The sequence below is a fragment of the Tachypleus tridentatus genome, chromosome 7, assembly GCF_004210375.1.
Source record: "Tachypleus tridentatus isolate NWPU-2018 chromosome 7, ASM421037v1, whole genome shotgun sequence".
NCBI classification, from domain to species: Eukaryota; Metazoa; Arthropoda; class Merostomata; order Xiphosura; family Limulidae; genus Tachypleus; species Tachypleus tridentatus.
Window position 1 is genome coordinate 118,651,813 of NC_134831.1, and position 72,089 is coordinate 118,723,901.

The 72,089-nt window shown below is 36.1% G+C and overlaps 1 protein-coding gene across 1 annotated transcript; it reads left to right on the forward strand.

Moving 5' to 3' along the window:
* The first annotated feature begins 22,517 nt into the window (after positions 1 to 22,517).
* Positions 22,518 to 39,306, forward strand: LOC143256477 (uncharacterized). The gene is made up of 2 exons (XM_076513765.1): positions 22,518 to 22,846; positions 37,604 to 39,306. The coding sequence occupies exons 1-2, from the start codon at positions 22,831 to 22,833 to the stop codon at positions 38,719 to 38,721; spliced, it is 1,134 nt and encodes a 377-aa protein (XP_076369880.1). The 5' UTR covers positions 22,518 to 22,830; the 3' UTR covers positions 38,722 to 39,306.
* The last annotated feature ends 32,783 nt before the right edge of the window (positions 39,307 to 72,089 follow it).

The following is a 72,089-nucleotide window of genomic DNA, read 5'->3' on the forward strand; positions in this document are numbered from 1 at the left end:
ACTAGAGGGAAGGCAGCTAGTCATCACCACCCACTGCCAATTCTTGGGCGACTCTTTTACCTACGAATAGTGGGATTCACCGCCACTTGATAACGTCCCCACAGCTCAAAAGGCAAGGATGTTTGGTTCAACGGGGATTCGAACCCGCGACCCTCAGATTACGAGGCCGGGCCTTAAGAAAAATGATTGACATTTTACGAGGATTACCATACAGTCCATATTTCTTTGGATGTACAAACAGAGATTGATCAAATGTTTTGTCATATGATTGCTTGGGTACTATAAATGTTGTCGTATTTGGACTGATTTGGTAAATGATTTCTAAGAGCAAGATTATTAACGACTTTCACAGACATGTGATAGCTGATGCTCGTCTAACAGAAGTTTTGTTATTAAAGATCGTTCTTTCGATTGGATTCAAAACTTTTTAATCAACTTCTATCAACAGTGACAATCAATAAAGAAAGTGTTTGTCAAAGAGAAAAAAACACCAAAAAACAAATAAACATGGTCATCCACCAAAGGAATTATAATTAAACAGGCTTGTAAACACAAATAACGTGTTAATATATCTCGGTTAAAAGATTACTTTGACATTATTCAGAATCTAACTCCTCTAAGCAACCCTAATGAAGCCGCAAACGCGAAATGTCACTTAAAATAAATATTTTCTAGAGTGTAGAGGTCGTTTCTTTCTTACTTTGTTTATCATAAAAACGTGTAAGTTCTTCCTGCAAATTCTGAAAGACAAAAAATATCCAGCATCGTATAAGTGACAGAAGTTGACCATTGTCATGTGGCAGTTGATAAGTAATTCAGAACCACTTATTTTGGATATAAATAAGATAGCATCACTCCACTCGTGCCTTGAAGTTAAACTGTGGACAATGGACGTATGGAAGCCTAAGATGTCATCTCATGAATAACCCTTTCACCCTTTACTGAACAGATGGCAGAATAAAACTATATGGAACTCTACACAGATAGCTTGATTTAGAACGTTCTGCTGCTGAAGCAGAATTAATAAACAAAGCAACATTATACACCAGAGATTTTGGTGCTTCTAGGAGAGTGAAGAGTGTGCTGAGAGTATTATAACAAGCCACTGGGATCGCATTCTTCTTTTTGGTTCAAAGACAGTTACCAATAATTGGATCTCAGTCTGATAGAAATCTTTGGACGAACTGGGACATCAGTTTACCACTAGTTGCATCCTATAATATTTGATATATTCGAAAAAGATACCTTCTTGCATTTTGTGGTTTCAAACTTATATCGCGGCGGCCCTCCAATGGCACATCTGTATGTTTGCGAGCTTAAAACGCTAAAAACCGAGTTTCGATAACCGTGGTGGGCAGAGCACAAACAGCACTTTGTGTAGCTTTGTGCTTAATTATAAACAACAAACAACAACATTATACCGTAGAGCTCCATTGTTCTCGACGTGTACAAAAATTCGGAAAACTGCTACGGAAGAATGAATCATATCAAGATGGCGATATACCGTTCCTCTGGTATCTGGAATTTTTACCTCATTGGTATCCTATGTTAGGATATTTTACGTTTCAGGATTATCTGTCTTTAACTGGGATCTGCTGACCAGAGTTGGAACGGTCAGTCTGCAACACACAGGCCACCTATGAGGCTATTCTTAACCGAATTATGATATTGAATATCACAGTCGTTATGCTTCATTAGCTAGAAGTGTGAAATATATTTAAAGATCGAACCTTGGACTTTCAGAGCCGCACCTCAGCACGCTAACGACTAGGTCACATAATGTTAATAAAGGAATTTTAACTTCGTCTCTTAACATCAAGACTATCTCAGGTCAACTACAGAGAAAAAAAAAGCAAGTTCAAAAGAGGGTTCTTTTAACTAAGTATAACACAAGCTTTAGAGGTCTTGCACACCCGGATGGTTACGGCTATAGACTCTAAAATCTGCGGATCGCGGTTTCGAATACTGTCACTGAACAGGTTGGTTCGCTTTTGCATCTATGGGGCGTTATAATGTTACGATCAATTGCACTTTCCTTCTAAAGTGTAGCCTCAGATTGGCAGTGGTTGATATTGACTACCATTCTTCTAACCTATCACGGCAGGTTTTAAGATGGCTGAAGGCAGATGGCTTTGCTGGAATACAGCAAAGAAATAAATAAAAGCACAAATCTTAAACATCACTCACTATTCATTAATAACTGGGTTTGTTTGTTTCTGAACAAAGCCACACTGGGCTATTTGTTATGTCCACTACAAGGAATCAAGCCCAGGATTTTAGCTTTGTAAGTCCGTAAACTTACCGACGTCTTACCAGAGAACTCTATCAGTGATTGTGTCGACAACTCAAATAAATTCCGCATTAAAGATAACCAATGTTAATGGTCTTTATGTACAAACTTATATTTTATATTTCTCAAAGAGTTTATCGTCCAATTAGGCCTAGCATGGCCACGTGGTTAAGGCACTCGATTCATAATCTGAGGGTCGAGAGTTCGAATCCCTGTCGTACCAAACATGCTTACTCTTTTAGCGCGGAGACGTTATAATGTGACGGTCAATCCCACTATTCGTTGGTGAAAGAGTACCCAAGGGTTGGCGGTGGTTGGTGATGACTAGCTGCCTTCCTTCTAGCTATACACTGCTAAATTAGGAACGACTATCGCAGATAGCCCTCGAATAGCTTTGCGCTAAATAAAGAAAACCCAACCCAATCGTCCAATTAACAATGCATAACTTATTTCAGAGTACTAAAAGGACACAGAACAGTGTTGGTTCTAATGAATATTTCGTTTTGAATTAAAATGCATATGAAGTAACATTTAAACCACAGCTGACGTTACCAGCAGTATTGTTTGAATTACCACAATCATATGTTAATAACAGATAGATTCGGTTACCTCATGTGCATGTGTGTGCGCGTGTGCTTTCTTATTGCAAAGCCACATCGGGGTATCTGCTGAGTCCATCGAGGGGTTCGAACCTCTGCGGTTATCTCATTTAATAACCTTGAAATCTGAAGGTGAAAAAATCATGTGGTATCGAATAAGAAAATCGTCGATTTGCTGTGTTACTGGACCAACAGAACGATTTTATGGAGTTTCAAGGTGAGAATCAAGGAGCAAGTTATGTTTAACATCAGTTGAAGTGAGTTATAAACACAAAAATATCATTGATAGATAACTTTAAAAATATACTGAGGTCCTGTTGGTTGGAATTTATGCTTTTAATTTCGCTCTAAGCTACAAGAGGGTCATCTTTTCTATTCGTCCCTGATTTAGTACAGAAAGACAAGAGGGAAGGCAGCTAGTCATCATCATTCACCGCCAACTCCTTGAACTACCCCTAAGCCAATGAATAGTGGGATTGACTGTCATAGTACAACGTTCCCACGAGTTAAAGGACGAACATGTTTGGCGGGACGGAGATTGAAACCCGCAACCCTCGCAATGCGAATCCAGAACGGTAAACCCTAAACACTTGGGCATGAAGAGGGGTTACAAAACAAAACACAATTTTTGCTATAAACCCTGGATTTTAAGAGTATTAAACTAGAAGTTCCCTGGTGGGACAGCGACAATTAGACAAATTTACATCGATGAAATCCAGGGTTCGATTTTCCATGGTGTACACAGCAAATAGTCATTATGACTTTCCTTTAAAACAAAGAAACAATTAAAACGGAGTTGTTGTTTTTCTTGTAAATAATCCATGTTGTTCTTATATGCTGAAATATCTCTGTTTGTTTCTTTTACTTACTCAAAGGTTATTTGCGCTAGCTGTCCCTAGTTTTAACGCGACAGACTAGAAGGTTTGTTAGTTTTTTTGGAATGTCGGGCCTATGGTGAGTGTAACTCAATGTTTGTCTTCCTTCTGGTCTAAGCCCGGCATGGCCAGGCGGTTAGAGCACTCGAATCGTAATCTGAGGGTCGTGGGTTCGAATCCCCGTCGAACCACACATGCTCGCCCTTTCAGCCATGAGGGCTTTATAATGTGACGATCGATCTCACTATTCGTTGGTAAAAGAGTAGCCCAAGAGTTGGCGGTTGGTGGTAATGACCAGCATACTTCCCTCTAGTCTTTCACTGCTAAATTAGAGAAGGCTAGCGCAGATAGCTCTCGTGTAGCTTTACGCGAAATTCCAAAAAACAAACAATCCACTCACTACTAGCTTCTTAACATTCCTATTGTTGAAAGGACGAGTATGTATAGCGATGGGTTTCGATCCCAAGACCATCATACTGCGAGTCGAACAACCTCACTTCCACAACATGCCAGGACCTATATTTAGATAAATAAAATATTATGTTGAAATACAATACAGTTTGTGCACAATCGTTCTCCGGTTTTAGATATGTTTTGTCGATATAAATTTATTTATGTGCACTTTACTAGTAAAGTCGTGAGGGGTTAACCTGAACGAACCCGTAACCCTCGGATAACGAGTCGAACGCCTTAACACACTTGGTCATGCCGGGCCCCTTCTCTTTAACACTCCTACGAAAAGTGGAGCCTAATAGGCCCCAGAGCAACTTGAAAGGTTATTAATATTAGGCTTATAATTTTGTATTTAAATGAAATTTAAATGATATTTACTGAAATGAAATCAAATGAAATGGCAATTTCATTTAAATACAAAATTATAAGCCTAATATTAATAACCTTTCAAGTTGCTCTGGGGCCTATTAGGCCCCACTTTTCGTAGGAGTTTAAAGGCGCACGTTCGGTGATGTGATTCGAGTACGCTACCTGTATTTTTCGAGTTTCTTTGCTTTAACCACAAGGTTATTTTGTAACTATCTACATTGAAGCAATTAAGTACAATTTGCAAAAAAACTACAAAGGTGATTGATGATTTGTTTTTTAGCATATCATTTTGGGTTGCTCAAAAATTGTATGAGGTTTCTTATAACATCAAAAACACTCAATGTTACTACAATAATTATTCTAATATTTTCTTAAAATTTCAAAGAATTCTTCGAATAAATATGTAAATATGTATGCTAGTTTCTAAGATAATTACCATTTTAAGCCTGATTACATTTTACTGTTTATAAATACTAATATTTTAAAAAACCCGTAAAACGTTAACTTGTGGCCATTCAGTGAGTTGAGAGAATGAAAATGACGTCATCAACTGTGCTTCACGAAAGATATAATTACTTTCTGCAACTGACGATAATATAATTATTTTCTATTAATGAGAATGCTGTATTTTACCCGCTAGTAAACTAAAAGAAACTTTATTCATAGGAGAGAATAATAAACACCTGTTTTACTACAATTTCTTTCATACTAACGAAATACGCTGGAACTTTTGGGAATAATTTTTTTACTAATTAAGTTATCTTTTCATTTTCCCAGCAGATGGCACTAAGATAGTTTGGAATTATCAGTAATTATTGATTTAGGAGATGCTTTTTAAGTGATTCGTCGTTAACTGGTAAGTTCTAAACGTTCACTCTCTTTGATAAAAGTGACAAATAAACTGTAATGAGTTATTTCGATACAGTTACAGAACATAACAGTACGAATACACTGTATGATTTCTATCTTTCTAACCATATAAATGTTCTAGTCGCGAAGGTTTTATTCTATATAAATCTAGTTACTTAACTCAATTCTGCAGAACTCCACTGCAAACACGTCTTCCACAAAACATGGCGTGCCGTCTTTTATTAAAGCAGTAATTACCAATAATAAATGAGTATAGTTTTCTAATGTGTTTATACAACATCGGTATATTTTGATGTTATTGCTTGGATTATCGTGCTGTCAATTACCTGATCTCTTTTCAACGAGATAATAAAGTTCGAGCAGAAGGACACACGAACAGAAATTACAACATATAGTTGGTCTTCTCGGTGTTTTTTTTTTTATATACAATGGAAAAAAAACTGTCTTTAGTTCTTTGTCCAAGAAACGTTTAAGGTAAATTACTATGGCCTACTTTATTACTAATTCGGGCAAATTATCATGGTATATTTTATTATAGATTAGGACAAATCATAATGATCTATGTTATTACTGATTACGGTAAATAATGATGGATTTATTATAACTGACTGGAATATATTATTATGGTCTTATTATTACTGATTAGGGCAAATTATTATATTATTATTAATATTTCTGATTAGGGCAAATGATTGTGATCTGTGTTATTGCTGATTATGGTAAATAATGATGGATTTATTATAACTGACTGCGATATATTATTATGGTCTTATTATTACTGATTAGGGCAAAATATGATTATCATCATCATTATTACTGATTAGGGCAAATTATTATCGTATTATTATTATTCCTGATTAGGGTAGATTATTATCGTATTATTATTACTGATTAGAACAAATTATTATCGTATTATTATTACTGATTAAGGCAAATTATTATCGTATTATTATTATTCTTGATTAGGGCAAATTATTGTGATCTGTGTTATAAGTATGTTATAAAGAACGGTTTAAATTACCATATTTTTATCTTCTTAATTTATCTTAAGTTTCCTGCCAGTAATCCTATTGTTAACGTTTCGATTCGGTGATATGGTACAAATGTGTAATGATTTTTCCTTCTTTTGTTAAAAAATAAGTTTATTATTGAAAACCATTATAACTTTTTGTATGTATAAGGTTAAGATTATCGTATACCAAGCTCACTTTTAAGTTTTTAATGTCACTAAAATACATAAATAACCGTTTTATTGGTGTCTGATGTAAAGCAAAACCTGTGCAAATTGCTTACTAATTAAAATACGCAAGGCTTAAGAACAAGGGAGTTCCAATGGTGAGAAAATTTCAGATTTCAATATACCGTTCAATACATTGCCAAAAATGTCTTTAACACCGACTGCTGTGTTAAAATAACCTTATGTTTCATAACTGCAGTTTTAGTAAGGATATTCACGCTGCAAGTAGTCTACAAGTATATACATTAAAACTAGATTTGTTGAAAAATCAAAATGGCTTTTTTAGTTATAGGACAAATTAGAATACTGAGACAATTTGTTTCTGATTTATTTATGCAACACTCTACAAATTCGTTCATGCTTTAAATAAATAAAATAACCAATGGTATTACTTATAGCGCTTATATAAGTTTATTTCTTGTCTTGGCTAGCAGATGGCGATAAAACATTTATAATTATTGCAGTCAATTTTGCAGTTATTACTGTTTATACACAAAACTACTAATGATATTGATCGTTTCTACACGTTATGATGACAATATTTAGTTTCTACATTTTACTTTATAAATAAAAGCTGTTCATTATACTTTATAATTTAACATCAAACGAGCATTCAGTTTATTATGTTACGTATTACAGTTTAAAGAAGCCTGAAACTGAGTTAGATCGTAATTTGGAATTAGAAGTTAATTAAATGTCAGTATGATATTTGTCAACAAGATTGATAGACATAGTTTTCTTTCTTAACACAAATATATTTTAATGTACGATAAATAATACAATTTGTAATAACAGTTATTACAAATAATAATAAACAATTTTGAACCCTCTATCTGATCTGGAACATTTTTGATATTCTATCGAGCATTCACGATGAGCGAATTAATTTCAAGATGATAGAGACAGTTTCACTTAACGGGGACCTAGCTAGCTCTTCGCTGATCACACATGAGTTTTTCACAGCTGAAGTTATATAATGTCTTTGTAAAAATACTAACGCCCGATGGTAATCCACCAAAGTTAAATAGTTTGTAATGTTCGAAACATATAAACATTCTTGGTCAATTGTCTGAAGTTCCCAATTAATAAATGTTAATAACAGTTTATACCTTTTGAGATTTATAGAATATTAACCATAGCAAACCAATAATATATACTGCCTTTTGGCATATCGTGTTGGTTTATGAGTATCAGACAGGATTCTAGACCTTTCAGCTCAAACAACAATGCGGGCGATCACTAATATTTACATACACACATAGTACATTGTTTGTTCCTACATTCAAGAATCTTCTACAACTTTAGTAAATAGGAGCAAATTTCACAATGCACATTTAACAATAAAAGTTACATTCATTTCTAAATATATATTTAGCTGAAACAAACATTGATATTAAAATAAGAACATAATACTAAATCCATCCCAAGGAGGAAAACACATCACCTATTATGGATCAAATTACATCACATACACTATATAAACTTACATTCATCCTTCATGTAGTAAACCTATTCAGTTCTTTATGGAATAAATAATACTGACAACAATCAGAAGATGATGTCATAATATGATATCACAAAATAAATAAGTCATGTGATAGATAAGTTTCTGGCCATAAGTGATAAGATAAAGCATTTTACAAATTACAAAAAAGAAGGAATACCCAAATTCATAACTAAATCAGGTCTTGATTGGTTAGAATTCGCTCGTTTACCCCAGAATTGTATACAAAAAAGAAAAAACCTTTGTAATGTACTCGATAAAGGTTGTTGATAGTTTCATTAAATCAGTAATTAAAGTGTATCTGTCTTAGACTAGAGCTCATCCAAAAGTAGGAATAACTGTCTGCAAAAGTTTTCGCACAAATACCAGCAATGACATTTTAATTATTAAAACAATGTCCAGAGAATGGTGCTAAATCCTTAATGTTCTGTTATGTCTCTGGATTTACACACATCGACATCTGATGGAAATGTGCTAAAGATAGCAGAATAACAGGAAATAACTACTTTATGTTCACTTATTGTGTTGAATTTTGTGCTAACTGTGCCAAATCGTCCCTACTTTTAAACTGACAAACCAGAGGAAGGCAGTTAGTCAACATCACTCACCGCCAACTCGTGAACTACTCTAATTAAATAGTGAGATTTATTCACCATTCTGAAAAAGCAAACATGGTCCAAGTTTGTTGAGTACTTTTTTCTTTTAGCTAATGATCGAGATGGTGAGAACAACACATAAAGAAACACTGTCTGGCATTAGTTGAAGACCAGGGTTCATCAGCGTCATCCGAAAAAGTTGGAAGAGTTGGAGGCCTTCTGTAAAGAAGAATGGAAGAAAATATCAGTCGAGTACTGTCAAACGATCATGGAGGATTATGAGGAGAGATTGCGCCAAGTACTTCACCTGAAAGGCTACAAACTGACCATTAAAGTAGACACACGAACACTTTCTGCTCCTCCTATTTTTGGTTATTTGTTTATAAACAGTTTATTTGTCGTTAAAGTTACATAAAATTTATGTAGATGTGTATTATTATAATATTTATAATATACTTTACTTTCATTTTCCTAATCATGATACTTTTTAAGTTATGAGGAAAAAATCACTCACGACGCAGGGGTACGAACACTTTCTGTTGTAACTGTATGTTAACTTTAAAAGTAAAGCAAAACAATATCAACATGTCAAATAAACTTGTAAAATATCTAATTTTATGGCAAGAAAGTTAGTAACATGTTAAAAATTCATATAATACTTATTTTTAATGTTACAGTACATAGTATCTGTGACTTAATATGTACAGCTGTTTACAGTTAATTTATAAATCACTTGTATTTATTACACTCTAATGGCTCCGCATGGCCAGGTGGTTTAAGGCGTTCGACTCGTAATCTGAGGGCGTGGGTTCGAATTCCGCTTGCACCAAACATGCCCGCCCTTTCAGCCGTGGGAGCGTTATAATGTGAGGTCAATCCCACTATTCGTTGGTAAAAGAGTAGCCCAAGAGTTGGCGGTGGGTGGTGACGACTAGCTGTCTTCCCTCTAGTCTTACACTGCTAAATTAGGGACGACTAGCGCAGATAGCCCTGGTGTAGCTTTGCGCAAAATTAAAAAAATAAACGAATATATTACCTACATACAAAGGGTAGGGTACGTTATATTAAAACTATTTTAAATATCGTTTTCACTTCACTGTAAAGCTACTATCTATAGTATGCTCACCGTGAAACTGATCCCAAAATGTTACAAATTTTCATGCTTCGCCATTAAGCCGTCAGGGAGGGACACCGACAATATCCTGGTTTCAAGAGTAAGAGCTCCTAGATAAATCGAAAACTCGTAATGAAAACATATAGATGGTTTAACCACATTTAGTCTGTAGGGGCACAGGTTTTGAAGGGCAAATTTCACTTTTGTACGGTTTTGTCGAAATGAAATACCAACTTAAATCGAGCTATTATTTCTATTTTTATTCTGTTTCTATGGCAAGATTATTTGGCAACATTACAAATATTAAATTACTAATCAAAGGAAAAGCAGACGGTCATAAGCAATTTTCTACTCACCATCCACGCATATGAATTAATTGTCACTCTTATAACACACCCATAGCTTCGAATGCGAGCAATATACTTTTATGGTATTGACTGAACCAGACTTGCCAGAGGGAAATTTGGTTTGTTTTTTGTTTGTTTTAACTTGTTCTTGAAACAGTTTAAATATAATTTTATTCTAGAAATGTTAGTCTCGTGTAAAATGGAAGTGCAAAGAAGAAAAGTTATTTTGTGGCAACTAAAAAAAAAACCTTACTGACAGAAAAAAAACCTATGACCCGGATGTTGCTTTGCTGTTGCGTGTTTACTATCACAATGTGGGAAACACTTGTATGTCATTACCAACACACCTTTCTACCTGATAAAAAGAGCGTTGTCCTAAAATAACATCAGCTACTCTCGTATAGCCATGCGTTCAACCTTTTTCACTGATGTTCAAAGGCTTAGAAACCGACACTACTGCTACTAGTATCTTATGCTATGATCTATATCTATCTATATGTATATGTATATATATACATTATATCCATAAATTTTCAAGCCATAAATTTGTAATAAATACAATTTTTTTATTAATAATGCTGATATACTGATACGAAAAGTAGTAGTTAATGAATTTAATAAAGATATTTTGGATAAAATTATTAAATTATTCTGTAATAAATACACAAATGTATTAAATAAATACAAAGAAATTAAAATCAGAGAAATTCTACTAAAATTACTACTAATTATTTTTAGTTAAAAATAAGGTCATCTAAGAATTTGGCACTACTTTATGCGGATGTACACCTAAAGCTGCATATAAAAGCACGACAGTTACAGAAAAATATCACTTTGCTGATGTGATGTTAATTAATGCCTCTGCAATATTAGAGCAGGAATGTTAACTTCAAGAGGTAAGTTTTATCTTACTTACCACCAGATGTCAGTACCTTATTTTCATTTTTTATTTATTTATTTATTTTTCATATTTTCATGTTTATCTTTTTCTTATTCTTATTTTAATTTGAGTGAGCGGTGACCTTCCCACAAATATCTGCAAGCAGTGAAGAGTGATATAGGTGTGGGATGTTGTGGACTTGAACACCCACATCTCGCTCTCCTAATTTCTAATTTTCTTATGTGAGACTAGAAAATTGGAGGTTAAGACTGATAGACAATGTATCCCCACTGCAATGTGAGTCTTTACCTTCGCATTCACCTCCAAAAACCAGGATACACTTTATAATCCCACGTTGTAGCTTTTACCCTAGGATCCTTTCTGAAAATATGCAGCGTATTTTATTTCGTGTTGTGTTTTGTTTATGACTTGAAAATGTATAGTTATAATATTATTCATCAGAGGTTAGGTTATAATATAACTAATCAGAGGTTAGGTTATAATATAATTAATCAGAGGCTGAGATTTTCTCTTTTTAACACAACCCTTCTTGATGATTTTGTTTATTCATTTAACTTCATTTGAATGTAATTATTTAATTTCACTAATACATAGATATATATGCACACACCACTAGGAACTAACATATATACACACTACAAAGAAACTAACACATATATACTACAAGAAACTAATATATATACACACTACAAAGAAACTAACATATACACACTACAAGAAACTAATGTATATACACACTAAAAGAAGCTAACATATACACACTACAAGAAACTAATGTATACATATATATATACACACTATAAGGAAGTTAACACAAATATACACCACAAGGAGCTACCAAATATACACACTACAAAGAAACTAACATATATATACTACAAGGAACTATTCCTCGTCACAACAAACATGCTTGCCCTTTCAGACGTGGAAGCGCATTGTAATGTGACGGTCAATCCCACTATTTGTTGATAAAAGAGTAGCCCAAGAGTTGGTGTTGAGTGGTGATGTCTAGCTGCCTTCCCTCTCGTTTTTCACTGCTAAATTAGGGATGGCTAATGGAGATATCACTCGTGTAGTTTTGCGCAAAATTCAAAGACAAACAAACAAACAAACAAAATTTGTAAATAATATCAGGTGTATTAAACGCGCCAGACACCAGTTTCTTTCTTAAGTGTGTGCTATCCAGGTTTATTACCATTATTATAATCTTATAAAAGCTTCTTAACCCAGATGGTTCAATTCTCCATTTTGTTTGGCTTTGCTTACAAAACAGCAGTACCGCATATATACATACTTACCTAAGCTAATATACAATAGACACAAAACCCGAGAGACAGTACTGTACGCCTTCAACAAAACAACAGATCACATAACGTTAATGTTTTCGTCACTTACGACTTCAATTTTAACTGTTTTAATAAATTCTGATTTAGATTCAGCTCCTAAAAATTAAGCATGGGAACAAAATCAGTGTATATAATACATATATTTATATTCCAATTACATGAATATGTTTGCAAACCTATTCAAAGTGTTGAAACAAATGAAATTCTAAGATATATGTATAAACAGTACTTTCAGTATCCCACACACAGGAATGGAAACTTTAACTCAATAATACGGGTGTTCAAAGAACATCGAACGTGGAAAACGGTTTTGTTTTCCTTCTAACATTACACAGTACACAGTAAATAAGACGTAACACCACGCGGCATGCTGACGAGGAAAGGTCATTGACCTGTCATTTAATTTAGCAACAGGATTCAGGCTAGGAACAAGTTTTGAGCTATTTACCTGTCTGTATACTGTACCCACTTTAATATGTTAGACCTAGTGAGAAACCAAGTTCCGGTTTAGATAATTCGTTACCAACCGAAGATGTTTAAAACTGCTTCTCTTTGCTCTAGATTCTTCTATTATATTAGAACAGTATACGCCTCTCTGACTTTCTAGCTTATAAAACAAACAAGCAAAAAACACACGCAAACTCTACTGTAGTTCCTTGACTTGCCTTGGCCTTGATATAGGCTCGTGCGTTTTGTTGGCCCAGGTCATTGGCCGTTTTAAAAAGAATCAATCCCGTTTATCTTGGAGCGAGGAAAAAGAACATTTGTGTTAATGTCAAATGTGTTGATTTGTTAACACAACTGAAAGTCAGCTTAAGCCTAAATAAGGTTTATACCCTCGAAACCTGATGAACAAGTGTTCATAAACACTATCTTCGTACAAGTGTTTATACACTATAAATAAAATAACTACTTCCCTACTTATGGGCAGTTTCCTAGAAAGAACTTTGAAGTAAGGAACTCAAGAACCGTAAAGTCAATCTTATAACTTGTACTCTCGATTTAAATAGCTGTTAGCCCCAAATGATTTATTATGTGACGAAATAAAAAACAACATAAGATTTGGATAAAGCAACTCTTACTTTGATCCCAGATGAAACGTGTGGTTAAAACTGCTGTCAGGGAAAACAAAATGTTTGGTTACCTTCTCAAGACAACGACCTTTATTGTTATCGGCCCAACGACCTTCATCGCTACAAGGTGAACGTTTCAGCAAAAGTCCATCAAACTTCCTCCATCGTTAAACGATCAGTTTCAGCCAAACAACCTTTATTGTTCGATTTACTTCTGATAGCATCAGGAAAAAAGAATATTCTTGATAAAAATATTAATAATAAAATAACTCTGTAACTCGGGCGCTTTCGAAAGGTGAATCTTTCGTGTTCAGTATGTAGGAACTGTTTTGAATTGTCACGCGAAAATAAAACCCACTTGTCATAACTTTGATACCTAAAATAAATTGTCACGTAAACAACTAAACATTAGAAGTCACGTTTTATTTTCAATTTTCGATGCAAATTGCTCATGTAACTCTTGTTTCACCTTAAATAATAAATTATTTTTATGGTAGTCGTGATAACCTTGAATAATATATTTTTTTTTACGGTAGTGATGGTACCTATTAAGGCAATTCCCCCCTTAATCTCCCTCCCCCAGTGGCTTGGTGGCAAATTTATGGGCTTAAAACACAAAATCTTGGGTTTCGAAACCCCCGGTGATTACAGCACAGATAACCCATTGTGTAGCTTTGTGTTTTACAACACATAAACAAACTCCATCTTATGTGAGGTCCATATAAAATTATATGGAGTAAGTTTTATAACGTATATTAGACTTACGTTATCACGTATATTACGCCTAATAAGGTACATTAAAATACGTCATGTTTTATAACACCACACCACCTGTACGACATTGCCAAAGTAACTATAAATGTAAAGTTTTCTTTGAGTCGAAGGTTAATTTCAAGGTTATCATTTATGACATCTAAGAGAGAGAAAATTAAGGTTTAAAAATCAAATCCAAAAGTAACTATTGATTTATAACTCAAGATATCAGAAAGGTTTACACACATTCCTCTTGTTCACTAAGTTTCATCTAATCATTTGTCCAATTCTTATAAAGTGTCTTGTCAATCACCATATCTTTCAAATTAATGGAGAAGATTAGCATGGTTCAGGACTTTTTATAAGAAACTTCTAGATTTCAAAATATTATTCATTAATAATATGGTCTTAGAGGATTTAAATTTCACCGGAGCACATTCGATATAATGTTGGTTATTTGAAAAAGGGTGCTTTACAAAACTACATTAGGCCCAACATGGCCTGGTGGTTAAGACACCCAACTCGTAATTCGAGGGTCTTGGGTTCGAATCCCTGTCACAACAAACATGCTCGCCCTTTCAGCCGTGGGCTCTTTATAAAGTGTCGGTCAATTCCACTATTCGTTGGTAAAAGTGTAGCCCAAGAGATGGCGATAGGTGGTGATGACTAGCTGCCTTCCCTCAACGTAGTCTTACGCTACAAAATTAGGTACGGCTAGCGCAAATAGCTCTCGTGTAGTTTTGCGCGAAATTCATAATAAACAAACAAATAAACCAAAGCTACATCACACTGGTGATTTGAATAAATATTGTTTTTATTTTTTGTTCTCTCTTTCAACATAGAAATATTAATGATTTGAATAATAGGTATGTCAGTTTCCAGGTCATAGTGTAAATCCATGACTACTGTCCAGAACAGATGATCACAGACACGTATATAAACTATTCAAGAAATGATCTGTTTCCACCGATTGCTGCTAAAAATAGCCCTAAAAACGTCCGCCACCGATGCGGGACAGATGCTACGTTTTGACCTCTTTGCGTGTTTGTTATCAATATTTCTCTAAAACGGCTGAATTGGATTTGGAGAAAAGCTAGTATATATTTAGACTGTGATCCAAGTTAGTGATTAGTTTTTGGAGAATCAAAATCAATGTTGCAGCAAGATCATGAAAAAAAAACTCCGTAGCTGTTAACAAATGGTCCGATAATATTCACTAAGTAATCTGATTTAGTGTATGTATGTAGAATATTATTTCCTCATAGGTCCGTACGTCTTTGTTAATAACAACGGACACGTGGACACATTGTTTCAGAATCGAGTACGATCAACGCTACTGAATGTCTTTCTAGTCACAACTGTAATATTAAAAATTACTGCTAAAAATTGTACTAAGTGTTGTTTAAAAATAGCACTAGTTGCTGTTAACGTGTTGCTAAAGTGGCTTTTTCACCTACTAACCTCTAATGTTGAAGACAGATTTAATCCATAAAGTTTAATGTAGGTCACAAAGTTAATCCATGAAATGTAATGTACGTGACATAATTAATCCATGAAGTGAAATTTAGGTGACACAGTTAATCCATGAAGTGTAATGTAGGTGACAGAACTAATCCATGAAGTGTAATGTAGGTGACAGAACTAATCCATGAAGTTTAATGTAGGTGACATAATTAATCCATGAAGTGTAATGTAGGTGACGGAACTAATCCATGAAGTGTAATGTAGGTGACGGAACTAATCCATGAAGTGAAATGTAGGTGACGGAACTAATCCATGAAGTTTAATGTAGGTGACATAATTAATCCCTGAAGTGTAATGTAGATGACGGAACTAATCCATGAAGTTTAATGTAGGTGACATAATTAATCCATGAAGTGTAATGTAGGTGACAGAACTAATCCATGAAGTGTAATGTAGGTGACACAATTAATCCCTGAAGTGTAATGTAGGTGACAGAACTAATCCCTGAAGTGTAATGTAGGTGACACAATTAATCCCTGAAGTGTAATGTAGGTGACACAATTAATCCCTGAAGTGTAATGTAGGTGACAGAACTAATCCATGAAGTGTAATGTAGGTGACACAATTAATCCCTGAAGTGTAATGTAGGTGACAGAACTAATCCCTGAAGTGTAATGTAGGTGACACAATTAATCCCTGAAGTGTAATGTAGGTGACAGAACTAATCCATGAAGTTTAATGTAGGTGACATAATTAATCCCTGAAGTGTAATGTAGATGACGGAACTAATCCATGAAGTTTAATGTAGGTGACATAATTAATCCATGAAGTGTAATGTAGGTGACAGAACTAATCCATGAAGTGTAATGTAGGTGACACAATTAATCCCTGAAGTGTAATGTAGGTGACAGAACTAATCCATGAAGTGTAATGTAGGTGACACAATTAATCCGTGAAGTGTAATGTAGATGACAGAACTAATCCATGAAGTGTAATGTAGGTGACAGAACTAATCCATGAAGTGTAATGTAGGTGACACAATTAATCCGTGAAGTGTAATGTAGATGACAGAACTAATCCCTGATGTGTAATGTAGGTGACAGAACTAATCCATGAAGTGTAATGTAGGTGACACAATTAATCCATGAAGTGTAATGTAGGTGACGGAACTAATCCATGAAGTGTAATGTAGGTGACAGAACTAATCCATGAAGTGTAATGTAGGTGACAGAACTAATCCGTGAAGTGTAATGTAGATGACAGAACTAATCCATGAAGTGTAATGTAGGTGACAGAACTAATCCATGAAGTGTAATGTAGGTGATAGAACTAATCCATGAAGTGTAATGTAGGTGACGGAACTAATCCATGAAGTTTAATGTAGGTGACATAATTAATCCATGAAGTGTAATGTAGGTGACAGAACTAATCCGTGAAGTGTAATGTAGGTGACGGAACTAATCCATGAAGTGTAATGTAGGTGACACAGTTAATCCATGAAGTGTAATGTAGGTGACAGAACTAATCCCTGAAGTGTAATGTAGGTGACGGAACTAATCCATGAAGTGTAATGTAGGTGACACAGCTAATCCATGAAGTGTAATGTAGGTGACACAGCTAATCCATGAAGTGTAATGTAGGTGATAGAACTAATCCATGAAGTGTAATGTAGGTTACACAGTTAATCCCTGAACTACAGATGACCTAGTCTTGTAGGTTAAGAATGTGATATATTTATTGCTACTTAACTAAACACAAAATAAGTTTATGTAATTTCTTCTTTTGTTTCTGAGTGCTTAAGAGACTCTTATATCAAACATGAATCTTTTATATCATTCACAGAAGAATGGGAGCACGTGCAGGTTACCAGTTTTGGGCACCACGAATGTAATCTTCTTACATCTGGATAAACCATATATCGAAATATTAAAAAAAAAACTTTTATTCTTATAGCTCTAAATCTAATCTTCTGAGAAATATGTTCGCCAACAAAACCACTTTAAACACATAGAACGCAAACAGATTTGAACGTATAATAATTACCAAATAGGAGAGGCTGTTTGATTTGCAAACCTTTTAATTAGAGCGTCACGTTCTGTTCAAATATTAATCAAAACCCCTAAAAGTTCTGAAACCTAATAATCTGGTAAATGTATTCAGTAAGAAAGTCTGTTCGAAAACATTGCACGCAAACAAATTTGATAAGAAACAAAACAAAATAATACCTGTAACCGCCACGGATCGATTCCGAGACTTTTCTCGGATGTGATGACCACCATACCACGAGCAAGTGGTCAGTGTCGTCCGGTTTTCAGGCTTTTAATTATAACAGGACTCAAACACAGTATTCTTTTTTAAATATCGGAGCTTAATACGAACAAACAAATGCAGTTGGTTATGATCGTAAACGAAATATATTTTTCTAAATATTTAAAAAAACAATAACCAGTGTCTAACACAATGTTGTAGAGCTCAAGAACTATCTGATTCATGGTTGTCTGGTGACTGATATGTTATAAGTGTAAAAGTCAACACTCACTATTTCGCTTAATTGTTTGAAATAAGCATAAAGTTGCACAATGGGCTATCTGTGTTCTGCCCATCACGGTTTCTAGCGGTGTAAATCCGCAGTGCCATTGAAGGGCTATTAGCTAAAAGAAACTCGATATTTATCAGCGGTTGCTACCCATTAGTTGACTTTGTTCTATCTATCAACTGAACATTAGTATCTCAGCTAGCTTCTGGCGAATGTCTTTAACAAAAACTCTAGCTAAAATTACTTGTTGTTATAAAGAAACTTCATGTTTATAAGGATGTCGTTACTGAATTTTCCAGAGTTCATGAAATATACTGAAAACAGTGGCCAGTCAACATTCTACTCAATGAAACGAAGGGTATGTGAGTGTGTTTTCTATAAACAAAAATATACTTATTGTTAGGGCACTCGTAATTTGAGGGTTGTGAGTTCGAATTCCCGTCCCACGAAACATGCTTGACCTTTCAGCGATGAGGGCGTTATAATGTTACAGTCAATTCCGTTATTCATTGGTAAAAAGAGGAGTTCAAAAGTTGGCGGTAGGTGTTGTTGACTATCTGACTTCTCTTTGGTCTTTTACTGCTAAACTGGGACGACTAACGGAGAGAGTCCTCGTGTAGCTTTGCGCGAAAATTCAAACGCAACCAAAGGTATGCAGCTGTGTTACATTTATGTATATATTTATCTTATGTTTATCATTAAATACATTAGCAGGATGTAGTCGGTAAGAATAATTATCTTTCATTTCCACACAGACACCCTGGTGAGAGAGTGAACCTTTCAACCACGAGATAGTCGCTCATAAAATGGCTCCAATTTTGTTTGTTTGTTTGTTTCTTAACCACAAACATTTTAAAGTTATAGCTCCTTCTCTTGACTGACTTAGGATCCAATTACAGCCGCGGCTATAGAGGATTCCCTTTTGTTTTGTTTTATCCGAAACAATAACATTTATTTTGTTGTTACTCAAATCATGTTCATTAAATCATATATTGCACACGAGCCCCGTTGGCACCAAACTTCTCGAGCATTCGTAATTTCTTATTGTCACGATCGTGTTGTTTTTTGTCGTTGAATGATATTCAAGGCCAACTTATTCTACGTGAAATCAGTTTCACCTTTAATCATGCAGCTGGCGCTCGTGATTAGAATGAGGAACTAATCAACGTCGGTCACTACACGCAATAGGTTCGTGATCTAATCTTCTCATCAAATAGGAGTATGAATCTTTCTTATACAAACACACAAAATTCATTTTAGCTCATTTTGTGGCGTAAAAATTTCAGAATAGGAAAACTTAAAATCGATTCCGCTACTTTCTCTACTGTTACTTCGCATATAACTCTTGAGTTAGCTGTTAAATGGCTTCCCCCAGTGGCTCAGCAGTATGTCTGCGGACTTCCAACGCTAAAAACCGGGTTTCGATACCAGTGATGGGCAGAGCACAGATAGCCCATTGAGTAGCTTAATTCAAAACAACAGCAAATTATGAAAATATAAGTATATATCTTTACTTTTAATTATCAAATTATATTTATGTATTTATTCTTAAGTATAAACTTATATATATATCTTTCATTATAAACTTGTATCTTTATATACTTATCAAGTGATATATGTCCCTAATTGTCAGTTACATACAGTACAGTGCAGAAGTTTAAGAACATGATAAAAGAATTATATTTTAAGCTGCTTCTAAAGACCAACAGAAGATAAATCACAGGTGAAATATCTACATTTTACTAATCTCCATGTATAGTACAACAGAAACTCAGTGGAAGTGGTTATGTTCATCAAACAGTTAATATTTTGTGTCCCCCTTATGTTTTAATAACTTCAGGCATTGTTGCAACATATTTAATCAAATTGTTCTTTGAAGTTTTACTCCGAATGTGTAATACATTCTCATAAAGTTCTTTTGCAAGTAACTTTTGATTTGTCAAGTTTTTGATTTATAAAATCCCAGATCTGCTCAGTTGAGTTGCGTTCGAGGCTTTGTGAGGGACCATTGCATCATTTAAGTGACTTCAGCAGCTTTTATCTCAGTTAAGTAATTTCTGGTTGGACGATAGGTTTGGATAGCAGAATCCTTTACCAATAATACTCAAACCACTGTGTGTACCGTGATTGATCAGCATATGATGTTACTTGTACTGGTCGTTGTTACATCTATTTTACAAATAACCCCTGTCGTTTCAGAAAACAACAATACTGGTCGTTGTTACATCTATTTTACAAATAACCCCTGTCGTTTCAGAAAACAACAACAACAAGCCACCACACTGCTGTCCCTCGTACATCATGGTAGTTGTTATGTATTGAGGTATTTTTTACCTTTCTTCCACCAGACGTACAACCTAAACTTTGAACCAAATATTTTGAACTTGGACTTTCTGTCCATAACATCCTTTTTAAATCTTCAGCAGTCCAGTTTCTCTACCTTTCTTAGCCAATTTCATTCTATTGACAATATTAGAAGATGGAACTAAAGGTTTTTATTAACTGCTACACAACCAAATATTCATTCTGGAGTCTTCATGATACTGTAGATCTGGATACTTTTCTGTCATATGGTTCATGGTTGTTTATCTCATGCTTGAGATCAGTAAGAGTCTTCCTTCTGTCCTGTAGGCTACATAAACAAAGATACTTAACATCAGTATCACTGAGTTTAGAGGTTCTACCTCTTACTTTCCTATCTTCAAGTTTACCTGTCTCTGTCTCACGATCCAGAGTGTACTTAATAGTGTTTGGGGAGCATTTCAAGTCTGCAGCAATTTGTCAGAGAGTCCAACCAACATCACATAAAGCTTTCATGTGAACTTTCTACTATACTGACAATTCTCTATGCCTTTTTTCACCGTTACATGACAACAAAACTTAATATATAGTGTTGAACACTGTTCTTATTAAGGTTTATTTGTGATGTACTATTAAATTAATTTCTTCTATCATATACCAGTACTATATGCAGGCTCATCGCTAGCTTCTTTCTATACAGCTAAGACACTACATGACAATTATGCCAGACCCTACATTTGATCAGTAACTCTTAGGACGTGCCCTTCATACAAGTATACATGATAATTCTAAAGAAGGATAAGTGTTCTAACCGTATCTCATTCAGTTGTTAGAAGGGATCGGTGAAACATTACCAAAGTGTTAAAATTTACATTCTGTAATGACATAGAAAAATTAACACCATAAAATGGAAATAATGACACAATATTCCCTTATCCTAACACATTTGCTCGGTATTCTCTCTCTATATACGTACATAAAACCTTCTTACTTTTACTTAGTTCTATTACGTTTCCAGTAAACTAAGTGCTGGCTAACCTTAAAATGCTCTTTAGAATGTCATGAAACACCAAAGCTTTCTGGAACATGAACTGACGTACATAAAACTTAAAGAAGTAATTTAACTCCAACTTGTAGTTTATTAGTTCGAAGTTTTGGGAAAATATCCTTTTGAGACTTTAATGTTCTGCCCGAAACGTCAAGGTCATGAACAATACATGAATAGTATTAATATAACGCCTTATCATATACTTGTAATTTTGTTCGTTGTGACCTGATTTATTCACATCTATTTGAACCGACTCTACATTCCTCACATACAAGGTCGGCCATGATATGATGTTAGGAATTTTGTGTTTCAAACACTTGAAACAGAAACACAACTCTGAATCTTGTCAGGGAGTTAGTGTTTCAAACATTTGTCATAGAAACACAGCTATGAATCTTGTCAGGGAGTTAGTGTTTCAAACATTTGTCATAGAAACACAGCTATGAATCTTTCTCTTTTCTTTTATTACACTAGGCTCTAGCGGTTAGGGTGCTCGACTTGTAATCTGCAGGTCGCGGGATCAAAACTCTTCACTGACCATGCTCACCCCTTCCTCTGTGGAGGTGTTATAAAGTTCCAATCAATCCCACGAATCGTTGGTAAAATCAGCACAATCCAAGAGCTGGCGGTTGGTGATGTGAGACTGGTTGTCTTCTTTTGTTTGTCATCTTAAGATGATGACGGCTAACGCGGATGGCCCCTGAGGTGGCTTCAACAAAAACAACAACAAACTTTAGGAAACTAGCTCGCTCGCTTCTGCCCGCGGGTTCTCCAGGGACGCCACAAGGTCGCGTACCTTCACATGGAACTGACGTAAGTGGGAATCTACCAGTACAAATATGAGGTAGGAAGACACGTCACCTTCGCACGTTTTTCTCTGAAACCGGTACCGAGAGAGAAGCAGTTTGTATCACGTGTTTCTCAGCTGGAGTGAGGTAGCAACATTCTTGACAGTCAGAATGCAACAGTTGTGCGGGGAGCAACGCTCGTACCCTGGTTAACTGGAACGATATTATTCTCTGTTAACCGCTTAAACAATTGCACGTGTGTTCCTTGGCTCCGAACGCATCTCTGTGGTAAACTTACATCTTCAGTATAACTTCAGAATTTACGTGCAAAGACCATTTTTCGTTACGTCATAAGGATCGAAGCAGATGAGGACTCCTTCAGGTACTGATAAACAAATAACCATATTTATCTAGCTTGTTGGTTAGAACTCTTCACGAACATGATCGTAAAAGTCCCTCAGAGATAGTTTCCCTCTTTGTAAGAGGTTATACTAAAACACGTGATCCTTTAACTGAAGTTGAAGACTGATGACTTTTGAGACATAAGTTAATATAGATATATTAATATACTAATGTTTATCTCAGATACCCAAATAACATGTTGTAATCTGTTTGGAACATTTTAATTATCAAAACCGTGTTATCATACTTTCCTTATTTTCTTCCAATCACTTTCTTAAGAAGCTCAAACAACGTTATGGGTTCCGTAAACCTTAACCCTACAAACAAAACCATATAGTGATCAACAAACACCTCCAGTCTGGAGAACTATTAGTTTTCACTCATCCTGTATTAAAGATTGTCATTCAGTAAATGTCTTTAATAGGTTTAGATGTGAAAATTAGCAAAGTGGGTTTCAGAGATCCATATACACTTATGTTCAGGTTTCCAGCTCTTCAGTTACCCTGTAGCACTTTCTTTAGAATATATTCAATTAATCTGTAGCACATTCTATAGTATTCAGACTTTCTTCAGAACGTGCTCAGTTACTCTATAGCATTCAGACGTTCTTCAGAACGTGCTCAGTTACTCTATAGCATTCAGACTTTCTTCAGAATGTGTTTAGTTACTTTGTACTCAGGTTTTCTAATGTGTTCACTTACCTTATAGCTCTCAGATTTTCTTCAGAATGTGTTCAGTTATCCTGCAGCATCCAAGCCCTCTACACAATGTGTTCAGCTATTATGTTACATTAAAATTTTCTTCAGAATGTGTTAAGGCACCCTGTAGCACCCAAACGTTCTCCACAGTGTGTCGGTTAGCCTGTAGCACTCAGGCTTTTTTTTGAGAATGTGTTAAAGTACCCTGTAGCGCCCAAACATTCCTTCACAGTGCGTTTAGTTACCCCGTTGCACTCAGGTTTTCTTCAGAATGTGTTAAGGTACTTGTACTCAGGACTTCTTTAAAATATCGTCGCTTAACGTAAGTATTAATGCTATCTTCAAATGCTTTCAACTCACCTTACCCGAGATAACTATAGAACATGACTGAATATCGATCTGAAATATTGTTGGCATGACATGACAAGTCAAACTTCACGTACTAAATCGTACCATATCTGATTGCTTCTCGTCTAAAAATCTACTAGAAAAATGGCTGACCAGTTTCATTTTGTTTTAATAGCGTCATAAATAACGATTTATCAGAGATCTACAAAATTTTCTGCGCTAGTGTTTTTTCTTACATTACCAGAAGGTACACGTACAGTTGTCGAATTCCTAAGAATAATTCATGTCGTTCTATTTTAGAATCACGAGAAGGGTATTACTTTGCTACAGTCCCCCCGGACTTGTAGTAAGAAGAGTCAACATCAAAACTTCAGTGTTATTCGAAGTGGCTCGAAACACGATAGTTTCATTCTTGTTTTCACATGAGCGTGGGAAGGAAATTTTATCAATATGTAGGTGTTTTGAGTGGGAGTTATATGTCCACAAGCTTTAAGGTTTGTTTGCACTAAAATACTGTTTTGAGTAACGGGATTCGAGAAAGCAACGACAGAGGTCGCAGACTTTTTGTTCTGTTCTGTGGCATTAACGCGTTGTTTCTTTGAATAAAGAATATGTGTTTCTTCTACATTATAAGCGAATTCTCACCGAAATTCACGTGGAATTCACTCCACTTTTGTCAGATTTGTAAAACAGAGCACGTTTTTAAACGTGGTGTACACACTTTCGTTTTAGTTCCAACTTTACAAAGTGACTGAGTTGCGAGTTCAAGATTGGTTTGGTTTCTTTTGAATTTCGCTCAAAGCTACACGAGGGCTATCTGCGCTAGCCGTCCCTAATTTAGCAGCGTTAGACTAAAGGAAAGGCAGCTTGTCATCACCACACACCGCCAATTCTTGGGCTACTCTTTTACCAACGAATACTAGGATTGACCGTCACTTTATAACACCTCTACGGCTGATAGGGCGAGCACGTTTGGAGCGACGGGGATTCGAGCCCGCGACCCTCAGATTACGAGTCACTCGGGCCGACGCGAGTTTAAGAGAGTTACATTTGTCTTCTGACCCATAAGTATATATATATTAAATCTAAGTTAATTTTATATTGACGTAGAGTGATTGATTTCCTGCCTGCATAACGTATATGTTGCTTTTTCGATTTACTTAGTTTGCACGTCGTTAACCGCAGAGCTATACCATGAATTATTGATATTCTGCACAATATGAGTATCAATAAAACTTTCCGATAAAGGGGGGGGGGTTAGGGGGTCGATTTGCATGTTTGGATAAGCTTCATCAGGATAATAAATGTCTGCGGGGAAAGTTTCTGTTCTCTCTTTATGTAATTGTTAAACTTAAGTTATACTAAGTTTCAACTAGTTATCCTTACGACCCTCCTTAGTGGCACAGTGGTATGTCTGCAGACCCACACCGCGAGAAATCGGATTTCGATACCCGTGGTAGGCAGAGGAGAGATAGCCCATTGTGCAGTTTTGTGCTTAATTTCAAAACAAACAAGTTCTCGTTAAAATATATTCTAGGCCAAATAGTGTGTTAGTTAAGCTACGATACAAGCGTATATGAATTACAGCAAAAAATAACAACCTATGGTAAACGTAGGGCCCGGCATGGCCGAGCGCGTAAGGCGTGCGACTCGTAATCCGAGGGTCATGGGTTCACGCCCGCGTCGCGCTAAACATGCTCGCCCTCCCAGCCGTGGGGGCGTTATAATGTGACGGTCAATCCCACTATTCGTTGGTACAAGAGTAGCCCAAGAGTTGGCGGTGGGTGGTGATGACTAACTGTCTTCCCTCTAGTCTTACACTGCAAAATTAGGGACGGCTAGCAGAGATAGCCCTCGAGTAGCTTTGTGCGAAATTCCAAAAACAAACAAACAAACATGGTAAACGTATTTTTCGAATTCTTAAGTGTCACGATGAAAGACATTCGCGCGTGTGTCAGGGGAAAGTGTTTAATCTTAAAATAATTGGTTGAACAAGGAATAAAACCAACAACAGCCTTGTTCTCTCCTAATAAACTAAAATATTTTTGATTACTTGAAGTAAATGTATTAAACCTTTAAGAACGTAACATCCAACACTTGGGAAATCGTCACTCGAAAAAAACGACCTTTAGAAGGCTGATGCAGGGTTTAAAACCACCCTGGCGGTGTAGATAGAACACCTAGCGTCAGTATTATCGCTTTTTCCCTCCTGGGTAACATAGTTTCTGCAGTTAACCGTAATTTTCTTGAGTTACGGAAGAATACTGGTAATCATTTCAGTTTCAATTCACGTAAATCCTCACTGAACCGGAAATTACACACTCTGCTGTCAATCTCTGTTTTATTCATTGTTTTATTTATTATTGCGTTAGATAAAGGCTTGTTTTTGTTGTTGCTTTAGGCAACTGACTCAACAGATTTTTGATACACTTTACTGTTTCAGATATTTGAGTTGTTGTTGTTTTTTTGCTAATGAAAACTTATGGAATGTAGATGCAACAAATAACAGCTACCACAGTATTACTTCTTGCGTAACTTGTCTTTTCCCATACGAATGAATCCGTTTCTTGGTTTGTTTTTGTTTCTTGTTTTTTAATTACACGCAAAGCTACACGAGAGTTATCTGCGCTAGCTGTCCCTAATTTAGCAGTGTAAGACTAGAGGGAAGGCATCTAGTCATCACCACCCACCGCCAACTCTTGGGCTACTCTTTTACCAACGAATAGTGGGATTGACCGTCACATTATAACGTCCCCACGGCTGGGCGGGCGAGCATGTTTGGTGCGACCGGAATTCAAATCCGCGACCCTCGGATTACGAGTCGAGTGCCTTAACCACCTGGCCATGCCGAGGCCCATTTATTGGTGTAAAGAAAGTGTCAAGAAAAATGATTACATAATTGTTTTGGCGGACTACAAACGAAGCCATCTAATACATGGAAGGATTTCTGGAACAATATGAGTACATGCAAAAAGAACACGTATCACATTAGGTTACATCTACTTTTATTGGTATTGGACTAAACAAAAGCGAAATTATTTTTCTGTGTTTCGTATAATGTGAAACTCAATTGCAATACGTTACTATTTTTGCCAATCTATGCTCAAGGTAAAGTATATATTTTACGGGCCTTACAAGGGCTGGTGGTTCGGATGTTCGACTAGCAACGTGCGGGTCGCGGATTCAAATATACGCCGTCGAAGATGCTCACCATTTAAGCTGTGCGGACGTTATAATGAAACAGTCAATCACACTGTTCGTTAGTAAAAATGTAACTAGGGAATTGTTAGTGGATGGTGTTGACCAACTATATTTTCCCTAGCTTTTAACTGGAAAGGAGATTGGCGTCACCTGGAACATCTTCCCGAGAATCACCAATGACACATCAGCGTCCAAAGTAACCCAACGGTCGAAAGCGGTCTCAGGATTAAAAGCAGATAAACTTTGTTTATCCATTAATCTGTCCGTGAGATATCTACAATAACGTATGCCGTATTTATTCACGCAGAAAAAACAAAACCTATAACAAATGAATTTTTAGAAAACCCTCTGTAATCCATGTTAATGAAAGGTGTAAGGTTTTTCCTTACAAAGCATGTGGTTAGGACACATATAGCTTTCCTCATCAAACTGAACTGGACAGCTTTAAAACCGTCTGACTAAAACAAAGGTAATTTTCTCCAATTTGTAAAACGTTTCAACTTCAAGATCCCCTTCATTAGGACGTGGGTATATTTCCCCAGAATGTACATCTTTTCAACTGATTTAAATCCACGTGGCTGGGACAGTGGGAACCTCCTCTACCATGCGAACCTTTTTAACAAATGTATATATATATATGTGTGTGTATGTGGCTCAAATGGTTTCCTACACTCTGTAAAAATTTTCAGACATTAAAGGCACACTCATCATTTTACGCTAAATATTGTTGTGGTTAAATAGCTCTACACATTTGCTAGAAATGAGTTGATTAAAACACAGGCTACACAAATAGGTTATTCAACTAGTAAGTTGTATTTAGTGTCAGGTAAGAATATCGCAAGAACTTTGCTCATATTATTCCTAAGACTAAATTTAACAGAGGACGTCATTGATTGGTTTTCCATGTACTCACGTCACTGACGTATTGCATTCTATTGTTACGTCCCAGAATTGAATGAGTCACTTCTATATCAGTAGTAAAGTTATCTACAAAAAACCTTACAAATACAAGGTTTGGATTGACGTCATAAAATAGCAGTTACAGATTGGTTCGTGTTTTTTTTTTTTTTTGTAATTAAACACAAAACCACACAATCTGCGCTCTGCCCACCACGGGTATTGAAACTCGGGCTATAGCGTTGTAAGTACGCAAACATACCGCTGTGATACTGGGGAGCGATTGGTTCTGAAATACCACTAAAATTAATTTAATGAATAATTTCTTATTAAATATTTTTGCGGATATTCTGTGTGTGTGTGTGTGTGTGTTTTTCTTATAACAAAGCCATATCGAGCTGTTTGCTGAGTCCACCGAGAGGAATCGAACCCCCTGATTTTGGCGTTGTAAATCCATAGACTTACCGCCGTACCAGCGAGGGACGTGCGGTTTCTATTCATTGTGTTACCATAAAATATTAACGCAATTTAAGGGGTGGGTACGTTATATGAGTAGCAGTCAATCCTTAAGTGTGGATGTATGTAAACAGTGGCCGGAGTCTGCTAACCGGCTATCTTCCCTTTGGTTCGTAGTTCAAAATTAGGGACGGTGGCAAATATACTAAGTAACTCTGCAAAGAAAATATAAACACACACACAAATAGATTAAAGTGCGAAAATAAGTGGCAATCGTTCTAGGTGTCGCTCTGGTAACAAAACTGAATATTTACCACATCACATTACACACACATACTTAGAAACAATATCACGTTTGTCTTAGTAGATCAGTGGGTGGAACTGAATCACTGCGACGTTTACATATTGAGGAAATAGAACTGTAAATAGAGCATTACAGTAATGTTTGTTAGAGGCAAGATACTCACGTGGTACAAATCTCAAATTAATGTCTTATGCTAAGCTGATTTATAATGGCGTTTGACCTTTAATTATACATAGTATTTACATTCAGGTGAAGAGGTCTTCATCTTATAAAATGGTCATTGACGTTAACTCGTTTACAAGTCTTATTAGTTTTCATGAATAAACGGTTTGTTATGACAGTTAACATCTTCCCCAAGGGTCAAACAGAAGTGACCTAAATTATGTTGAAACACGTTACATCGAAGTCACTGATCCATTTAAAATGTAAGAATAGCATTTACATTTGTAAGTCACTGAAACTACGTGAAATAACTGCAGTGAAAACACTCCAACGTTACAATCCTGTTAGCTTCGAGGCCAGGCATGGCCAGGTGGGCTAAGGCGTTCGACTGGTAATCCGAGGGTCGCGGGTTCGAATCACCGTCGCACCAAACATGTTCGCTCTTTCAGCCGTGGGGGCGTTATAATGGGACGGTCAATCCCACTATTCGTTAATAAAAGAGTAGCCCAAGAGTTGGCGATGGATGGTGATGACGAGCTGTTTTCCCTTTAGTATTACACTGCCAAACTAGGGACGTCTAGCGCAGATAGCCCTCGTGTAACTTTCCGCGAAATTCACAAACAAATAAACTGTTAGCTGCGATCTGCAAAATATTTACGACAGTTGTTATTCCCGTTCCTTGACATTTTACTTATTCAATCATTTTTACATTTAATCTACGCTTTCGCGCAGGCATTATACGTTAGATCGATAAATTCTGGTTTATTTTAAAACAATATATGGTTGACAAAAAAAATCTCATGTAAACGTAACTATATTTAAGAAAGTACATGTATAGTAAACAATAAAGAAAAGTAATAGTACTCATAATAGTATACAGAGTACGAAACAGTTATGAACATTTATTGTATTACAAAATTTTACGAGTTGAAACAAAGAAACGTGTAAAAACGAAGAATGAAGCCAATAGCAAAGAAAAAGTAGCTAAACTGTGTTTATAGTAATCTGTGAAACAAATCAAAGTTAAATTACTCAAAATTAGGTTAAATTTAAGGTTGTAATAAAGGCAAACTTAGCTGATTATGCAGAAACGCCTGCATAAATGTTCACAAAGTGATAAGCATATGGTTTTTGAACGAACTACCTATGCGTATTTTAAACCTAAAGAAATTGAGAAAGCCATAGAAATTGTCTTCAGCGTGATGTTCATTTTTCCAAGGAAATCACACGCCGTATAAGTGTTGTTTGTGTGAAATACTTTGAAAAATAGTTAAAATTGAAGCCAGTCGTTATTTGATAACAACGTCATTGTGCTGTCGTGTACTGTACTCGTTACAGTGAAAAGTGTAACTGAGCCAAAAGTCAGGTATGATGATTCTGAGTTGAAAAGCCGGTGTACAATCCTGACACCTCGGACAATGACCTTCCCAACGATATGAAATTTGCACGATTTGATCAACAAATTTGCGACAAAAATTCCGGACACACAAATGAAGCGTGTGATTTACACAGATAGGGAAATACAAATATTTTCAGGACTAATATCATTTCACACTTAATTCAAAGCAGTAAATTCACTGGAAAAATTAAACATTTACAAAACACATCAACAGTGTCAGTTTTAACATGTTAACATAACACAAAAACAGAAAAATTAAACATTTACAAAACACATCAACAGTGTCAGTTTTAACACGTTAACATAACACAAAAACAGAAAAATTAAACATTTACAAAACACATCAACAGTGTCAGTTTTAACACGTTAACATAACACAAAAACAGAAAAATTAAACATTTACAAAACACATCAACGTCAGTTTTAACACGTTAACATAACACAAAAACAGAAAAATTAAACATTTACAAAACACATCAACGTCAGTTTTAACATGTTAACATAACACAAAAACAGAAAAATTAAACATTTACAAAACACATCAACGTCAGTTTTAACATGTTAACATAACACAAAAACATATTTCTTTATTTTATACCGACAGCCACTTTCCAGACCACGAGGTAAATTAAACACAAATAGAGTTAGTTATAAACTGGGTGCTCGACTCGCATTGTGAGGGTTTCATGTTCGAGTTCCCTCACACCAAACATGCTCGCCTTCTTAGCCATGTGGTCATTATAATATAACGGCTAATCTCGCTATCAGTTGGTAAAATAGCTGCCTTCCCTCTAGTCTTAAACTGCTAAATAAGGGACGGCTAGCGCAGACAGCCCTTACGTAGTGTTGCGCGAAATTCAAAACAAACACAACTAAAAATGGTGGCGCTGAAAAGTTGATACAGTGACGATCTCATTATGAATTCCAGAAACCAGTTACATTTTAATGATACTTAAAGTATGGCGTCCTTGTGTGAGACGATTCGCTCGTCCGACAATTTCAGAAATCCATACTACGTATCTATATCTGGCAGCAGTAAAGGTGTTTTATACAATGGTTTTTTCAGAAATTCATCAAAATGTGGAAAAAAAGATACAGTGAGATATTTTGAGAGTATTTTTGGTGTCGTAGGTATTTGACAGACTTGTATCCATAGGCTAAAGCTACAAAGCATTTGTGTTATGAGTCACTCGCTGCTTAACAGATGTTAACATAAAAAAAAAACACACGCACAAACACACACAATGTTAAGTATTTTTATCTACCAGGTGTTTCGAGAAACTCTGGTATTGTAAGAGCATCTAGATTGTCACAGTTACATTTTGGAAGATACGGGCTCGTGATCACGCAAAGATGTTGGTTTTCTCGACATGTTTGTCTCACGATAGATATCTACTGAATTATCACACTGAACATTCCAAACACATAATCTAGACAATCTAGAAGTGTCCAGGTATTGGAACTAACTCTAAACTTTGTAGACTGGTTGGAAGTCTGGTGAGTTAGTGTCACACATTCAAAACTGTGTTCATTGTTTATTTTGTGAACGTACTATGGTTGTCTGGTTCAGATATCCTATCATAAAACCTACGTACAAGTCACTTTAAACGGACGTTTCTTTTTAACACTGTTATGGTTCTATTGTATTTGTTTAGGTTACATAAATAAAAAAAATATGTGGTTTCACATTCCGTGTCAGGAAGAAGTGATTTTAGAAAACTTGATTATGTGCTTATAAGGTTTTTGTCAATATTAATACAGCATTATTTTATAGAATGGTGTAAGGATATGCAATCTCTGGTTTATTAATTATCTTGATGGCTATTGAATGCATATCAAAATATTGTTATATGTACCTCGTGTAGCTTGTAAAGCGTCCCTTTTACCTACAAAGTTTTAGGTGGAAATTAGCTCCGTGTTAAGATATTTTATATGTCTCTTTGAGAGGCGACCAGAACTGTCTGATTTATTTAGAGTTTACAGTATCTCCAGGAGAAAGAACGTAGTTAAATTATACACTAATCCTCTGAGACAAGTGTAATTCTTAGTTCTATAACTTGACATTACCGAGATACTGATTACATTTATTTGATTAGTTTTGAATTTTGCGCAAAGCTACACGAGGGTTATCTGCGCTAATCGACCCTAATTTTCCAGTGTAAAACTAGATGGAAGGCAGCTAGTCATAACCACCCACCGCCAACTCTTGGATTACTCTTTTTCCAACGAATAGTGGTATTAACCGCACATTATAACGCCCCCACGGCTGAAAAGGCGAGCATGTTTGGTGTGATGGGGATTCGAACTCGCGACCCTCAGATTACGAGTCGAGTGTCTTAACCACCTGATCATGCCGGGCTGGTAACGATTACAGAGTTAAATTGTTGTTCATCCAAGTAAGAAAAGAAAGCTGAAACAAATGGTTGCAGCTGTTGTTGTTTTAAATTAAGCACAGAGCCACACAATGGACTATCTGTACTTTGCTCACCACGATTATCGAAACCTAGTTTTTATCATTGTAAATCCGCAGGCATACCGCTGTGTCACTGGGCGTGGGAGAAATACTTGCAAATAAATCAGTGACAAGTCTTTAAAACAACAACACACAACAGCAAAAGAATTAAGTTGTTGAAACAAATTCCACATGACAGATTCTTTGTGAACATTTGGGATGACAATAATTATTGTTATTGTCTTTTAACCTGGAATCAAATTCCGAAATCTTTTGTTCATCTAGTTTTGTTTTTGTTTATTTTTTTGTTTTCAGAAAAAAAAACACATTGGACTATCTGCTGTGTCCAGTAGGGGGAAACGAACCTCGGATCCTAACGTTGTAAGTCTGTGATCTTACCGCTTTTTTTTTTTTCTCGGCCGCAAAATAATCGATCAATGGTTTTAGTTCCAAAATGAAGAATAAAAGAAAGTGCGGATTAGGACTATTACTGTGACGGATTGACACGACCACATTACGTTGTCATGGAGTTCTCACGCGTCTGTCACCGTGTAATGTCTGACACGACGCACAAAACAGCGCATTCCAAAATTCCTTTGTAATGAAGCAGCCTCTGTAATTTCCTCAGACATTTAGAATGAAGTGGTTACACGTTTACAGTGTTGAAGACAACACGTACTCCGTAAGTGCTGGGGAACCGTAATTTGATAATTACCCGCAAATTTAGGCGAATGCAAAGGATATAAGTTTGATCACTTGACTAATTAGACTTTAATCACGCAGTCATGTTTCCGTAATCACTCTTGGAACCATGAACGTACTGGCTTTGATCAAAGAATTTTTTGTTTTGTTTTCTCTTTTAGTTTAGTTACTGAAAAATATGTCCTATTACAATTTACGGCATTTACCGTTTGTTTGTTTGTTTTGGAATTTCGCGCAAAGCTACACGAGGGCTATCTGTGCTAGCCGTCCCTAATTTAGCAGTGTGAGACTAGACGGAAGACAGCTAGTTATCACCACCCACCGCCAAATCTTGAGCTACTCTTTTACCAACGAATAGTGGGATTGAACGTCACATTATAACGCCCCCACGACTGAAAGGGCGAGCATGTTTGATGCGACCGGGATTCGAACCCGCGACCCTCGGATTACGAGTCGAACGCCTTACCACGCTAGGCCATGCTAGGCCTTTACAGTAAGATAAATTTAAACAACAGGTGCAAAGTTTCGATCATTATGAAGTACACTAGTTTTACAGTTTGTAATTAAACACAGAGCTAAACAATGGACTATCTGCCCACAACAGGTATCGAAACGCAGTTTCTAACGTTGTAACTCTGCAGAAATATCGTTGTGCTTCTGAGGGGCCTTACTGTTTCACCCCATGCTTTTGATAAGACGGGCATTATCACATCTTCAAATGTCAAGGCACTATAAGACGAACATTATCATTTGGTCGTATGTTAAAACATGAGACATCTATGAGTTACATATAATTATTTCAACAAGTTTTAGTTAATGTTCTTACGATTGGACTACAGGATCTGATCACTGACGGATATATACTGATTAAAATAATCCGTCTTTTCGTGACAAAAGTGTATGTTCTTTTTTATGCAAACGAACAAACGTATGTATACAGGGTATCTCAATAGTCTAGAAAACCATAAATAAATTAGGCTTAAGGAAATACAATTACAGCTTCTTTCTTTTAAGAGGAAAAACACACTGAGCGATCTTCTGTGTCCACCGCAGGGAATGGAACTTCGAATTTTAGAGTCTGTAGACTTAACGTTACCCCCTTGGCGGAAAAATATATATATAGCACATCACTAGAACGTCTTATTACTTTCCGTTTAGTGTATTGTACAAAATCAACCTTTCAACCATGTGGGCGTTATAATGTTACGGTCAATCCCACTATTCGTTAGTAAAAGAATAGCTCAAGAGTTGGCGGAGTGTGGTGATGACTAGTTGCCTTTCCTCTATTCTTACGCTGCAAAATTAAGGACGGCTAGCGTAAATAGCTCTCGTGCAGCTTTGCGCGAAATTCAAAACAAACAAACAAACATACTTTTAATTTTCACATATGTTACCAAAGGACCTGGAAATCGCCAGTTTCATGAAACTACCAGAAATATGGCATAAAACTAGTTCAGATAAAAGTGTTTAAAAAGCCAAGCGTTTTCGGCAATTCTGAAATTAGTAACATGTTGGTTGACTAATAAACAGTGTTTTAAGTATTTTCGTCACTTGGTTGAACCAAACCTGTTTTTGTAAGATGCAAATTTTCACAGTAGGCTAACTCTGCTGCGCCCACCAAGGATTTCGAATCCCTTTTGTTCACGCTTCGAGACCTATCGCTTATCTCTGAGTGAAGAGGGACAAAAATAGAACACCATTTGTTCGTATAATGAAGGTATTCAGCATATTGAATGAGATATATCGAACGTGAACATATTAAGAGTTGTAATTCACACCTATTTTAGCCCATTTGAGCACAAAATCTTTGCAGTAACGATTGCTGTTTTATATGTTTGTATTTTACAAACTTAGTCCCTAATCTATTTTACGTAATTTCATAATTGCTGTTACACAACGCAAAAACCATTGAAGCCTGATATGGCCTAAGGGTTAGGGTTCTCAACTCATAATCTGAGGGTCGCATGTTCGAATCTCGTAAACAAATAAACTCGTCTTTTCAAGCCTTTTGTCTTGGAGGCATTATAATGTGATGATTAATGGCGCTCTTCGATTAGAGTACACCATGTTCATGTTTTGTATTTGTTAAAAATAAAACATTATTCTCTACTTTTTTGGGGTAGTGACTGCGTAAAAGAGCGAAAGTCAAAACCACTATGCGGTTTGAAAAGAATAGCCTTAAATTATACGAGACGTGACTAAATGTTTACTACTTATTTGATCAACATAAAATTGTGGACAGTTAGCGCCAACAAAGTTCTCGGGTAGCTTTAAGTAAAATTCAACAAACAAGATACATTTCGTTAGAGTATGTACTTTTGAAATGTTTTTATAATTTCCGAATTATGTTTTATGAATATGGAAATATTTACCATACAGTAGCCATCCAAGTGCTGTGCTAGTGGCAGTGAAAATGGTATTTTAGTTTGTATCTACATAAATACGTATTACAAGTTTAAAGGGGATATAAGGTCATCATAAAGGTCATTGATAAGGCCACATTTTTAGTTCTTTGTTCAATTAGGGAATCCTTCATCCACAAGGGCCATTGAATGATAGGAAATGGTTTGAAGAAGGGTTACTAAGATGGTAACTTAGTTCTATGTGTTACCATGTGGGGATTTGAATGGTAGGAAATGGTTTGAAGAAGGGTTACTAAGATGGTAACTTGGTTCTATGTGTTACCATGTGGGGATTTGAATGGTAGGAAATGGTTTGAAGAATGGTTACTAAGATGGTAACTTGGTTCTATGTGTTACCATGTGGGGATTTGAATGGTAGGAAATGGTTCGGAGAAGGGTTACTAAGATGGTAACTTGGTTCTATGTGTTACCATGTGGGGATTTGAATGGTAGGAAATGGTTTGGAGAAGGATTACTAAGATGGTAACTTGGTTCTATGTGTTTACCATGTGGGGATTTGAATGGTAGGAAATGGTTCGGAGAAGGGTTACTAAGATGGTAACTTGGTTCTATGTGTTACCATGTGCGGATTTAAATGGTAGGAAATGGTTCGGAGAAGGGTTACTAAGATAGTAACTTCGTTCTATATGTTATCATGTGAGGATTTGAATGGTAGGAAATGGTTTGGAGAAGGGTTACTAAGATCGTGACTTGGTTCTATGTATTACCATGTGGGGATTTGAATGGTAGGAAATAGTTCGGAGAAGGGTTACTAAGATGGTAACTTGGTTCTATGTGTTACCATGTGGGGATTTGAATGGTAGGAAATGGTTCGAAAAAGGGTTACTGAGATGGTAACTTGGTTCTATGTGTTACCATGTGCGGATTTGAATGGTAAGAAATGGTTCGGAGAAGGGTTACTAAGATGGTAACTTCGTTCTATGCGTTACCATGTGGGGATAGATTAAGACCTCTGAACCTGTTTTTTTATTGAAATAAGAGTCAGAGGGAACATGATAAAGGTATTTAAGGTTCCTACGGGAGCTGGTAGTGTTGATGTATTATTTTTTTCATACTTATTGTTGAGAATAGTAGATTAGGGGGCACAAATATAAATTCTGGAAAGGTAGGAGTCATATTCAGTTTTACGTTTCTGTTTGTTTGTTTTTGAATTTTCGCGCAAAGCTACTGAAGGGCTATCTGCACTAGCCATCCGTAATTTAGCAGTGTAAGACAAGAGGGAAGGCAGCTAGTCATCACCACCCACCGCCAACTCTTTTACCAACGAATAGTAAGATTGACCGTCACATTATAACACCCCCACGGCTGAAAGGAGAGCATGTTTGGTGTGACGGGGATTCGAACCTGCGACCCTCAAATTACGAGTCGATCGCCTTAACCCACGTAGCCGTGTCGGGCCTTTATTTTTCTAACAAGATGGTTGGCACTGGAACAGGTTGCCTCCACATGTGTTGGATGAAGTTAACTTAAGGACACTTTTGATAAATATTAAATGATACACGGGATGATATTCTGTTTGCTTATTGTATTTGTAGTTTCATTTAGTAAATGGGACAGCTCAGGTAGATCAAAACGTGTCTTGTTGCCTTTGAATGTTGCATTATTTAAATCGTTAGTTCTTGCAAGTTGTACATCAAAATATTCATAGTTATTAAGATTTCTGATGTATGTTTTTGTTTCATTTTTTTTTTGTAGGTATGGATACGAATATAACTTTGTGGCAGTTTTTGCTAGAGTTGTTACTAAGCAACCAGTACAACCACGTCATAACATGGACCAATAGCGAAGGAGAATTCAAACTGTTGAACGCAGAAGAAGTTGCTCGAATGTGGGGTTTGAGAAAAAACAAACTGAATATGAATTACGACAAACTAAGTCGAGCTCTCAGGTACTATTATGACAAAAACATCATTAAGAAGGTGTTAGGACAAAAATTCGTTTATCGTTTCGTGTCTTTCCCTGAAATCGTGAAAATCGAGCACAAGGTCCCATTCCGCTTAAAAATGGAGGGTATAGCAACAAAGAGGAAAGGAAATACTTATCACAATGTACCATTTATTCTTCCATCACTGGCACGCACGCTGTCCACTTCCCAAGCTAACCTGGATTATCATCAACAAACTGTTCCTCTGGACCTAAAGGAAGACATTGAAAAAAAACCTATTAAGAATGAGAAACACGAAGTGGAAGTTAAGAGGAAGATATTACAGAGGAACATCGTGACATCTACACTTCCCAGTTCGATACGGTTACCGACGATCTCTTCTGATGGATCTATGACCAAAAGATTGGGAAAAGACAAGAAGACACAGAGTGGTTTGTCTTTGCAGCTAAATAATAAACGAATAAAAGCTGAGGATAATACAGATTCCACTTCATCTTCTATACCAACACCGAATGTTGACTGTCCTCCTAAATATTCGATAAAAGTAGTTTCAGCAATTTCTACCACTTCTAAATTGAAACCCAAACCACTTCCAATAGAAACCGTCTCGTGGAGCCCAGGAAGTAGTCCAAGTCCACATACGAGTGGATTTGCCTCTTTGCAGACACCTATTGTCACCTTTACCAGTCCTTTTCTACCCCAGAGTAAGACACCTTTAATACCTACACACCTCTGGACTCCTTTAAGCCCTGTACACCTGACAAGCCCTCGTTACACCCCCAGCGCAACAACTCAGTTTCAGTTTCCATCACACGTGCCTAGTTTTGGATTTGGCCGCTATTCACCATTGAGTAAATTTTTCAGTAGTCCATCTTTAGAGCAAAAAGTTGAATTGTCACCAACGAAGTCCATTCCAGTGGAACAGTGAAATAGTGATGGATAAGAATAGTCTTGTGACCTAACAAGTCCAGTTACTTGAAACAGAGAAACACTGACATATAACAGTAGTATTGTAATAGTCCCTTGGAGCAATGAGACAAAGGTACTGTTGTAATATTCGTGGACCCCATCCGTGGCATAACTAAAAATATGTTACAGAAATTGCTATCCGGCGTTCCCTCCAATTCGAGGGAGCTGTCCTCTGTCGTCTCCTCCTCAAATAACGTCCGTGTGAGAGAAAGAGTAATGTATAAAGGTAGTGTTGTAATACGTCGTAGAAAAATGAGGGAGTGATGAATAAAAGTATCTTTGTCTGTCAGGTACCAAGTTCATTCCACAGAACAGATATCTTTGTCTGTCAACTATCAAGTCCATTTCACAAAACAATGTATATAAAACAACAACTGCCATCATCCAATTTCATTATCGAGTGAACAGAGAGATAGTTATAATCAGTGATGTCGAGAAACCCACTTGTTGAGAAATTTATATGCAAAAACGGCTCGTTTGGGTTGAGAAAATATTTTACATAGAAGAGCGAACAACGTTTCGACCTTCTTCGGTCATCGTCAGGTTCACAAAGAAAGGTAACTGACCGGAAGCTGACCACATGTTTGAAAAAGGTTGTGTAACTGTGTGTCGAAATGTAGAGGGCGGTATTAGATGTTTGAATATATAATTTTATTTATTTTATTATATTAATATAGGTATAAAGGCGTTCCTTTATATTGGTTTATTTTGGGTTTAAGTTGTTGTATAAGTAAGGCTTCTTTAATTTTGCGTTTGTTTATGTTTGTTTCTTTATTTAGTATTTGAGTGTTTTCCAAGGTTATGTTGTGTTTACTTGACTTGCAGTGTTCGAAAACGTGTGAAGGTGACTTTTTATGTTCTTTGAATCTGGTTTCCATTTTTCTACTTGTTTTCAATATAGAAGTCGTGGCAGTTATCACATTGTATTTTATAAATAATGTTGGTGTTGTGTTTGTCAGTGTAGTTTTACATAGTATAGACCTCAGTTTTGTGCCTGGTTTTGAATAAATTTGGTATTAACTGGAATGTCATATTTTGTTACTAATTTTTGCCAAATGTTGGTTATTTGTTTGCTGATGTCAGGAATATATGGTATACAGCAGTATATGGTTTCGTGGTTTTTTGATTCGTGAGCTGTATTTACTTTAGTTGGTGGTTGATTTTGCTTTTTGTCTAGGTGTGTGCGTATAATGTTTTCTACGGTTTGTGGAAAAACTTATTGATGTTGATGAAGTATTGTTTTATTTTGTCTAATTCATCGTTAATTTTATCTGGTGAGCATAGTTTTATGGCTGTGTTTATTCTTTGATGAATAACTTTGATGAATGAGCTGGCTGATGTTACATATTTAGAGAATGCCCATGCTATGTATTTACCAAGATTGTAATTAAACGATTCATATGTGGACATTATTGGTCGTAATGGACAATCTGGTTTATGAGGTTTGGGGATGCCGTATATTTGCGGTGTGCATTCTCTAAATATGTAACATCAGCCAGCTCATTCATCAAAGACTCTTTTAATTTCAAGTCTAATCTAAATCAACTTAATCATAAAGCCTTAATGGCCAGTTTCGATGTTATATCCCTCTTTGCAGAAGTTCCAACCACTGAAGCCTGCAAGATAGCCTTAGAACTCTATATCCGAGACCCTAACCCAACTATAGAAATTCCCAGTAACCAGTTAGCAACCCTCATAGAATTCACCACGATAAAGACCAACTTCATGTTCAACAACCAAACCTATATACAAACAAATGGCCTAAGCATGGGCAACCCAGTATCACCAGTTCTAGCCAATATTTTTATGACACAAGTTGAAACACAAGCAATTAACACAGCATTACATCCACCACTATACTGGTACAGATATGTAGATGACACGGTTGCGGGATTCAAATCTACAGAACACATACTTAATTTTTTCAATCACATTAACTCTATACATCCCAACATTAACTTCACATGTGAACAGGAAGAAAGCAATCAAATATCATTTCTTAACCTCAAAATTACAAGAACTGACACACAATTCAAAACAGAAATCCACCGAAAATCACCCATACTGGACTATACATTCCTTGGGACTCAGCACATGAAACAAAACAAAACTCAACATACTAAGAAACCAAATAAACACAGCCATAAAACTATGCTCACCAGATAAAATTAACGATGAATTAGACAAAATAAAACAATACTTCATCAACATCAATAAGTTTCCTCCACAAACCGTAGAAAACATTATACGCACACACTTAGACAAAAAAGCAAAATCAACCACCAACTAAAGTAAATACAGCTCACGAATCAAAACCACGAAACCATATACTGCTGTATACCATATATTCCTGACATCAGCAAACAAATAACCAACATTTGGCAAAAATTAGTAACAAAATATGACATTCAGTTAATACCAAATTTATTCAAAACCAGGCACAAAACTGAGGTCTATACTATGTAAAACTACACTGACAAACACAACACCAACATTATTTATAAAATACAATGTGATAACTGCCACGACTTCTATATTGGAGAAACAAGTAGAAAATGGAAACCAGATTCAAAGAACATAAAGTCACCTTCACACGTTTTCGAACACTGCAAGTCAAGTAAACACAACATAACCATAGAAAACACTCAAATACTAAATAAAGAAACAAACATAAACAAACGCAAAATTAAAGAAGCCTTACTTATACAACAACTTAAACCCAAAATAAACCAATATAAAGGAACGCCTTTATACCTATATTAATATAATAAAATAAATAAAATTATATATTCAAACATCTAATACCGCCCTCTACATTTCGACACACAGTTACACCTTTTTTTCAAACATGTGGTCAGCTTCCGGTCAGTTACCTCTTTCTTTGTGAACCTGACGATGACCAAGAAGGTCGAAACGTTGTTCGCTCTTCTATGTAAAATATTTTCTCAACCCAAACGAGCCGTTTTTGCATATAAAAGAGAGATAGTTATGTTTGACAGTATATTTATAATTGCCCAATCCAGTTCACTTCGAACAGTGAAACTGTGAGCTGTATAAGAAGCAGTCCCTCCAAGTGATGTACTAAATTTTAAGAATAGAATCATTATGTATAGAACACTGTCCCACGGAACTGGTTAAACAATGTATACATAAGGTGTGGATTTTTTCAATGACGTTTCATTCCAGCCTCACTATCAAAAATGACAAGTCAGCAGACAGTTGTGCCCCCTCTTTGATCGGAAGTATCTAAATGTAGGTCATTTTGTAGGATGGTAAGGTTTACAAAAAGGCGTAGCAAGAGAAACAAACCATTTTATATAAAAGTAACTTTGTCATGACTATATCACTGTTTTTGGTGTGAACACTTTGACTCGTGAATTGCAAAAGTGTTTTAACTACGTGAAAGTCAACTGACTAAACTGATCAGACGACTTACTAAAACATAATGTCCTGTACAAACGTACACACAACAAAATACTGCAAAATATACTGTAAGAGAACGAACTTTACAACTGTATATATGCTGCAGACATAAATCATTGTCATATATCAACCCTATCACATAAAACACAAAATCTATATAAACAGTTAATCAATGATTAAATTCAAGCCAGTGTAACAATGATCCATACAAATAGTTTATCAGTGACCACTGTCCAGCAGAGAGCAGTGGTTCATACAAGTAGTTTGCCAATCAATACATTTAGTGCAGTAGAATAGTGGTCTTTGTAAGGACCTGATCAACGACCAAGGTCAATCCAGCAGAAGCATGACCTTATTGTCACTAAATAAAGTCAGTACAATGGAACAATATCCATTTTCCCGCCAAACTTCTCTGTGTGTGTATGTACATTACACTTGTGCGTGCGAGTGTGTGTGAAATGTTTGTGAAAAACAAAATAGAATGGACGAAGAAAACAGTTTAACACAGCAGCAGGTTCCATAATTTAGATCTAGAGAGCAAGGTTTCGTCTGAAGCGTGTGGTATTTGGAAATGTTCCATCTACCTGCCTAACCACATGAGAACAACCGTATTTAAAAAAAAAAAAAAAAACACAAAAAAACATAATACAAAATGGATGGTAATATTGTTATAAGAACAGAGTAAATTTGGCTTTAATGTGCGACCAATATTTTTAAAGCTTGTTCTGAAAAATATATTTGAAATTGAAGAAGGACTTCATGAAATATTTCTTCACCCTTTGCTTAATGGGTAATATATATATATATATACTAGGACTTTCTGTACTTGGTGGACTACAGAAGCAGTTGTTACTTGTGTATTCGAATTTGAATGAAATTCGCTTCAATGAAGTTGTCTTATAAAAATAAATTCGTTCCCCTGTATCATGTGTTTCTTATTTCTTCATTATTTGTACGCTATGAATGATTTGATGTTTAGCAAAGAAACCAAAAAGAAAGTTAAAGGTTTATGGTTTTACTTCGTTCCATGACACTGCTAACCAGTCACATGTTGTGGATAAATGAAGCTATCTTGCGTTTAAACACGTGATAGGACTTACGCTTTACCAATCGTCTTGTAACACTCGAAATGTGTTAATTCCAAGACTTCATTGTAACACTCGAAATGTATTAATTCCAAGACTTCATTGTAACACTCGAAATGTGTTAATTCCAAGACTTCATTGTAACACTCGAAATGTGTTAATTCCAAGACTTCATTGCAACACTCGAAATGTGTTAATTCCAAGACTTCATTACAACACTCGAAATGTGTTAATTCCAAGACTTCATTGTAACACTCGAAATGTGTTAATTCCAAGACTTCATTGCAACACTCGAAATGTGTTAATTTGTTCGTTTTTTTTAATTTCGTGCAAAGCTACATGGGGGCTATCTGCGCTAGCCTTCTACAAGGTGTTCGGAAAGTCACTATGCAGTTTCGTAACCATATTTTATTCAGTCTATTTCAAGCCAGCAACTGATAACTGTGTTTAGAAACAAAATAAGAAGGATCAGGCCTGTATTGATGCCAATGGGGTCACTTTCGACATTGTTTATAATTGTCATTCATATTTACCTCCTGTATTCCATATTGAAACATGTCTGTTAATAAATATATAAGTGCACAGTGACTTTCCGAACACCCTGTATAATTTAGCAGTGTAAGACTAGAGGGAAAGCAACTAGTCATCACCCCTCACCGCCAACTCTTGGGCTACTCTTTTACCAACGAATAGTGGGATTGAGCGTAACATTCTAACGCGGCCACGGCTGAAAGAGCGAGCATGTTTGATGTGACGGGGATTCGAACCCGCAACCTTCAGATTGCGTGTCGAACGAGTTAACCCACCTGGCCATGCTGGGTCTGTATTAACTTCAAATTGACATTTTAGCACTCGAAATGTGTTAACTTCAAATTGACATTGTAATACTCGGAATGTGTTAGTTCCAAATTTCCACTGTAACACACCAAATATGTAATTTCAAATTGCCATTGAAGTGCTAATTTGAAGTTGTGTTAAAGGTAGATATTTTAAAAACTTTTACGAAACTGTATAAATTGAACATGAGTAATCGTTCGATAGGTGACAGTACACCAACGAATAGTGCGATTGGCCATAACTTATAACGCTCCCATGGCTGAAAGGGCAAGCATGTTAGACGTGGCGGGGATTCGAACCTGCGACCCTCCGATTACGAGTCGAATGCCTTAACCACCTTGCGCCATGCTGGGCCCGGTAAAGGAGTAACCCAAGACTTGGCAGTAGGTGGTGATGACTAGCTGCTTTCCCTCTAATCTTAGACTGCGAAATTAGGGACGGCTAGTGAAATAGTCCTCGAGTAGCTTTGATCTAAATTCAAAACAAACTCAGTTATGTTCAAAATTTATGCAAACCACTTTTTAAGTTGAAAAATAACGAATTAGAATTAAAAACTGTAACCGTAGCTTATTAAGTATCTAATGTTTTATGATATTAGTTCTTTTTAAAAATGTTCTGAAATAGATCATAACGACCTCTGTAATAAAAAACGTACATTTTTAGAAAATAATTTCCTCGACATATTGTTGGTGCTGCTATCTAGTGGTGACTTTCAAAACTATTTATTAACTGGAGTTCCAAAAATTTTAAATATATTACCTGAAGCTTCTTCCATTTGTAAGAAATAATAATCGAATAGCATTTTTAAAGCATGATATATGAAAAATTCTATATTTATTTACGGAAAAACTTTATTTTTCTTAAAACATATTTTCAAGTAGCACTCGTAATTGTTCATTACGAGTCATAAAAAAGAAAACGTTTTTTATATTAACGAAGAATCTAGATACTATTATAGGACTACTAAATTTCTGCCAAAGAATTTCGCAACTAAAAGTCATAAACACGAAATTAGAAATATTAGTAGTTCTTAAAGCTGTCACCAGGTGGTGAAAGAGTCGAAAACTGCTTAAGTGTAGGTGTGTCTTTTTGTTTTGTTATAGCAAAGTCATATCGAGCTGTCTGCTATGTCCACCGAAGATAATCGATTCCTTCATTTTAGCCTTGTAAATCTGAAGATTTGCTGTTGTCCCACTAGGAGACGCTTGGTTAATAAAAAATAACGTTTGAAATATTTGAAAAGAGTTCGCCATAAGTAACTGAATATTTATTTGCCCAAAATTGTTACCCATCATTAAGGCCATTGATACTAAATAATATTAGGGTGAGACTCTTTGCTCTAGCAATGGTCTAATAAATTTCATAAGTCTTTAGTACGTTCTATATTAATTACTTCGCGTTGTATGCTTGTTTGTCCCGCGAACTTCTCAGGGTTACTTGTGGGGAGGGGGCTTATATATACTGTGTAGCCCATCTACGGGAAGATGAAACGCGCCCAGAATGTCACTCAGAGAAGATGAGAGACTAGGTGTAAGTTTTAGGACGTCTTATTCGTTTCTTTTTCTTTACGAAGTGTTTAAGGCGCCACTTTTGAAACTGTTAGTTAGAATAGTGATAAAGAGTGTTAATCACTAGTCCTGTTTTCAACCTTATCAAAAACCGAACCAAGAAACAGTGATGACTACACTGTAAACACTGATGCATTGCATACAAGGAAGGCCCTAACAAGTGGTTAATGGCTGTACTCGTCAGCGGAGTGCAAGACATGATCCCCATCTAGAAGTAACAAGAGAATGTAGTCGTAACACAGTATCAACACATCAAAAGTGAACCAGACGTAAAGGAAGGAGAGACAGAGAATGAATGTACAAGGGCTGTTCAAAAATACGCGGATTGACGTCATAAAACAAAATGTACTTTATTTAGAAGTTACAGGTCTGGGACCCCTTCAAAGTACTCTCCTCCCCAACGCACACACTTATCCCAACGGTGTTTCCACTTGTTGAAACAGTCCTGGTACGCTTCTTTTGTAATGTCCTCCAGCTCCTTCGTCGCATTTGCCTTAATCTCGGGAATCGTCTCAAATCTTCTTCCTTTCAAGGGTCTTTTGAGTTTGGGGAACAAGAAAAAATCGTATAGAGCAAGGTCAGATGAGTAGGGGGGGGTTGGGAAGAACAGTGATCGAGTGTTTGGCCAACAACTCACGAGTTCTGAGGGCTGAATTTCGCAGCAACGCGGTGCATCTTCAATTTTCGGTCAAAATCTCGTAACAAGATCCAACTGATATCCCACACTCTTCAGCAAGCTCCCTGACAGTCAGACGTCGATTTGCCCGCACCAGGGTGTTGATTTTGTCGACGTGTGGGTCGTCAGTTGACGTGGAAGGACATCCAGGACGCTCATCATTTTCAATGGACTGTCGACTATCCTTAAAACGTTCATGTTACTTGAAACATGCCGTACGCTTCACAGCAACATCACCGTAAGTCGTGTTAAGCATAGCAAAAGTTTTAGTCGCAGATTTTCCAAGTTTAACACAAAATTGCACAGCAAGTCGTTGCTCCTACAGGTCATTCATTCTGAAATCCGCCAAACGAAAAAATCGCACTTCACTTAAAACCGCGTAGCTAATACACAACTGAAGATATCTGCAATCAGAAAATGGCGTCGTAATCAGCTGATCTGTGCAAACCTAGCGACACCAAGCGTATTCCCCTGGAACCAACTGGAGCCGCGCAATTCAAACAGTCCGCGTATTTTTTGAACAGCCCTCGTATCTGTTTTTTCCGGTTCAGAGAATGGTTAATTTGATTTTGAATTCAGCGATAAACGACACGAGGGCTATCTGCGCTAGCCGTCTCTAATATAGCAGTAAAAAACTATAGGAAATGCCGCTAGTACCACCACCCACCGCCAACTTTTGGGCTACTCTTTAAACAACAAATAATGGAATTGATCGTCGCATTATAACGCCCCTGGCTGAAAGGACGAGCAAGTTTGGTGTGACGGGGATTCCAACCTGCGACCTTCAGATTATGAGTCAAGCACCCTAACCATGACCATGCTAAGCCTAGAATTTAGTAGTTGCATTAGATCAGACTTAGCATACTTGGTCAGATAGCACGGGTACATCGAATTACCGACTTATTTATTTGTTTTATTTATACAACAGTTTCTGCGAAAAGGACTGTCTCTCGATCAGTCCTTCGACATTTCTATTGGAATTCCTAAAGGATCAGTTCTACCACCTCTGTATATATTTCATGTTATTAATATACTGGTTTAACTAAATTATATCAATATTCCAAAGATATTACTCTTGTGGCTACATGCAAGGTTATAATAAAGTTCATCTCGGTGTCATAACGTTTTTTGTTTTTTTCAGAAGTAACTATAAAGAGTAGCTTGGTCAGTAAACAGGAACCCCTGTGAACCATGAAGGGGGTTAACTCCGCAATAGCACGTGGGTAAATTATTCTACAAAAAAGAAATACACTTATAAAGGCAAAACATATATATTTCCAACAGTTTAACGTTACATCTGTAGGCTTAGTAGGCTAAAAATTGGATTTCGATAACCGTAAGGGACATGGTAGAAAGAAAACCATATTATGTTAAAATTGATAATTCGGATATTTTATTTCTTCATAACCAAACAAGACAAGCATTTCGTTGTTTAGCACAAAACCCGTTAAAACTGCTTATAAGCACCTAGAATTCAGGTATACAAGCACATATATTTCTTAAATTTCATTTTATATTATATCTATTGGTATAGATGTATATAGACTCAATTTAAGAATACTTCAAAGTTTTATGTTTCACTAAAGATGATATACATCATTAGGCGATGTCACTAGAGGGCGAGCAGAAAATTTACAGATTTAAATCTGGGTGTTATTTCTTGTAAAGAACAGAACATAGATAGTGCCTTGTCTAACTTTGCTCTAAACAGACATTCACTGTCTAAACTCCAACATCAATGTAAAGACAGCGAAACAAATAATTTTATTTTGTAGATACTATATCTTTTCCCAAATATTTGTTGAAATTGTTTGTTTACCGTAGAATACAAGGCCGAAGATTTCAGTTTTAAAACTAAAGCACTATCATGATATCTTAATATTGTCCTTCAAAACTCGAATTAGAAAAAAAAACAACAACGTTTTCTTCGCCTATTCATTGCTACCACCAGTAACCTCAACCTAAGAATTCATTTCTCTAAGTTTTTAAAATTTATTTCGGACATAAAATAAGCTGAAACTTCACAGAGATGATAGAAGATAAGGCAGTTTTGTTAGATGCATGAAGAGAAACTTTTATGTGACGTATATTACAATTTTATTCTTTCATTATAAAAATTATCTAAGACTACGAAAGAAAATAAGAAATACCGCCTGGAGATTGAAGAGTCCGGCTATATTTGATTTTCAATATTCGGATGGATGTTTTTGACAGATTTAAGTTACTTTCAAAACGTTTGTTATCCACCAGAGTTGGATAAGAATGAACCGAATTTCTCTTTTTCTGAAACCAGAGGATTACGATTAGTGATTTTAAACCTTTACAAATAAAGTATACAGAAAGCCTTATAAAAATATTTCGATTATCTTTATTTCATAATAAATTATATTGATAGTGTGTTTTTTTTTTAATTTCGCGCAAAGCTACTTGAGGGCTATCTGTGCTAGCCGTCCCTAATTTAGCAGTGTAAGACTAGAGGGAAGGCAGCTAGTCATCACCACCCACCGCCAACTCTTGGACCACTCTTTTACCAACGAATAGTGGGATTGGTCGTCACATTATAACGCCCCCACGGCTGAAATGGCGAACCCGAGACCCTCAGTCGCATGCCTTAACCTACCTGGCCATGCCAGACCTATTGATAGTGAAGCGAGATATAAGTGTTTATAAGGTTAACATTTAAATATACATAATTTCTTTTCCAGATGCAGATTTTAAAAAATACAAAAGTGGGATAAAGTTCCACAGAAAAGATAAAGATAAAAACGACAATTCGATTCATGCATCTATCTGTACGACAAACATTTACATGTGGTGCGATAGGCCTAAAAAATGGTATAAAACAAGTTAACAGTAGATTTTTGTTGTTAACAAACTGCTCTTAATTCGCCCGACTTAGTTAACACGATAGTTGTAAAATTTCAGGATCTCCAGTTGGTCCAGATGGGATTACATGCTGGTGTTTGAAGGAATCAGTTTCTTTATTTTTTCCTTCGTTTTGGATCTCATCTTAATTCCTGGAAAATGTCTCTTCTTTTACTTTTCCTAAAACCTAATAAACCTTCAAACAATGTTCATTTATATTGTTCATTAAGCCTTGCCGATGATCTCAGTAAAACTTTCAAAATTAATTTAGTTTCATTACTACCAAAGATTTATTGTTGGTCGCCAACTTTTGCCACCAAGGTTTTATCCGCAGCTATCAAGACCAAAAGAAAGACTGACTCTGTTAACTATCATAGCATCATTTTTGATCTTGGAAAAGCAAGACTAACATTGTTAACCATCACAGTGTCATCTATAATCTTAGAAAAGAAAGATTAACATTGTTAACCATTTTAGTGCCATCTATAATCTTAGAAAAGAAAGATTAACATTGTTAACCATTTTAGTGCCATCTTTGATCTTGGAAAAGCAAGACGAACATTGTTAACTATCTTAATGTCATCTTTGATCTTGAAAGAGCAAGTCTGACTCTGTTAACCATCATAGTGTCATCTCTGATCCTGGAATGGCCAGTTAACTGTCTTTAATCACAAACAAACTTAAGGTCTCAATTTCTTGTATTGCTTAATAGGAATCCCCTGGGGCTTAAATCATTTTTGTCTTATATACACGTATAAGTATTTTGTCTGAATATGTATTACATATGGTTATATTTCCTGGATCTCTGCCTATTCTATCTTATATACCTGTCCCCTAGGTTTAGAAGGAAATGTTCTATTGCCAGCTTTCAACACCAAACCTTTTGGTCCTAAAAAAGCAGCTTTATGGTCGAATCACCTTTTATTCAATACGTTTTATATCTGTCTGGTATGAGGGCACTTGACTCGTAATTTAAAGGTTAGGGGTTCGAATCCCCGTCACACCAAACATGTTCGCCATTTCAGCCGTGTGGGCATTATAATGTGACAATTAATCCCATTGTTCGTTGGTAAAAGAGTAGACTAAGAGTTGATGTTGAATGTTGGTGACAAGCTGCCTTCCCTCCAGTTTTACACTGGTGAATTAGGGATGTCTAGCGGAGATAGCTCTCGTGTAGCTTTGCGCGAAATTTAAAACCTAACAAACTTTTACATCCATGCAAACTTTGCATCAAATGTATTCATAAGTGTTTTCACTAGCAAAATGTCCTATCTTCTGATATCCTCAGTCGAAATGTTCATCCTCCAATACCAAATTTATCCAGTTAGTTTAATTATTATTTTCCTTCAAACTTTCTCCACTTGTTCTGTCTATATCACATAAACAAACTTCATATCTAGATCGTAACATCATCCACACCCCAGTCATCGTGTATTGATCGTCTCTCTTACAAGTCCATTATCCACAATCACTCGTCAGTCTCATAAGAGTTCCAGACCGAGAGAGGGCGCAACCTTCTAATAGCCCTTCATCCCCTAAGCTAGTGAGTGTGTGTGTGTTTTCTTATAGCAAAGCCACATCGGGCTATCTGCTGAGTCCCCCCTGATTTTAGCGTTGTACCAGCGGGAGGCTCCATAAGCTGGAGTGAAAAGAAAGAAAAATGAGATGATTTCTGGTATTGATGAGATATGACTGACAGTTCTAATGCATGAGTTACTAGCTACATACCGATATTCTCAGTCAGATTCTAGTTGTATTGTAGTTACTAGCTACATACAGATATCCTTAGTCAGATTCTAGTTGTATTGTAGTTATTAGCTACATACCGATATCCTTAGTCAGATTCTAGTTGTATTGTAGTTAGTAGCTACATACCGATATCTTTAGTCAGATTCTAGTTGTATTGTAGTTACTAGCTACATACCGATATCCTTAGTCAGATTCTAGTTGTATTGTAGTTACTAGCTACATACCGATATCCTCAGTCAGATTCTAGTTGTATTGTAGTTACTAGCTACATACCGATATCCTCAGTCAGATTCTAGTTGTATTGTAGTTACTAGCTACATACGGATATCCTCAGTCAGATTCTAGTTGTATTGCAGTTACTAGCTACATACCGATATTCTCAGTCAGATTCTAGTTGTATTGTAGTTAGTAGCTACATACCGATATCTTTAGTCAGATTCTAGTTGTATTGTAGTTACTAGCTACATACCGATATCCTTAGTCAGATTCTAGTTGTATTGTAGTTACTAGCTACATACCGATATCCTCAGTCAGATTCTAGTTGTATTGTAGTTACTAGCTACATACCGATATCCTCAGTCAGATTCTAGTTGTATTGTAGTTACTAGCTACATACCGATATCCTCAGTCAGATTCTAGTTGTATTGTAGTTACTAGCTACATACCGATATCCTCAGTCAGATTCTAGTTGTATTGTAGTTACTAGCTACATACCGATATCCTTAGTCAGATTCTAGTTGTATTGTAGTTACTAGCTACATACCGATATCTTTAGTCAGATTCTAGTTGTATTGTAGTTACTAGCTACATACCGATATCCTTAGTCAGATTCTAGTTGTATTGTAGTTACTAGCTACATACCGATATCCTCAGTCAGATTCTAGTTGTATTGTAGTTACTAGCTACATACCGATATCCTCAGTCAGATTCTAGTTGTATTGTAGTTACTAGCTACATACGGATATCCTCAGTCAGATTCTAGTTGTATTGTAGTTACTAGCTACATACCGATATCCTCAGTCAGATTCTAGTTGTATTGTAGTTACTAGCTACATACCGATATCCTTAGTCAGATTCTAGTTGTATTGTAGTTACTAGCTACATACCGATATCCTTAGTCAGATTCTAGTTGTATTGTAGTTACTAGCTACATACCGATATCCTTAGTCAGATTCTAGTTGTATTGTAGTTACTAGCCACATACCGATATCCTTAGTCAGATTCTAGTTGTATTGTAGTTACTAGCCACATACCGATATCCTTAGTCAGATTCTAGTTGTATTGTAGTTACTAGTTACATACCGATATCCTTAGTCAGATTCTAGTTGTATTGTAGTTACTAGCTACATACCGATATCCTTAGTCAGATTCTAGTTGTATTGTAGTTACTAGCTACATACCGATATCCTTAGTCAGATTCTAGTTGTATTGTAGTTACTAGCTACATACCGATATCCTTAGTCAGATTCTAGTTGTATTGTAGTTACTAGCTACATACCGATATCCTTAGTCAGATTCTAGTTGTATTGTAGTTACTAGCTACATACCGATATCCTTAGTCAGATTCTAGTTGTATTGTAGTTACTAGCTACATACCGATATCCTTAGTCAGATTCTAGTTGTATTGTAGTTACTAGCTACATACCGATATCCTTAGTCAGATTCTAGTTGTATTGTAGTTACTAGCTACATACCGATATCCTTAGTCAGATTCTAGTTGTATTGTAGTTACTAGTTACATACCGATATCATTAGTCAGATTCTAGTTGTATTGTAGTTACTAGCTACATACCGATATCCTTAGTCAGATTCTAGTTGTATTGTAGTTACTAGCTACATACCGATATCCTCAGTCAGATTCTAGTTGTATTGTAGTTACTAGCTACATACCGATATCCTTAGTCAGATTCTAGTTGTATTGTAGTTACTAGCTACATACCGATATCCTTAGTCAGATTCTAGTTGTATTGTAGTTACTAGCCACATACCGATATCCTTAGTCAGATTCTAGTTGTATTGTAGTTATTAGTTACATACCGATATCCTTAGTCAGATTCTAGTTGTATTGTAGTTACTAGCTACATACCGATATCCTTAGTCAGATTCTAGTTGTATTGTAGTTACTAGCTACATACCGATATCCTCAGTCAGATTCTAGTTGTATTGTAGTTACTAGCTACATACCGATATCCTCAGTCAGATTCTAGTTGTATTGTAGTTACTAGCTACATACCGATATCCTTAGTCAGATTCTAGTTGTATTGTAGTTATTAGTTACATACCGATATCCTCAGTCAGATTCTAGTTATGTTGTAGTTACTAGTTACATACCGATATCCTCAGTCAGATTCTAGTTGTATTGTAGTTACTAGTTACATACCGATATCCTCAGTCAGATTCTAGTTGTATTGTAGTTACTAGTTACATACCGATATCCTCAGTCAGATTCTAGTTGTATTGTAGTTACTAGTACATACCGATTCCTCAGTCAGATTCCAGTTGTATTGTTATTAGTTACATACCGATATCCTTAGTCAGATTCTAGTTGTATTGTAGTTACTAGCTACATACCGATATCCTTAGTCAGATTCTAGTTGTATTGTAGTTACTAGCTACATACCGATATCCTTAGTCAGATTCTAGTTGTATTGTAGTTATTAGTTACATACCGATATCCTTAGTCAGATTCTAGTTGTATTGTAGTTACTAGCTACATACCGATATCCTTAGTCAGATTCTAGTTGTATTGTAGTTACTAGCTACATACCGATATCCTCAGTCAGATTCTAGTTGTATTGTAGTTACTAGCTACATACCGATATCCTTAGTCAGATTCTAGTTGTATTGTAGTTACTAGCTACATACCGATATCCTTAGTCAGATTCTAGTTGTATTGTAGTTACTAGCTACATACCGATATCCTTAGTCAGATTCTAGTTGTATTGTAGTTACTAGCTACATACCGATATCCTTAGTCAGATTCTAGTTGTATTGTAGTTACTAGCCACATACCGATATCCTTAGTCAGATTCTAGTTGTATTGTAGTTATTAGTTACATACCGATATCCTCAGTCAGATTCTAGTTGTATTGTAGTTACTAGCTACATACCGATATCCTTAGTCAGATTCTAGTTGTATTGTAGTTACTAGCTACATACCGATATCCTCAGTCAGATTCTAGTTGTATTGTAGTTACTAGCTACATACCGATATCCTTAGTCAGATTCTAGTTGTATTGTAGTTACTAGCTACATACCGATATCCTTAGTCAGATTCTAGTTGTATTGTAGTTATTAGTTACATACCGATATCCTCAGTCAGATTCTAATTATGTTGTAGTTATTAGTTACATACCGATATCCTCAGTCAGATTTGGTTATATTGTAGTTACTAGTTACATACCGATATCCTCAGTCAGATTTAGTTATATTGTAGTTACTAGTTACGTACCGATATCCTCAGTCAGATTCCAGTTATATTGTAGTTATTAGTTACATACCGATATCCTCAGTCAGATTTAGTTATATTGTAGTTATTAGTTACATACCGATACCCTCAGTCAGATTTAGTTATATTGTAGTTATTAGTTACATACCGATATCCTCAGTCAGATTTAGGTTATATTGTAGTTACTAGCTACATACCGATATCCTCAGTCAGATTTAGTTATATTGTAGTTATTAGTTACATACCGATATCCTCAGTCAGATTCTAGTTGTATTGTAGTTACTAGCTACATACCGATATCCTTAGTCAGATTCTAGTTGTATTGTAGTTACTAGCTACATACCGATATCCTTAGTCAGATTCTAGTTGTATTGTAGTTACTAGCTACATACCGATATCCTTAGTCAGATTCTAGTTGTATTGTAGTTACTAGCTACATACCGATATCCTTAGTCAGATTCTAGTTGTATTGTAGTTACTAGCCACATACCGATATCCTTAGTCAGATTCTAGTTGTATTGTAGTTATTAGTTACATACCGATATCCTTAGTCAGATTCTAGTTGTATTGTAGTTACTAGCTACATACCGATATCCTTAGTCAGATTCTAGTTGTATTGTAGTTACTAGCTACATACCGATATCCTTAGTCAGATTCTAGTTGTATTGTAGTTACTAGCTACATACCGATATCCTTAGTCAGATTCTAGTTGTATTGTAGTTACTAGCTACATACCGATATCTTTAGTCAGATTCTAGTTGTATTGTAGTTACTAGCTACATACCGATATCCTTAGTCAGATTCTAGTTGTATTGTAGTTACTAGCTACATACCGATATCCTCAGTCAGATTCTAGTTGTATTGTAGTTACTAGCTACATACCGATATCCTCAGTCAGATTCTAGTTGTATTATAGTTACTAGCTACATACCGATATCCTTAGTCAGATTCTAGTTGTATTGTAGTTACTAGCTACATACCGATATCCTTAGTCAGATTCTAGTTGTATTGTAGTTACTAGCTACATACCGATATCCTTAGTCAGATTCTAGTTGTATTGTAGTTACTAGCTACATACCGATATCCTTAGTCAGATTCTAGTTGTATTGTAGTTACTAGCCACATACCGATATCCTTAGTCAGATTCTAGTTGTATTGTAGTTATTAGTTACATACCGATATCCTCAGTCAGATTCTAGTTGTATTGTAGTTACTAGCTACATACCGATATCCTTAGTCAGATTCTAGTTGTATTGTAGTTACTAGCTACATACCGATATCCTCAGTCAGATTCTAGTTGTATTGTAGTTACTAGCTACATACCGATATCCTTAGTCAGATTCTAGTTGTATTGTAGTTACTAGCTACATACCGATATCCTTAGTCAGATTCTAGTTGTATTGTAGTTATTAGTTACATACCGATATCCTCAGTCAGATTCTAATTATGTTGTAGTTATTAGTTACATACCGATATCCTCAGTCAGATTTAGTTATATTGTAGTTACTAGTTACATACCGATATCCTCAGTCAGATTTAGTTATATTGTAGTTACTAGTTACGTACCGATATCCTCAGTCAGATTCCAGTTATATTGTAGTTATTAGTTACATACCGATATCCTCAGTCAGATTTAGTTATATTGTAGTTATTAGTTACATACCGATACCCTCAGTCAGATTTAGTTATATTGTAGTTATTAGTTACATACCGATATCCTCAGTCAGATTTAGTTATATTGTAGTTACTAGCTACATACCGATATCCTCAGTCAGATTCTAGTTGTATTGTAGTTACTAGCTACATACCGATATCCTTAGTCAGATTCTAGTTGTATTGTAGTTACTAGCTACATACCGATATCCTCAGTCAGATTCTAGTTGTATTGTAGTTACTAGCTACATACCGATATCCTTAGTCAGATTCTAGTTGTATTGTAGTTATTAGTTACATACCGATATCCTCAGTCAGATTCTAATTATGTTGTAGTTATTAGTTACATACCGATATCCTCAGTCAGATTTAGTTATATTGTAGTTATTAGTTACATACCGATATCCTCAGTCAGATTTAGTTATATTGTAGTTATTAGTTACATACCGAAATCCTCAGTCAGATTTAGTTATATTGTAGTTATTAGTTACATACCGATATCCTCAGTCAGATTTAGTTATATTGTACTGTTATTTCTATTCCGCGTGTTGAATATCGCGGAATGCTAGTTAGGAGTTTTCTGTGCTATATATCGCTAATTTAAAAGTGGTTTTGAATTTTGCGCAAAACAACATGAGGTTTATATGCGTTCGTCGTTCCTATATTTAGCAGTTAAAGATGTAGCTAATCATCGTCACTCACCGCCAACTCTTGGGCTACTCTTTTACCAACTCTTGTACCAACTATAGAATGTGTCAAGCGGCATTTATGATTTAGTCCACTGGTCAGCGCATGATCACCACGTAAATAAATAATTTGTCTAGTGCATGCTGTGAATGTCTAAGAAAATTTCGTGACCGTCACATTATATCGTCCACACGGCTGAAATGCTGAGCATGTTTCATGGAACGAGAAATCGAACTCGAGACTTTCATATTGCGAATGAAGCGCTCTAACCACTTTATCATGCCGGGCCAAGTTAGAAGTCATAGACCATAGGGCAGGCAATTCTTTGGCTATTATTTTACCATCAAAAACATAGGTTGATATTCACACTATAGTGACTTAATGGTTGAAAGGATAAAGATATTCAGTGACAGGATTCGAACCTGGGACTCGTAAATCGTGTGTCAAACGTTGTAACTAACAGCCTTATTAACCTTTATTTCGTAACTCAAAGCAATCTCAAATAGTACAAAATCTGTAGTACCTATTTGCAATGTAAGAAAAAGTTCCAGCTAGGACTTTGTTTTATAGAAACAACAATTACTTTTTAAATAATTTATTTAATCAGAGATTTAAAGTCTGATATAAGCAGATAAAAAAATAATTTGTAGGAGATTTGATTGAATGAAATAAAATAAAAAGTCCCTTTTATCAGTAATATTAAATGTCAGACACTGACGTGTCCAATGAATAAGACATAAAACTGACATAGTTTTAGCTTATTTGTTTATTATTAAACACAAAGCTACATAATGGGATATCTATGGTCGGCCAAGCGAGGGTGTTGATAAGTACTCAGGTTACCGCTGAGTCTCAGGCAGACCATTGAGTAATTGGAATATGGTGGGCCTAGTTTAGTTAGATATTGGAATATGGTGGGCCTAGTTTGGTTAGATATTGGAATATGGTGGGCCTAGTTTGGTTAGATATTGGAATATGGTGGGCCTAGTTTAGTTAGATATTGGAATATGGTAGGCTTAGTTTAGTTAGATATTGGAATATGGTGGGCCTAGTTTAGTTAGATATTGGAATATGGTGGGCCTAGTTTAGTTAGATATTGGAATATGGTAGGCTTAGTTTAGTTAGATATTGGAATATGGTGGGCTTAGTTTAGTTAGATATTGGAATATGGTGGGCTTAGTTTAGTTAGATATTGGAATATGGTGGGCTTAGTTTAGTTAGATATTGGAAAATGGTGGGCGTAGTTTAGTTAGATATTGGAATATGGTGGGCCTAGTTTAGTTAGATATTGGAAAATGGTGGGCGTAGTTTAGTTAGATATTGGAAAATGGTGGGCGTAGTTTAGTTAGATATTGGAATATGGTGGGCCTAGTTTAGTTAGATATTGGAATATGGTGGGCCTAGTTTAGTTAGATATTGGAATATGGTGGGCTTAGTTTAGTTAGATATTGGAATATGGTGGGCTAGTTTGGTTAGATATTGGAATATGGTGGAGCCTAGTTTAGTTAGATATTGGAATATGGTGGAGCTTAGTTTAGTTAGATATTGGAATATGATAGAGCTTAGTTTAGTTAGATATTGGAATATGGTGGGCTTAGTTTAGTTAGATATTGGAATATGGTGGGCTTAGTTTAGTTAGATATTGGAATATGGTGGGCTTAGTTTAGTTAGATATTGGAATATGGTGGGCTTAGTTTAGTTAGATATTGGAAAATGGTGGGCGTAGTTTAGTTAGATATTGGAATATGGTGGGCCTAGTTTAGTTAGATATTGGAATATGGTGGGCCTAGTTTAGTTAGATATTGGAATATGGTGGGCGTAGTTTAGTTAGATATTGGAATATGGTGGGCTTAGTTTAGTTAGATATTGGAATATGGTGGGCTTAATTTAGTTAGATATTGGAATATGGTGGGCTTAGTTTAGTTAGATATTGGAATATGGTGGGCTTAGTTTAGTTAGATATTGAAAAATGGTGGGCGTAGTTTAGTTAGATATTGGAATATGGTGGAGCCTAGTTTAGTTAGATATTGGAATATGGTGGGCCTAGTTTAGTTAGATATTGGAAAATGGTGGGCGTAGTTTAGTTAGATATTGGAATATGGTGGGCCTAGTTTAGTTAGATATTGGAATATGGTGGGCCTAGTTTAGTTAGATATTGGAATATGGTGAGCTTAGTTTTAGTTATATATTGGAATATGGTAGGCTTAGTTTAGTTAGATATTGGAATATGGTGGGCTTAGTTTAGTTAGATATTGGAATATGGTGGGCTTAGTTTAGTTAGATATTGGAAAATGGTGGGCGTAGTTTAGTTAGATATTGGAATATGGTGGGCCTAGTTTAGTTAGATATTGGAATATGGTGGGCGTAGTTTAGTTAGATATTGGAAAATGGTGGGCGTAGTTTAGTTAGATATTGGAATATGGTGGGCCTAGTTTAGTTAGATATTGGAATATGGTGGGCCTAGTTTAGTTAGATATTGGAATATGGTGGGCTTAGTTTAGTTAGATATTGGAATATGATAGGCTTAGTTTAGTTAGATATTGGAATATGGTGGGCTTAGTTTAGTTAGATATTGGAATATGGTGGGCCTAGTTTAGTTAGATATTGGAATATGGTGGGCTTAGTTTAGTTAGATATTGGAATATGGTGGGCTTAGTTTAGTTAGATATTGGAATATGGTGGGCTTAGTTTAGTTAGATATTGGAATATGGTGGGCCTAGTTTAGTTAGATATTGGAATATGGTAAGCTTAGTTTAGTTAGATATTGGAATATGGTGGGCTTAGTTTAGTTAGATATTGGAAAATGGTGGACGTAGTTTAGTTAGATATTGGAATATGGTGGGCCTAGTTTAGTTAGATATTGGAATATGGTGGGCTTAGTTTAGTTAGATATTGGAAAATGGTGGACGTAGTTTAGTTAGATATTGGAATATGGTGGGCTTAGTTTAGTTAGATATTGGAATATGGTGGGCTTAGTTTAGTTAGATATTGGAATATCGTGGGCCTAGTTTAGTTAGATATTGGAATATGGTAGGCTTAGTTTAGTTAGATATTGGAATATGGTAGGCTTAGTTTAGTTAGATATTTGAATATGGTAGGCTTAGTTTAGTTAGATATTGGAATATCGTGGGCCTAGTTTAGTTACATATTGGAATATGGTGGGCTTAGTTTAGTTAGATATTTGATTTAACCACTATTTCCTACGAAACTCTAACACGTGTTCTCGATATTGTATTGTACATAAATCACTATCACAGTTTTCTAGTCTAATGCACATTAATAATAAAGCTTTGGTAACTAAGTTGGACACTATTTTATGATGCGCATGAATACAATTACGATCATTTTATTGAAGTGTTGCAAGTATGAATAGCTTTGGTTATTGTTAGATCATTCCAGTCAACATTATTTTTTAAAGCTCTATTTCTGTTGTTGATAAATCTTTAAATCCGAACCGTAGCTTCAGCCTTGTTATTGCGAGACTCTGTTAGGAAGGTAAAGAAAAGCAGAAAATCTTCTGGTTGGCCTGGAATATAATATTACCAACCAGATACAAGCCACGCTGGAATATGTCAAGCGACATTTATGATTTAGTCCACTCGTCTGCGCATGATCACCACGTAGATAAATCATTTCTCTAGTGCATGCTGTAAAGGTCTAAGACAATTTCGTATCAAATTTAAATATGCCTGCGCGTTCTTGTATATTTATTATTAATGGAGGACATTAAATCAAGATTTGGAAGTCAGGGTCTCTGTACATATGAATATTAATGAACGACAGGATATATCGTGCTCTATTTAACAAGGTTATTGCTCTCCTCATGGGAGCAGAAAATTACGTTATTATGATACTTGGAGAAGTTTATAGCTTGTTTGTAACAGCCGGCTGTGATTGGCTGCATTTCATTTCCTAGAGAGTCGCCAATGAATAAGACATTCACTTTTTTTTTTTTTTTAGGCCTAACTATAGTTTGTTTGTTTGTTTTTTGGAATTTCGCACAAAGCTACTCGAGGGCTATCTGTGCTAGCCGTCCCTAATTTAGCAGTGTAAGACTAGAGGGAAGGCAGCTAGTCATCACCACCCACCGCCAACTGTTGGGCTACTCTTTTACCAACGAATAGTGGGATTGACCGTCACTATATAACGCCCAACGGCTGAAAGGGCGAGCATGTTTGGTGCGACCGGGATTCGAACCCGCGACCCTCGGATTAGAACGCCTTAACGCGCTAGGCCATGCCAGGCCTACCTAACTATAGTTCATGGATCGTTTGGAATTCTTAAACTCCGTTAGTGACTATGAAATGACATTGTGTGAAACTACACATACACGCATATATGGATATATATATGAAACAATATAAAATATTTCTAAAGCTTTCTATTACTTTAGTTATTTGTTTTAAATCAGCAAACACACATCTTTTATCTTCAAGGATGCGGGTCAGTTTCTAAAATAACATACTCTCTGATAAGACTTACTTAATGATGGAAAAAGTCCCGCGTTTCTTTGCATTAAAGCTTTATGTGTGTTTTAAACGCACTTTATATACTATCTTAGTTAGCAAGTAAACAAAGAAAGCGAATGTCATGAAGATATTTTTTAAGTGTAATGAATCTAATTGTAGTATTAGTCGGAAGGTTATATAATTTTAAAAATATTACGTAGCCCTACTGGAGATAATGTTTTTTATAAGCTCTAGACTAAGTTCTAATTCATATAATGGTACTGATAATTTATCATGTATTTGTTGCAAGAAATTATGTCTTAACGAAACGGAAAACTTACGTTTAAGAATATTTTTTACATGAATTTCATGTAAAAAACGCAAATAATTGACAATTACCTGTCAATAAACACATCAGTAAGTGTTTCATGGAAGAATTATCATATTTTAAATGAATATTTTTTAAAAAAATTTCATGTTTAGTATTTTTGTAGAAAATAAGATTATTCTATGAAAATCGTTTTGTTAATTTTAAAACCACATTAAGTGTTACGTAGATTAACACGTAAACAAAGCGTTAAGGTTAGTGGCTCGGCATAGCCAGGTGGTTAAGGCGCTCGATTCGCAATCGCGGGTTCGAATCCCCGTCGCACAAAACATGCTGGCACTCCCAGGCGTAAGGACGTTATAATGTAAGACGGTTAGCGTAGGTAGTTGTCGTGTAGCTTTGCGCGAAATTCAAAAACAAAACAAACTTTAAGGTGAGAAGCGAGGCACACTTCTCCAGACTACCACATACGCAAGATTTATTGGATTAACTTACGACTCAAAAGTAACGTGGACAAACCATTTAAATAATATAAAACCTAAAGTCTGGCGAAGAACAAACTATGTTAGGAGTCTAACTGGCAAACACAGAGGAGCAACTTCTAACAATATCTTGAAAATATACAAAACATATATATAATACCTGTAATACACTTTACACTTCCAGCATGGATTAATGTAAGTAAAGAAGAATTTAAAAAAATACATACAATACAAGATACATCACTCTCAATGGTATATGATGGATACATTGGAGTTGGTACCATAAAATTATAGAAAGACTTAATCTGCGGATATAAAATAGGTCGTTACAGGACAGTGTAATTGACACCATGTGGATGACCTGGCATGTTCAAGCGTGTTAAGGCGTGCGACTCGTAATCTGAGGGTCGCGGGTTCGCATCCCCGTCGCGCCAAACATGCTCGCCCTTTCAGCCGTGGGGGCGTTATAATGTGACGGTCAATCCCACTATTCGTTGGTAAAAGAGTAGCCCAAGAGTTGGCGGTGGGTGGTGATGATTAGCTGTCTTCCCTCTAGTCTTACACTACTAAATTAGGGACGGCTAGCACAGATAGCCCTCGAGTAGCTTTGTGCGAAATTCAAAAACAGACACCATGTGGCATGTAACCATATAAACTGACTCGAGGTAAAGTTGAGAATTGTGGTTCATCTAAGTTGATGATGAAAATTGTCACAAATAAACTCATCAGTCCAACTCGGTTGATAATGGGGATTGTTACAAATGCACCCATACTAAGAGTGCAAAGAGCCATTCTGGAGAAACCTCTGTGCTGATGAAACTAATGTTCCTAATAAAAGTAAACATATTTAATTCACTTGCACTTTTGAGTTGATTACTAAGAAGTTAAGCTCGAATTTTAACTGTAGACTGTTTATTAATATTGACAACATGACTTTGTTAGCCATAGAACCTACTTTTGTTGACGATCCAGTAGAAGTCCTTCACGTATTAGACTGTTTGTAAGTGTAATTAGCGTAATGTTGCCATCAGACTGTTTTGAAGAATCATTAGCGTATTGTTGTCATCAGACAGTTTATAAGAATCATTAGCGTAATGTTGTCATCAGATGATTTTGAAGAATCATTAGCGTAATGTTGTCATCAGATGATTTTGAAGAATCATTAGCGTGATGTTGTCATCAGACTTTTTGCAAGATTCATTAGCGTAATATTGTCATCAGATTGTTTGGAAGAAGTATTAGCGTAATGTTTCACTAATGCAGTAAAACTATATAACTTGCAATTTTATTTTTAATAAAAATATCGAATTTTTTCGTACAAATATGATCATGTAATTTTTTTATTTGTTTGTTTATTTGAAGTTAAGTACAAAGCATCAAAAAGGGCTATGTGTGATCTGTCCACCACGGATATCGAAACCCGTATTCTAGCTTTATAAATCCGCAGACATATTGATGCCACTGAAGAGCCCACAGAAACTTTAAAATCCCTAAAGAAATAATTTCCAAAACAAAATACTGTTGGCTTCATACAGTGTGAAAAACAAAATAACCAGAATGTAGGATAGACCCAAAGAACTCTCAGAAGTCGTTGCAAACAACCATAAATTTTATGTTATCACTGAAAAAAGACTTCCATGTTGCAGAACACTTTAACCAAACCAGTCATTCTATTAACAATGCCAACCTTTATCGGCACTGAAACCGGTTTCAGAGTTAACGTATGTAGAGAGATAAGAAAAGCTTATTGGATTGCGACTTCAAATACTGTTCAACCAATGGGAATAAATCTAGAACTTGGAATCAGTAATTTCCTATCATTAGTTTGCTGTCTGTCAGAAGGAACAAATTCTTGTTTCGTTTGTGATTGTTTGTTTGTTTTTGAATTTCGCACAGAGCTATTCGAGGGCTATCTGTGCTAGCCGTCCCTAATTTAGCAGTGTAAGACAAGAGGGAAGGCAGCTAGTCATCACCACCCACCGCCGACTCTTGAGCTACTCTTTTACCAACGAATAGTGGGATTGACCGTAACTTTATAACGTCCCCACGGCTGAAAGGGCGAGCATGTTTAGCGCGACGGGGATGCGAACCCGCGACCCTCAGATTACGAGTCGCACGCCTTAACACGCTTTGCCATGCCGGGCCGTTTCGTTTGTGCATTATGAATTCTCAGTCTTTAACTCTAGTAATTATTAATTATTTGTGATATTTTGGGGACTATTTTTATATTATATCTGATTAATATCCATTTTTAAATCAGTATTCATGCCTCACTTTTGTTTTACTTTGTTAACATTTAGTGCAATTTTGATTCTCCATCTTTTCTCTTTTTTTAAAAAACAATACATTTCTAGCTCTTTTTATACCTAGCATTGTTGTTTCCAGAAGATCTACACCGGAAATGAGACACTTGTAACAATGAAATGAAAATATTTCTTCCAGATCTATATCTCACACTTTGTTATACACAATCACTTCTAGTTCGGCAATGAAGGCTCACCTTTCGAAAGTGTTCGGGTCACAGGTTATCCTATGCTTTTTAGTTAAAGCGATTTCTTGAATCTACGTGTTTTCCTGGCATTATGAATTAGCGCAGTTTTAATTGTCGTTAGTGTAAACTACAACTAGTTTGGGTAATACGACTAAATATTAATAAAAGTTTCGTTAAGCGAATTAACCACAAGTTTCGGTTTAAAAATTGGATTAAATATAACCACAGTAAGAGTTTTAGTTTTGATACATTTGTTAAAGAGTTTAATGTCATATTTCTGGTGGTTGTTTTTAAAATTTAAAATGGTATGATAATTGTCTAATTCGCTTTGTTCCTACATGTATATGAAGGTTACATTTTTCTAAACCTTTCGCGATAAGTCACAGGTCAAAGGTCATGTCATCATGCGTGTTGACTTCCATTCAAATTTTATTGAACGACTATTTTATATATTTATATCAATAAGTTTAGAATCAACTTGTATATTATAATTCATATTTTATATACGAGTTAGTTTCTTAATTTAAAAGTAGATATTAAGAGAACACATCTAAATATTTATTTTTAGTGAGTCACGTGATATGTTAAATACAGCACTGTTTAAAATTAGACGTTTGTGATGTCAAAATACTAAGTCTACAGTTTCATTTAAATTAGGAACTTAAATTACTTATATTAACAAGTGAGAATATAAAATAAGAACCTTGTATATTTTTATTTTGCTGATATATGGGTTATATATTGAATCAAACACAGTACCATATGTACTGTTATTACAATATGTACAGTTACGACAGAAAGTGTTCGTACCCCTGCGTCCCGAGTGGTATTTTGCTCACAACTTAAAAAGTATCACGATTAGGCTAATAGAAGTCTGAGATATTATAAGTATTACACTACACACATCTACATAAATGTTTATGTAAATAAAACGACAACTAAACTGTTTATAAACAAATAACCAAAAATTGGAGGAGCAGAAAGTGTTCGTACAGTTTAGAACGTGTGAAAAAAACTGATATTCCCGTAACAATTTTGTTTAGTTTGGCGAATAAACTACATTATACCATTCCAGAACTAGACACTGGGTTCATAATTATTGGGATTTAGCCAGCAGAAAATTGTACTTCCGGCAATTTAGCACCGTCTCCGTCATTATCTGCTTGGTCATCATGGCGAACATGAAACAACTGTCCAGTGATTTAAAAAACCGAATTATTGTAAAGTCTCGTGTGTCTCTTTCCGGTATTGCTACACAACTTAATGTGCCTAAATCTGCTGTTCAAATCATAATTGCCAAGTTAAGCTTACAGGATCAACTGCTAACCTCCCTCGTTCCGGACGCCCAACTTCCAGAGAGAACAAAGAGGAAGGTTCTCAGAGAAGTTAGTAGGAACCCTCGTTTAATACGTAATGACATACAGAAACTGGTAAGGGAAACTGGGGTTCAAGTAAGCACCTCTACAGTTACGAACATGTTACCTTCTTCTGGGTTCAAAGCATGCCGTCCTAGTAAACTTCATATTTAGAAGCAGGATTGAGGTATGCAAGAAAGCATGTGGATAAACTCTTTACCTATTGGAAGAGTATTCTTTGGTCAGACGAGACTAAAATCGAGATTTTCGGCCACAATGATGTTCGCAATATTTTCCGTAAGAAGGGGGAACGAAATCCTCCAGAGAACACCGTCCCTACAGTTAAACATGGAGGTGGCTCGATCATGCTATGGGGTTCCTTCAGCTCTTCTGGTGTATGCAGCCTTCACCACGTCAACGGAATCATGAAAAAAGAAGATTACGTTGATATATTAGGCACTTATATCAAGATGATGCTCGGAACTTGTGGCTTGGGCGTCGTTGGATCTTCCAGCACGACAATGACTCTAAGCACACATCAAAATATGTGCAATCCTGGTTGCAGAGGAACCATATAAGCGTTCTGGAGTGGCCATTGCAGTCTCAACCCAATTGAAAACGTTTGGCATGAGTTGAAGACCAGGGTTCATCAGCGTCATCCGAAAAATTTGTAAGAGTTGGAGGCCTTCTGTAAAGAAGAATGGAAGAAAATACCAGTTGAGTTCTGTAAAACGATCATGAAGGGCTATGAGTAGAGATTGTGCCAAGTAATTCACCTGAAAGGCTACAAACTGACCATTAAAGTAGACACACGAACACTTTCTGCCCCTCCTATGTTTGGTTATTTGTTATAAAGAGTTTATTTGTCGTTCAATTTACAAAAGAATTTATGTAGATGTGTATTATTATAATATTTACAATATACTATACTTTCATTACCCTAATCATTATACGTTTTAAGTTATGAGGAAAAACTACTCACGACGCAGGAGTACGAATACTTTCTGGCGTTACTGTAACATGCAAATAACCATTCGACAGCTCAGATTGTCCCCAGTGGTTTTCTCAGCCATTTTAATCTGTGAAAAGGCTACCACGTTTTTTCCATCCAAGATTTTAAGGAGGTAGGTTGTGTTTCTTTCTGCTTGAAGCGGGTTACGATACCAAGGTGAAGAGACGGAGTTATCGATAAAGACTTCCCAAAGTTTACCACTTAAAGTTTCAAATGAGCAATGAAATATTAATATGTATCTTTCTCTGTTGTTTTTAATGCGAATCTAAAAATAAGTCCAGCACGTGTAGATTTGTTTATTTAAAAGTATGGCTCTAAAACAGTTAAACTTATTTGTGTAACTTTACCTTCACTCTGTTTTTGTTATATTTAGTTTGTATATTATAATGAAGATGTATTTCTTTATATTTTTTGGAATAAATAACAGGCCCCGCATGGCCAGGTGGTTAAGACAATCGACTCGTAGTCTGAGGGTCGCGGGTTCGCATCCCCGTCGCGCCAAACATGCTCGCCCTCCCAGTCGTGGGGGCGTTATAATGTGACGGTCAATCTCATTATTCGTTGGTAAAAGAGTAGCTCAAGAGTTGGCGGTGGGTGGTGATGACTAGCTGCCTTCCCTCTAGACTTACACTGCTAAATTAGGGACGGCTAGCACAGATAGCCCTCGAGTAGCTTTGTGCGAAATTCCAAAAACAAACAAAATATGTATATAAACTTGTGTATATTAGATCCAGATAATATACTCGTGTATATTCGAATTCTTATATAACACTTTTAACTTTGATCAAATCTTATTAAAACATTACATTTTTTATTATATTTGTTGAAAGGAAGATATTAAATGATATAAATATATCTTAGTTCAAATGATATAAACATGTCCTAATTTAAATCAAACAGGACAAGTTTTTAAAATTCAGCACGAAGCCACACAATGGATTATCGGTGCTTTATCCACCAATAGTACAACAGCTCTGTTGTTAGCTTATAAGCCTCGGACTTATCGCTGAACCACTGGTGAGGGGTCATAGATTTTTAGAAGTTGATTTATTGGTAAACTTTCATATAAATGTCACAGATGATACAGTGTCTGGAAATAAAATATATATAACTTAGTAGTACATGATCTAATGTTGTTCTCCGTCATGATTCTAATTGAAATCTAAGGGTTACAGGTTGGAATCACCGTCCCACCAAAGATGTTCGTCCTGTTATCTGTAGAGGCGCTATATTATGTCTATCAATCCCACTATTCTTTGGTAAAAGAGCAGCCCAAGAGTTAGTGGTGCTCTTTCTTCTAGTATTTCACTGCTAAATTAGTGACATCTAATATTAGTAGCCCTCGTGCACTTTTGAGCAAAATTCAAACCAATTATTCTCCTGTTTTTCACATATAGACCAATAGATGTCGCCTCAATAAACATAATTATTTGTTTTTCTTTTTTAATTCTTCCGTTGTATCCAACTTTTCTTGCTTAACAGATACCATAATACTATAATTTATGATGACTAGCTGCCTTCCCTCTAGTCTTCACCGCCCACCGCCAACTCTTGGGCTACTCTTTTACCAACGAATAGTAGGATTGACTACACATTATAACGCCCCAACGGCTAAAAGGGCGAACATGTTTGTTGTGACATGGATTCGAGCCCGCAACCCTCAGATTACGAGTCGAACGCCTTAACCCACCTGGACATGCGGGGCCAATTATTACCGATGCAGAGTGTTACGTGATTACCACAAAAGGCAATTATCTATTAGTATTTGCCAGAAACTGACACTGAATATTAAACTTTTACCCGAGTTTTGATTTAGTTAAAATAACAAAGTCATCAGGGCAATATTCATGTTATTTAGATATTTTGTGTTCGAAATGAAACTCTTTAGAACCGCACACTAATTCTCCACTTTTCAGAATTCACCTCAAGTCTTACAGAACTGAAGTTTTATATTATTTGTTTGCGTATAAGTCTTCTTAAATGGGACGATATACATGTTAAAAGTTTGTTTAACAGATTTAATATATCACTTGCCACTAAATGTAGTCTCAATTATTAATTGTGTATTATATACAGAAACAACTGTCGTTTTAGCTGTTCCTTCATGTTGTACGTGACCTTGTTAATTGAACAACGTCTCAGAGTTTGTTTGTTTGATTTAAGAACATAGCTACACAATAGGGCTTCTTGTGCTCTGCCCACCATGGGCATCGAAACCCGTTGTCCAGCAGTGTGAGTCCGCAGACCTACCGGTGTGCCACTAAGGGATGATACAACAATTAAATGCTGGCGGAATGTATATAAATAAAATAAAATTAGTTTAGTATTTCTCACTTTGAACGTTAATAAAGCCGTTCAAAAATCAAACTACTCTTAGAAACGTACTTAAGTTGTGAACCAATCTTTTCCTGAACCGTGTTTTTTGTAACGAGCGAAAAGAATGGCGAACGATGAGATCACTGTGTCTATTAGAATATTTTTACTTCTTGACGAACGACGTAAGTTCTTTCTTGTGAACTACGTCATCAGTCATGGTGATGGTACGTTACACTTTGTATTTTGTATTCCTGAAAAACCTACCGAGTTTATCTACTGCCATTTCTAATATTGACCTACTGATCGGAGGGAAGGCAACTGGCCAGCAGCACCCTACAATCCACCGTCCACGCTAAGGGGCCTGCTGTAACTCTTATAACGCATCCAACCCCTGCCGATGGGTTTATAACGCTAAACATTGGGTTTCGATACCTTCTGCTGGCATCGCACAGATAGACCATCGTGTGTGTGTGTGTTCTTATGGCAAAGCCAGATTGGGTTATCTGCTGTGTCCACTGAGGGGAATTGAACCCCTGATTTTAGCGTTGTAAACCAGGAGAGCTACTGCTGTCTTAGCGGAGGACGGTCATCGTGTGTCTTTGTGCTTAAGAAGAAACTAATAAATTACAAATCTCTCACAGCCTAAAGTGCAAGGAATATTTTTGGTTATCGCATGGATTACAAGACGTTTCGTCAGATCCGAGTCGAGCCTTTGACATTTAAGAAGCTTACCTATGAATATTTTATAATTACTAGAAATAATTCGGGCAAAATAAGCATGTCACGTGTCTTGATTAATAATTTCTGAACGTAAATCTGATACAGAAGCAATTTTAAAATGCAAGGAGGATGTTAACAGTGACAATTTGATAACACTAATTAATTAGACGTATTAAAGCCAGTGTTAATTAATCAGTGCAGTATAGTGTGAGAGAAGTCATTAGAGTTTGAAATAAGAGGAATCGTTGTAAAGACATCACACACTATTAGAGAACTGGAAACTTATAATGAGGTAATATTTCATAAGGCACTGCTTACTTAATGGATCTGGGGTCGACCTAAAGCAGCGAATTCAAGCAACAAGGTGATTTAATTAGATAATTAGGCTGATACATGATAGGGTAAAAGAGTAATACAATCGTTTGTGAGGATAATTGTATATTAACCCTTTAGCGTTCCGTCATTTTGTAATATCAGGAAATAGGGAATATTGGAAAATCGACAAACTATCTAATATTTTATTATGTTGTTTATTATTAACGATTTTGTTTGTTTGTAATTAAGCACAAAGCAACACAATTAGCTATCTGTGCTCTGCCCACCACGTGTATCGAAACTCGAATTCTAGCGTTGTAAGTCCGCAGACATACCGCTATGCCACTAGGGGGGGGGCGTATTCTTAACGAAGAAGGGGCCCACAAACCACATATTATTCAGTTTGGTTTGATCACTGCATCAAAATATGCTCACATGGTTTTGTGGGAGTATGAACAGACTACGTGTGTGTTTTCTTATAGCGAAGCCACATCGGGCTACACTACTTGCTGAGTCCACTAAGGGTAATCGAACCCCCGATTTTAGCGTTGTAGCTCCGTATAGTTACTGCTGTACCAGCGGGGGAGATGAACAGAGAGCAGAGGTAAACAAAAATCTGTACTCTACTGGTATAGAAACCTGACTTTTTAGTTTATTAAGCCTACTGACTTAAGCATCGAGACACGAAATACTTGGCTTCAATAAGTTCATTTCTTTCAAATTGTTTTGTTTTTTAATACCACAAAATACTCACGCGGGGTGTTAATCCCTCCTACAAGTAAGCTTCTCTTTTATCGACGGTTACTTCAATAGCTAAAGCGTGAAAAAAAAAAAGTATCGAACTACATACGTCAGGTTTCGTCTAAACAGGACTTAAATATATCATTTGATACAGCAACAACTGTTATGATGTGTACTCCTATAATTACTGTTATTTTGTATGCCAGCTGGCCTGATGAGCTCTGGATTTAGGGAAACGCGTCGTCGGTAATAGATAGGACAAATAAAGTACGGTTTAAATACTATTATAATACACTTCTAATTATTGAAAATAACTAAATGGCTAGACTAAAAATGTAAAAGGTTTAATAATATTGTCTCATGATAAATACAATTATAAAACATACGTCTGCGGGCACCTTCTATCGTGTGCCCGAGCGGGACAACGTAATTTTCAAATTTATAACGATATAATCATGGGTTTGGTTATCCTCGGTGGACATAGGACGTTGCTTGAGGTGGCTTTTCTATAAGAAAACCATATGTTTTATTGTACATGGGTGGCCCGTAAGTCACTACCCATCCATATGTTGTGTCTAAACAACGTTATAATACTAATGATGAGTTGAAGGCAGCTGTTACCGCGGCATTTGGAACAATAACCCCTGCTATATTGAGGAAAATGTCTCACAGAACATGGCGTCGCATGATATTATGTAGCGAGAATGAGGGACAGCACACAGATACACTGGATACATAAGATATATGGATGGGTAAGGACTTACGGACCACCCTGTATATTCCGTTATATTGTTCCCATTTAAAGCTGTACTAGTTTGTTACAAAAACCAACGTTTCATAAGCGTGTTAACGCGTGCGACTCGTAATCTGAGGGTCGCGGGTTCGCATCCCCGTCGCGCCAAACATGCTCGCCATTTCAGCCGTGGGAGCGTTATAATGTAACGGTCAATCTCACTATTCGTTGGTAAAAGAGTAGCCCAAGAGTTGGCGGTGGGTGGTGATGACTAGCTGCCTTCCCTCTAGTCTTACACTGCTAAATTAGGGACGGCTAGCACAGATAGCCCTCGAGTAGCTTTGTGCGAAATTCAAAACAAGCAAACAAAACAAACAAGAAACGTCAAAATATAT